At 41.5% G+C, this 68218-nt stretch overlaps 2 protein-coding genes and 1 long non-coding RNA gene across 4 annotated transcripts; all 3 read left to right on the top strand.

Moving 5' to 3' along the window:
• The first annotated feature begins 14038 nt into the window (after positions 1–14038).
• On the top strand, positions 14039–24873 carry LOC121668377. The gene is made up of 3 exons (XR_006017354.1): positions 14039–14049; positions 19265–19269; positions 24664–24873. It is a non-coding gene; the product is annotated as an uncharacterized LOC121668377 (long non-coding RNA).
• An 18589-nt stretch (positions 24874–43462) lies between these two features.
• On the top strand, positions 43463–46876 carry LOC121668495 (fatty acid-binding protein, adipocyte). Of its 2 annotated transcripts, none has more exons than XM_042036385.1 (4): positions 43463–43637; positions 44868–45040; positions 45260–45361; positions 46473–46695. In XM_042036385.1, the coding sequence occupies exons 1-4, from the start codon at positions 43565–43567 to the stop codon at positions 46500–46502; spliced, it is 378 nt and encodes a 125-aa protein (XP_041892319.1). In that variant the 5' UTR covers positions 43463–43564; the 3' UTR covers positions 46503–46695. The 2 variants fall into 2 exon arrangements, with proteins under 2 accessions (XP_041892319.1, XP_041892318.1); XM_042036384.1 differs by having other exon boundaries at positions 43472–43637; positions 46650–46876.
• Positions 46877–53111: 6235 nt separating this feature from the next.
• Positions 53112–57170, top strand: LOC121668560 (myelin P2 protein-like). The gene is made up of 4 exons (XM_042036438.1): positions 53112–53289; positions 54769–54941; positions 55211–55312; positions 56916–57170. Exons 1-4 carry the CDS (start codon positions 53217–53219, stop codon positions 56964–56966), a joined length of 399 nt encoding a protein of 132 aa, XP_041892372.1. The 5' UTR covers positions 53112–53216; the 3' UTR covers positions 56967–57170.
• The last annotated feature ends 11048 nt before the right edge of the window (positions 57171–68218 follow it).

The raw sequence follows: 68218 nt of genomic DNA, 5'->3' as shown, positions 1-68218 counted from the left end.
AGACGCTAAAAAATAATGGCAACTGTACATCCTGTTCCAGAAGCTTATAGCCTCTCTTGGTGACTGGTACATTGACTGCATACACTGTGTCATACATACTCTTGCACAATCCCGGGGATGACTTTTACACTGAGGTGATTGGGAACTGGGCCCTCTGTACTCCCCTTAAAGTGGAACGAAAAGAGGAAGAAAATGCAATAGCAATGGTTGTGCCACAGCAATAGGTAAGCCAACCTCCCCTTTTCATGCGGTGGAAGATTAAAGTTTACATTTTGTTATGTCTCTCCTTAGCTCAGCAGAGACTACGTTTACAACCATGTGAAGCACTTAATTTAGAAGTGGTTGTACTGCAAATATTGATAAATAATTTCATAGGCGCTCTTCCTCAGCTTTCTGGGTTACATCTTCCTGTGCTGCTGTCCCGGGAGAGGTGGTTCCGGGCTGTTTTATCCGGCCCGTGGACGCAGGCGGTGGGCGGTCTTGGGGAAGATGCGCAAACCCCCGAAGAGCCGCGCCCCTCACCGCTCCCGGCACAACACTAGATGGCAGCCGGAGTCAGGGAAACACGAGGAGGCCCGGAGTTCCCTTGCTTTAGCGAGCATTCCTTTTTCCACGCCTCACTTCCATCCTGCTCTGCTCCCTGTAGTTTTTATTGGATACAATAACTGAGAACTATTTAGAAGAATTATTCCAAAATTTTTTGAGGACTTTGGCTCTGTTTTTCTGTGACTTGAGAAGGAGTGTGAAATAGGACTTGTGCCAGCAGAATTAATATTCCCTCCTTTTCAGTGTTGAAGACCGGTATGTATCACAAAAGATCACAAATCTAAACTCTAAAATAAGATAAATGCCATAAAAATCCTTAGATTATACTGCATTTAAGGCTACAGTAATTTCCCCTGTGTTTTTTGCTGTCATAAATTAGGACATGCCTTTTTAAAAGCCTTTCTTTTAAGCCTACAAGATAATCTTCTGGGCACGCATGTATTAATCCATATGCAGATACAGCCCTGGGACAACAAACCCAGACACAAAAAAGGAGGTCTTAATGATTTTTGAGATGCAGTTGTTATGTTTTCCAAAGAGAACACAAGCTCAATATGTTGCCTCCAAATGTGTTGTGATGATGTAAAGGAACGATAGTAGCTGTGTCTGTATTTTCCCTGTACAATAGTATATTGAAACTATATTTTTCAGGATCTGCTCAAGCATGGATAGGTAACTCATCCCCTCATTTCAAGGTTTCACAGGTCTCTGTGCCACATCCTATAAAAAGTTTATTTGTATTTATGACCTTGCCTACAAAGGCAGTGGCCTAGAGGTTAAGTGCCAATGCATTACTGACGAAAGGCTCACTCTTTATCTCAGTGTGGCTGTTGAGAGGCATTGTCTCCCAGGAAAGGACTTTTCTCAGGAAAAGACTTTCCTGCCCTCCCTGTAACACATCTGGAGATGCCCTGCCAGAGCACACCATGCAGAACATAAGGACGCTGCCGAGTACCTTTGCACAGGCTGTTGGGGGGGCCCCAAGATACTCTGCTTCCTAAAAGCAAGTAGTGAAAGGAGAGGTGTGTCCTGTACTGTCTGCAATGCCCTTTAGTACAGGTCAGAGTGAATTAAAATAAGTTACTCTAGTGAGGATCAGTATGGTATATCTCCTTTCTACTATGACTTCTCTATGGTGTTGCAAGACAGCTACATTGTCCTTCCTTCCTCAGTTGCAAATTTCCCTTTGGACAAGAGAAAAGCTCCTAAAGCTGTTTCTGGCTGTGGGTGTCTTGGCTGAGGACAAATAGCTGTGGAAAGAGGGTCCCAGCTGAGATGTGTTGACCTGGGGATTGCTGTGGTGCGGGATCTTGGAGAAGGTAGGAGAGGGACAGGCCAACATCAGCAGGAACAGGAGATCCTAGTTTGGTACCGAGTTATATTAGTACCAGCAGGGAATGTTTCTAGTTTTAGAAATGTCATTCTTTTCCAGCTCTCATGACAAACAGGTATGATGACATCTATAGAGGTATTTAGAAAGCCTCTGTAGGGATTTTCAATTTTCTATAGTTTTTCCAGAATTAAAATAAGTAAGTTCAGGTGTAAAAGTTCATCAGGATGACTTTATTTATTATTAATGGCATAACCCTCAACTTTACTGGATGTTTGCATTGGCCTTTTGTAGGCAAGCAATCACCTCACTACTGAAAACTAAAAATAATAAAAACACCCTTTATTTCTGCTTCATTATACTTGAAATTGTGGTTACAGTTCTCAACAGTCCTCCAGCAAAACACATTTAAAAGAGAGTAATGGTTAATGTTATTAGAAATTCCTGTTTCAATATTTATTTAGTTGTAATTAGCAATGTGTTAGCTGTGTAAAAGTAAATTGTACCCCACTTCATCTGTGCACCTTGTTCAGCTCACTGTGTTGAAATGGAATTCATAATGACAAACTGTCATAGCAGGGGGAGGTTAAAAGCTTTGCTTCTGTAGGTACTTAGATGTTAATAGCAGTTCCCACTGAAAGGAAGCGGAAACCTGGACCTAATGGTTCCCATCAACAGTCATTTGTGTGGCTGGCACGGAAAAACACTGCTATTCAGTCAGATGAATCAATTAGTAGAGAAAATATGTTTTCCACCAGTACACGTTCCAGTTTAGTTAATTTCTCCTATCTTTTATTTAAATATCATGGGAAATTAATAATTAATAGACTCTGTCAGAGGGATTTCTTTCTGCCTCTTGTACCTGCCAACTGTTAAGCCTAATACTTGAGATTTTAGGAAATGCCACCCAACTGTATACTCTAGTTAGTTCCTCCAATTCTGCAGACTCTGTTACTAGTGTTTGTTTCTTCTTCCCAAAGTTTTCATTGTAATCTTCGGTGCATCTCAGCGGAAGTCAAGTGGATTATATCTGCTTTCTAATCCAGAATAGAGAGTTGATTGCCTAGGGTTTTTTTTAAATTTATTTAAATGAAAGAATTATGGACAAAATATTCAAAGGTTGGGAAGCAGAGAGAGAAATCACAACCCCATTCTCTCTCTCAGATAAACATTCTTCACTGGAGTTTTTTGGGATAGGATACCCTCCTCTCTTCCATTTCAGAATGACACAACTTCAAGAAGTGGAAAAAAAAATACCCCCAAAAACCCACAAAAGTATATCTCTTGATTTACTTGATTTACTTGACAGAGCACTAAATGAAGTTACTTCCAACTCCACACACAGCTCTGCTCCAGAAGGGTCTGTACCTACAGAGAGCCCTGTGGATCTGATGTAATCCATAGTAAAGCTTTTAGAGTGAGCTTCCTGGAAAGCAGATATTTGCATCTCTTTAAAAAATAATTTTATTTTAGTGGAACATCTATGAAAATAATTTAAAAGTCAGTTTTTCCAAAAATATTTAAAGCTATTTAATTGGCTTGACTTTCACAAGAAAAGGCACCATCTGCATAGAAGATGGAATTGAAGATAAGAAAGCAGGAAAAACTCAATTACGGTTTAACCTATAAAGAGACTAATAATTTTCTGAAAGTGGCATCAGTTACAATAAAAACCCCCAAATCAAATTACAGCTATTGAGATAACATAGACAGCAAATCAAATAAAAGAAAACAGATTTTTCTGCTCTGTTCATCTTTACCTGAGCATGCTCATTAAAAATTTGTTTCATTTGAAGGCTTTTTTTCTCCCCAATTCCTTCATATCTTCCAACATATGCATGATGACACATGGAGGCAGTGTCTCAGTTGTGTGACTCTTCCATTACGGTCTGTGAAAATTTATCCCTAGCATTTCCAAACACAGCACAGGAACTGTAAATCCACTCCCACCTGGCCTGTTGCAATATCTTCTATCAATGACTTCAGAGACAGCATGAACTTAATGAACTCAGGTGGCAACACCATTGACAGGATGCATTTAGTTTTGGAAAGGGCATGTAAAGGGGGGCTGGGAGGCTGACTTATGGTGACAGAGATCTTGCAAGCTAATGATAGAGAGCTTCTAGCTTTCCACTAGAAGGAAGATACTTGGGTAAACGGAAGATTCGTGCAGCAGAATTTCTTGGTTTGGTTTAATTTTGGCTCTCAGTTCACTTGCTTTTTAAAGCAAACACATTCACAGCAGGTACGTAGGTGGGCCTGAAGAGACCTACAGCAGGTACTTCGTCACGTTAAACTAGATTGTAGTTGATTCAATTTGAACTAATTAGGTGACTGAAGGCAGGGGAGGAAAGATGGGCAAGGTAGTTCTATGTGTAACTCTGCTGATTTCAAGCTGCCATATTCAGGAGACACAGAAATGACTCCAGATAGCACGAGGAGAAAATTCAATGCATCTATATCATACATATTTATTACCTAGTCAATATCCACATACATAAAGGAAAAAAAAACACATTTGGAAAAGTTAAATTTCCTGTACAAATTCATGTATGATAAAGTTTAAATTTTTAAACTTTAACTTGATAAATACTAATTTAACTATTACCCATCAATTTGCTTTTTTCATGGCTAGGCTAGGAGACCTTGTGCCAATTATTTTCTACTCATGACCACCAAAATGCTTTAAATCCCTGAGCCTCCACTTTTAGCAGTGACAAACCAACACCATGCCAGAGAAGAGGAGGTGGTTCTGGTAAACAGTCCCTTTTCCCCAGCTTCTGTCCCAGAGTGGACAAGTGTTCAGATCACCTGCTGCTTCTGGCCTTGCGAGTAGCTCAGTGCTCAGCAGCTGAACCCTGCAACACCACAGATCTGAATGAAGAGAACAGCCTCTTCTCAAACATCTTCAGTGGGTGACAAGCCATTTGATTAATGCAGCTGTATTTTCCCTTTCTTGAACCTCCTATGTGATCCTATCTGTAGTGGGATGTTACTGATTTTTACAGCTTCATGCACATCCAGCAAAACATTTTGCCACGTCCTTACCTGTAAGTTCACTTGTATTCCCAAAGGCACCATGGAGCATGCTTAGGGAAACTAAGCACGTGCCTGGGAATATGTCACAACCTGATGGGCTACCTGGCTTGTGGGTGGGTGGGGATCACGGCTGTGGTTTGTAGGACTCCATAATACATAAAGACATGGAGACTTTTATCCTCTAAACTTCTCTACCTTATTGCAGGTTAGCACAAATAGCACAAAAATCAATAATAGCAAGTTGATATGATTAATAAAGTGAATATATACACATATACATATATACATGAATATATACATATATCAAGCTATTAAAAATGATGATAAGAAATCAATAGCAATATCACTCATTAGTATGGCAGATAATATTACCAGAAGCCAATTGTGTAGCAGCAACAAAGGGGGTATATGTTATTACAGACTATTACAAATATAATTAGTGAAGAAACTTTTCAACACTGTAGCAGCAGACACACTTCAAATAGATTATTTCTATGGGTATATGATACTGGCCAGTATCAAGTGAATTATACAGATTTCAGAAGGGGCCAAACAATCCCAAAGGAGAGGACAAACTGACCCTGGAGGGGTACCCAACCATCCCAGAGGTGGTAGGACAATCCCCCAAAACTGTGCCCAAAGGAAGTCCAGTAAAATTATTACACAGGGTTCTCACTTTGGAGATGATCTGTGTCACCGAGCCTGGAGTCAGCCAGATATCCCTGGTGAGCATCCAAGTGCTCGCTGAAAGTTTGTGTGGGATTTAACCTGTTTGGGAAAGACAAAAAAGTGAAGCACGGAAAGTACTCAGAGACAGTAGCTTCACTTTGGTTGAAAATGCCTTTTAGATCGTAGAGGCATGAGGGGGTGTAGGACATCGCTACTTCAAGCAGCCAATACATGCTGTGAGTTTCCATTTTTTCACATGTAACAACCAACTGATGATGATGTTTGCTGTTCCTTTAAAAAGAACCATTTAAAAAGAGCCTTTAGAACCATTTTATTTTCCCAGAGTGTTTCCACTTTTTCAGACAATAAGTTGCTGTTACAGCTTCTTATTTTGGGGTCTATCACTAGTGTCTCAGGATGTCTCTGGTTTCCAGGTACCCAGCTGTACTTCAAAGATATCAGGTGCATTTCTCAAGCATGTTTCTCTTTCCCAAGCCCAGTTCCCTGTAGCACAGTTCCAGGCTGGCAGGATTTACTCTGTCAGTATTTTTCAGCAGAACATTTTCTTTTGCTCAGCAATTTTCATCCTGCCACTTTCATGGCTATGTTCCTATCAGGACATGCAATGACTTGAGGGTGTTGCTGGAGCAGAGCCTTCCATCCCAGCAGGCAGCAGTGCACATGCTGAGTCTAAGGAGGCAACACTGACATTTCTTTTTAATAACTGGATCTGCTGAAGCTCTCTTTTGTTATGTTCACTCATTGGAATTATTTTCTCTGTGTTGCTACTGCTTCTCTTGATAAATGCCTGCGTTTCTATATAACTCTTTTTCTCTCACAACAAACCCTTTTTTATGTTCTCTGCCATCAATATTCATTCTTTAATTAACATCACCAGAGACTAATAGTTGTCTCAGCTATGCCACAGCAAAGCAAGAAGCTTTAACATGAACCACAACAGCAATGCTGAAATTTAATTATGATTACAACTGCCAGAAACAAAGATAAAATATACAGATGAATAGTGATCTTCACATACATCACTGATATTTGATGTGATAGAGGCTTTGATTCTCAAAGCAGTGCAAGTGCATGACTCCATGAATTAATGGGAGGGTTCATCCCTTTCTAGAGTTAGGAAAAAAAAAATTTATTGCATTTGCAGTCAATTGTTTTTCTTTGAATGCTTCTAATCACAGCAAAAAGGAGGAGAGAGAAGAGTCAGTCAGCTACAATTGTTCATCCCTGACAGATGTAGTGGCTTCAGTCTGAAAGAGGGTAGATTTAGATTAGCTATAAGGAAGACACTCTGTACTGTGAGGGTGGTGAGGCACTGGGACAGGTTGTCCAGAGAAGTTGTGCATGCCCCATCTCTGGAAATGTTCAAGGCCAGGTTGGACAGGACTTTGAGGACCCTGGTCTAGAGGAAGGTGTCCCTGCCTGACACAATCTGCGCCTTAATTGTGTCTCCCCTGATGGGGGAGACTTTTTAGAGTCTTTGCCAGGAGTCAGAGATGAATGGGACTTTTAGCCTTCTCTTTCTTCTGCAGTAGTTTATTAAGTCTTATCTAAAAAGTACGAGGCACTGACATGACCGAGACATAGCATGAAGCAGAGAATGCAGGAAAAAGCTGAATTATCAAGATTACACAGCCTTTTTAAAGGTAAATCACCCAATGAAAACTTAAAACGCAAGGCATTTTCACTTTTCTACCAATGTCTAATAAATCATCTAGTCACGCAGGCAGGAACTGCGGAATTCTTTATCCAATCATCCCAAACTACTTCTACTGCAGAATATGGAGTAGATGAAGAAGAAGAAGAAGGTCTGGAGAACAACAACAATCCTCCATTTTGATGGTTTTTGATTTTATCTACTTACTATATTAATAAACCCAAAAGCTCCAAATTTTTCACCCTGTGACAATCTTACATAGTATTCTAGTTCACACCAGTGTAGATTCTAATTCTTCCCAGAGGGTAGGCAATTTTCTCCATGGACGAAGGTCAAAAACAGTGTTGTCCAGGGGGGTAGAACCCTTCAAAGCAGACAGAGAAGTATTCTCGGTATTCTGGGCTCCCACACCTGCCCATGACAGGGGTGTTGGAACCAGATGGTCTTCAAGGTCCCTGACAATCTAAACCATTCCATGATTTATGTTTGTTTAAACTGTTATTACAGACCTCCAGTGACAGAGACTCTGCAGTTGTTCCCTTCTCTTTGTGACAAAGTTATAAATGTTTCTACTAATTTCTAGTTTTCTTTCTAAAACTTAAGCTCATTACTTCTTGTTGTGTTCCATGTGAGCATGGAAAACAAAATTGCTCCTGTATCAAGTAGAAAGCTGAATTTAACCTAAGTGATGGCCTTGTAGAAAACCTAGTCCTTCCATTTTGACAATGAATCATGGAGAATTGCACTTTTTCTTGTGCTTTTCTTCTGGTTTCATCCTACCTGTGTCCCTTAATACCCCTGTAGGAACATTGAAAGGGAGTGTCAAAAGTCCCTGTTAAAGTCAGGACAGATGGCATATTACTCCTTCCTTAAATATTAAGCACAATTTTCCTCTTGAAGAAGAAAATGTTGAAGTGACAAAATTTGCTCTTGACATCTAGTTTGGCAAGTAACAGAATTTTTTTTCAGCACCCAGATACTTAAAATTAGTTTTTCAGTTGTTGTTAGTAAGGCCCATTATTCCCTATCTCCCCTCCAGTTCTCTCCCTCTCTCTTAAGGACAGGTGTTTTCACTAAACTTTTGCTCCCCTCCTGTATATTCTCCACTGAGGTTGCTTCAGCCTGTCTTTAAATATCTTACTAAACAATTTATCAGCCATGCTGAAACATCAAATATATAAGAATTTTACCTTCCAAGTTATCCCTGTCCCATCCTTCACCTAGGCTGAAATCTTACAGTTTTTGGACTGTTAAGTATTTCAGACTTGCTCATCATTGAACTTTTTATGGAAAGAAAAGCAAAGGAAAGAACTGAATGTTTTGACCTTCTCCACATCAAGCTGTTTTGCAAGTGAAGCAAAGGCCTTCCTATTGCCTCTGGTTCTTCTATTTTCTGGTTCTTCCCTTACTAAGGCTGTTTAAAGCTGAATTTCTTGTTATTTGACATCTTCTTTTATGCCTTGGTCTTTCAGATCCTATCTGTAGTTGCTCAAGCTCATTCTTCTTTTCCTGTAACTATGAGCATGACCTCCTTTTCATTTCTTTTTCTTCTTGAATTAGAGGGCAGCGGTGAAATGACAGGGAGGCTAGCTGCCTCTGTGTTCTGTCTGATTGTTTCTGTATCTGTCCTTCCTATTAATCCTGTCTGGGTGACAGCCATTCTTCTTAGCTTAACCTTCCCTCTCATCAAATTCCCATGAAATTTTTGAGCTGCAATACTTGGATTTAGTCAAATCTAGCTTTTTGAGGCCTGTTGTTTTGCTTTCCTAGTCTGCCTTTTTCTTCAGATCTTAATTGTAAATTGTCTTTCTTTTGTCCACATTTATGCAAGCCAATTTCAATATCAGATTCTCTCTACTGGTTGTTAAGTAATTTCCAAAATTAACTTAATGACAACAGAAATTAAAACAACAGAGATAAGAAACTCTATGAGAATTAGGCTCTAAAATACTCCTGAATGGCTGAATTAGAAATGTGCATCCTTAATTAGTTCAGCACACCTAGCAATACCACAGTCTGAAACTCCCTGGGGAAAAGTTTGTAGTAAACTACTATAATTAGATAAAATTTCTTTGATGATGAGTAGAAAGGAGGTTACATTAATTAATTGGTGCCCTGATTTCTAAAATGCAGGATAGCAGTTTTAAAAGCAGTCAACTTCCCTTAACACATTAGTGGTAATATAAGGCTAAGTTTCATTCACAAGGACATGAAAAGTTTTCAGATTTATACTTTTCTTGCATGTTCTTAGGAAGACAATTTAAATTTAACTCCAGTTGTTTGCAGTAAATTTAAGTCCAGTTGTTTAACCCTCAAGATCTGTGTTCGTTAGTACCTCACCGTGAAGGAAGGGGGGGTTTCTGCCATGATGTCCATTCTGCAACTCCATTTCTGGGCCCATTGGGATGGCTGTGTGCAGCTCAGCCCCTGCCCTCCCCTGCAGACACTCTTCTGCCTGCCTTATGGGCAGGCCATGTCATGCTGAGATCTAAACCTTGGATCCACATGAAGCCCAATGGAAGCTGCTGTTTTCCTTCAAAATGTAGCTGAACGGAAAATATTTTAAACACTCTGCAGCAATCACCAAGAACTGGGATACAGGGTTTGTTCTTTTCTTTGTGGGAAAGGATTAAAACCACCATTGCTCACCTTCCAAAGGGTGTGTAACCAAGGGCAGGGGAGGTTCTGCTTCACCTGCTGAACTTGTTCCACTGTGTGGAAAAGTTGAACGCTGAGTGAGTCATAGAAAGTAAGCATGATTCCTGAGAAAAGCAGCTGGGGTGGAGGGTGATGCTTGCTCTTTCAGCCAAAGTTTGTGTTTGCATTTTGCATGAAACAAATATTGCATAAAATATTGATGCAATCCTTGTGGCCAGACCCAAATTGACAGTTCCAAGGTTACTGTAAGAATCGAATTGCAATACTAAAAGTCACACTCTTGCTTTCCAGTGCACTTAAACCTTTTTTCATGTCAAGCAGGGCATTGCAAAAGGGGAAAACTGTGAGCGATCTGAAGACAAGGCACCTGAGTGCAAATTATGAGTGAGGACACACTAGGCAAAAGAGGACATTGAACCAAATTTTCCTCATCTCACATGAGTGCTGCACAACAGAGTGATTTATTAAAAGAGTTTGTTCCTCCTGCCAATCGGTGTTGAAGAATGGGAGTTAGCTCTTCATTTGCTGCCAAATGAGATGCCTCAGGTGAAGGCTTAGAGCTGTGAAATTGCATGGAGGGAAGCATCACTTCACAGCACTGGCTCAGCCATCGATGGCCCAGAGAGGGAGGAGCTTCAGTAAAATGTCAGAGCTCAGCACTTCCAGCCACCTAGTCTGCATAACGCCCTGTCAGGGCTGCTGCTGCCATGCTCAGATCCACGTACGTTTATACACAGGTCTCTCTGAGTTAGTGCTTTCAAGATATATATGTGTAGCTCTCTTATTGCAGCTGTACTAGAGATAAATAGAAATATTACCTTTCTCTGACCATACTGCTTTCTTCTCTAAAGATAAGGTCTGTCTAAATTACACATTAGGAAAATGACTGAGTATAGTTAAGAACTGGAATAAATTGCCTGAGGAAATCTGTGAAAAGCTTCATCATAGGAGACTTTTACCAAGACATAAGACAAATATCTGCCAGGAAAGTTGTAGGTAGGGTTTATCCAGTGTCTGAGTGGGAAGTAGAATGGCTGATCTGCGGAAGCTCTTTCCAGCCATAATTTTCTATGATTCAGACACCTCTGACTGTAAGGATTGCTTCACACCATGTGTGTATAAAAGCCTCTTAATCTTGATAACAGCACTATATCCAAACTTATTATGTTGTTTGCAGCTTCACACTTCATAAAACTTTATTTAGTGAAAACAGCATCTAAAACCTTTCCAGCACAAGGAAGTTAGCCCTGTGTCCAGGTAGCAGTTGCACTGGAAAAAATGAATATATCTACTAATTTCTCAACAGTCTGCTGAATTGCCAGTGTAGGCAGAGGAATGCAGGCAATAAATGTTTATAGGAAAGAGACAACATGATGCAAATCCTGGGGGTGCTCTTAGCATTTCTCCCAGGTGGTTGATTTAGTCAGGGGCTTGATCTGCCTCAACCATCACCAAGTGATCACATGTGTCAGGAGCACAGGCATAGAACCAGCAGAAGCGCCTGCTTTGCTTTCTGGTGACAAAAGGAAAATGTTCTGGTCATGAAGAAAATGTTCCAAGTAGCGTTTGAACACTTTTAACCGGCCAGGTTTAGACTGAGCATTCAGTACACTGTTCATACAGCTTCAAAACATTACATTGTGTGTTTGCATGCTGCAACTCCCAAATCTCTCTGGTTAGGACCAAATGTCTCTGGTTAGGACCATTAATGCCTGATTTGGAAACTCATTTCTCCAAATTCTGCTCATTTTCCTCACAAAGAATCTGCCTCTCTTTTTACACATAAATGGGTCATTAATTGCCTTTCCTCCTACTTGCAAGTCTGTACATGGAAGACTTTTGGAGCTCTTTATGCATGAATGTTGTTGTATTTCTGCCAGAAGGATGACTAAGAAAACAAAGCCCAAGACTGCAACTATCCTCATGATCTGGTTTTATACATCTCAGAATAAAAGTATATTTTAAACTGGACCAGCCACAGAGTCCTACTGAAGTTTTTTTGCTGGTCATTACTGAAAAGTGTGACAAGCACTGACAGCAATAAAGAAGCAGCAAATTAAAAAAGGCCATCTTACTGTGTTTGTCAGGGGAAGTCAGAAAAAGGCAACAAGAAGGCTCTGGCACCTGAAAGACTTGGACTGTGAAGAAGGAAGGTTGTTAAACAGAGATGAGAAAACTGAGGGCATATTAAGTATTACCTGAAATGTTCAGGCAGCTTCTGCAAAAAGTAAAAGAATGAACATTCAGTGACGACAGAGGAAGAAATCATAGATTTAAACTGCAGCAACAAACATTAATTCTCATAAGAAAAAAAATCTTGGAGAGAGTGGGAAATATCTACTTGCAAGTTGTCAAGAACAAGTTATACAGATAACCATCATAAATGCAGTGTTAGTGCTCATCCCTTCAAGACCAAAGACCTCTCAAGGTCCTTTCCAGCGATATTTCCTGTCTTCTATGATGAGATACAAACAGATGCAGGTTTGGCAGGAGAAGTTAGCAACTGGAGGAAAATTCAGCAAAAACTTTAGAAGATTGTTTTCCTTTGTTTCTTTGCCTCAGGAGATCGAAAGTCCCTGGGACAGTGTCTGACTATAAAAAGCAAAGAAACATGGAAGCAAAAATCAAAACTTTTGCTTATATGGTAAGTGTAAAGACACTTAGAAGTTGGAAACAGAATCTACTTTCATTCCTCTTGGGCTTGCTCCAGAGTTGGAAGATGTATAAATATTTATAGTGACAAGTAATAGTAGGTGGCTCATCTGCAGTGGCACCAGGAGGGAATGGAGAGGTTCTCTAATCATTGGTGTGCACCACTACTACAGCAGTCAAGATTCCAACAGCTATTATGGCAGCACCATCAGGACCCTAGCTAATAATTATGGAGTTAGTTAAACCTCTAAAAAAATGGTAGAATTGAGGTCGCATACAGAAAATCCTGATCTTGAACAGGTGTGTTGCACCAAATGCAATGACTTGGTTTTTGCCCAGATGAAAGTGGGAAAAATTGTTGTTAAGACATTCACGGAAGCAGCCAAAGGTGTCCCATTTGTTTCTGCAGGTTAGCTCATCGAGCTGTCAGATGTGAGCCACTGGGAAGAGAATGGAGCAGTTACACCACCTGGGCACTGAAGTTTATTCTTCTTTGTTGCTGTTTGCACACTCAGCAAAAAGCCTGTAGTGGATTCAACTGGCTTGTTAAAACAAGACCTGCTGATTTCTGATCTCAGGTTTTTGGACATTCTCTCTCTACTCTCAGCTACATTTGCAGCAAAAAGCAAGTGGCCCAGCCCAGGCATTTTGTAATACAACCAAACTCTCTACCTGTTATGCAATGCTGGAAAAATATAAAAAGGTGCTCCTGTAAAAAAAAAAAAAAAATCTCCAGGGTCATGCTGACCCGAAAAAATTTTGAAACTAATTTTACAAGTATTCTGGAACAGCTGGATTGAGCTAAAAGTGCTCACGGGTGCTCCCTGAGCACCTGGAGATATAGAACCCAAGTTGCAAAGCAGGAACCGACATACACAGAAATACAGGTACACACCTGGGCAGGATGCTGTGGTTTAATCCCAGCCAGCAGCCAAGCCCCACGCAGCCACTCACTCACACCAGGGATTGGGGACAGAATCAGAATGGTAAAAGGCAGAAAACTCCTGGGGACATAAAGACAAAAAGAGCGAAAAGCCATACACACGAGCAAGGCAAAACAAGGACCTAATTCACTGCTACCCATGAGCAGGCAGGTGTCCAGTCAATTCCAGGAGAGCAGGGCCCCACCATGCATAACAGTGACTTAGGAAGACAAATGACATCACTCCAAATGTACCCCCCCTTTCCTTCTTCTTCCTTCCACTTTATATTCTGAGCATGATATCATATGGTCTGGAATATCCCTTTGGTCACCTGTCCTGGCTGGGTCTCCTCCCAACCTCCCAAGTACTCCCAACTTCCTTGCCAGTGTGGCAGTATAAAAAGCAGAAAAGGCTTTGGCTCTGTGTAAGCCCTGCTCAGCAGTAACAAAAACATCTCCATATTATTAGCCCTGTGTTCAGCATAAATTTAAAACACAGCCCTATACCAGCCACTGTGAAGAAAATTAGCAGTATGCCAGCCAAAATCAGCACACAGGGTGACCAGCGTGTGTCCCAGTAGGCTCCAGGGACCCTGACTCCAGCTGCCTGGAGCACACAGTGTCTTGTCTCAGGTCTCCTTCCTTTAGAAGTCAGCAGAGATGGTAGGAACAAAGAACAGGGGGGAAAGGTAAGGTCGTAGAGGTGGCATCCACAAAAACCAGATCACGGAGATGAGAGCAACTGAGAATGGTTGGAGGCAGCTCAAAATAGGCAAGGAGTGGAAGAATCCCCACACAGCTCAGATTTACCAGACTTTTACCCAGGTCAGGGAAAAGCTCATCCATAAAGTTAAAGACCAGCTCTTTTCTTGGAGTCAGATAATTTCTTGGTCATGCCAGAAGACAGCTAACGAAGAATCTTGGATGTCCATATCTGGCGTAGTTTGAAATTGGAAACCCAGGCTAAATTACTTTCTACCCCTAATTTGGTGCACTAAGGCCTCCTCTTAAGACTGATGACCTAGTTGAAAAGCTGTAGGACATTGTGAAAACCAGCTATCTCAGTCTACCTTTGTGACCATGTTCTGCTGAGTATGAACCACATTTTGGAGGGGAAAAGGAGAGCTAAAAATTACTGGTTAAGATCGTTGGGCCTCTGCTATTTTTAGGAAAATGTTTCTTCCTAAAAATGCTGTTAAAATCTGTTGCTCCTAGCTACCACTGTTTAATTACAAGTGGGTGATACTGAGTATGATGGATGTTCAGTAGTACTAGTATGTAAGATGAAGGGAGAGATGCAGGTTTATAAGAGTCCCTTGAGTTTAGACCCTTCAATTTTCAGTGCTCTTAAAACTAACCAAGATCAGTAATTTCCGAAGTAAGTCACATCCAAATTCACTTTTATATGTGTGTGCTCTGCCTGGATCGCTCAGCCGTCACTCAATATGATGGGTGTAATTCACACTGTTCTTAGAGCCCTTTCCCTGTCCAGGTGTGTTATAATTCATCCACAGTAAGCTATACCCTTTCTTTTGTTCTTTCTCCTTGTTTCTGATAATCAGACAATAATATATTTGACAATAATATACATCTTGTTTATCAAGATAAAGTAAACCCCTTTTTTCCTGCCTAAACCATCAGTCTGACAGCATCATTTGGCCTCATAAAAATCTGCTGCCTTCTTTTTATGGCTGCAGTACAGCTATGCTAACTATATTGCTAACTGTACTAAGCTTATCTCAAGCTGAAGAATGTTTCATAAATTTTGCACTTTCTTTCTTGGTTTTGAGGATTTTTTTCTTCTCAAAACCCAGTCAGAAGCCAAAAAATTGCACTTACAACTTCTGTCTGCAGAATGTGTTTCTCACTCTCCTAGATACAGAGAAATTCAGAATACTCTGAAGACACAGACCTAAATGGACCAAAACCAAACTATATAAAGAAAATTGAGTTTATCTTAAGCTAATTTCATTTTAGATGATGGTGAGAGAAGCAGGGAGGCAAGGGACTGGTTTTTGATTTATTTTTTTTTCTGTTTGCTGAGTGGTCTGTTACAGTTTGTCTCCAAAATGCAAAAATGCCTCCCCTTTCTGCACAAAATTAGAGAGCAGTGGGTTGGGCCCTGTAGTTTTATTTTTCTTGTAGTAACAAACAGAAGACAAAGTTTAAAGAGCCTGGGAATTGTTTTTCAAATAACCCACCCAGCTATTTGTGCATACATGCACAGTGTATGAAGGTGAGAAGCCCTTTTGAATCTGTCATTATGATGATATCAGAAAAGTATTGCTTTATCACCAGTAACTCTAAGGTTTCTTGGATAATGGGTCCATAAGATTACAGGTCCTGTGGGTGTAGCTTATCTGGTCTGCTCGCCATCTTCCCATTACCAGCTCACTGCATCTGCCTCTGGATCTGGAACCTGTCCTGGGGAGACCTCATTCTGCAGCAATGCCACCAGTGATGGGTGCAGGGAGAGAGACACCATGCATGGCTCACACAAAGGGTGTGATCTGGGAAAGCCAGGAGGGGACAAAGTCTGGAGTCATGACTGCCATGGCAATAATACAGGTGGCTAGTGCTTCTGGTACTGTTGGGTGCCAGAGTTGTTCAGGAAGACCACTCTGCCCACGACTGGGAACCTGTCCAGGTCTGGGAGCTGACACCTTATTTCGCTTGAATGAGCCATATCCAGCCCTAATGCCTGGTGGGAAGCCCTTCAAACAGAAGTGAGCAACCCATCTTACCAGGATCTTGCTAGAGCCTGTAGAACTCATGGACACACTGACAAAACTGTGAGTTTTGGAGCTGCTGTCAGAGTTTGTGTGATTTTGAGCAGAGGGCCTTTTGCCTCATGGGCAGTAGCCAACAGAGCTGATATACCTGCAGTTCTGTGTACATAAAAGACTGAAAATCAAAGACAACTTTGAGAGAGCAGGTGGGCTCAGATGTTAGTCCATTTATTTTTTTTTCCTACAGATCAGGTGGTCAGTAAACACTGTTACTATCCTTACAAACCCCACCACTCTCTTACACATCTTCATGGGTTTGGGTCAGCAGAAATTTAGAGTCCTCTTATGGTATGAGACAGAGGATACTAGGTCAGACGTGATATTAGCAAAGACATAGTCAGTCAGCCCTTCAATACCAAGCTCTGACTAGCACACTATAAATGAATAAATATATATGTAAGGAAACTCAATGTAGCCAGTCCCCAACATTAAAAAAAAACCCAACAAACAATGGTGACCTCATATGGCTAATTTTAAATATATGTATATTAAATTGATAAATTAGGTGCTATTACTTTTCAGGTACACATCTTTAGTGGAGCTTAGGTTTTTGAGGGGTTTTTGTTTTTTGTAGTCAGCAAATCTATAAATTCAGATTTTAAAAGAAAGCCTGTCTCCCATGGGACTTGAAGGAAGCTATGAATGTTGAGAAATGCAGGTAAAACCATCAGCTGGAAATATTGATATCAGAGTAGAGATATTCTGTGTGTCCTGGGGTGTGCACATGTGCACAGATGTGCAGGTAGTGTGGAGAATAACTCCAAAACTGATGGAATCAGAAAATGGTCACATTTCCTAGGAAAAAAGTACTCTAAACAGAGCTACAAGAAAGGTCAGATCTATTATAGTGCTTTGACTGGTTTTAGATGCTTTTCAAAAGCACTTGATAATAGCTCATATTGAGAAAAATAAGGTGAATAGCAGAAAGCATCAACAGTTGTGTTACAACAGAATTTCACCTTTCCTTCTGTGAAGGCAAGAAATGCTTTGTTGTTTTACACAACATAATATATCCTGTTTTGCTAGGAAGATAAATGGTATGGTACTTTTTTTCAATTTTTTTTCTTATTTTTGTTTCTTTTCTTTTTTTTTTTTTTTAATTCACAGCTGGTCAATGTTAGCAGTGACAAGGCTTCCAGAGCACAGTTATGCTCACCAAAGGTGAAGCCACACAGCTACAGGCTCTTTCCATCATCAGGTCCTGTCAGAGCTTTGGCACAACTTGAATTGCTTTTCTTAGCAAGGCACCTGCTGCATTTAAAAAACAAACAAACAAACCAACCTTAATTTCTCTAGAAAGAAAATGCTGTGGCAGCAATCTGCCAGCCTTGCTGGTACAACTGAGACTTTTATCAGCCAGCCCTGCCTGCACAAGTAAGGCTCCCACCAGGTACTGGAGGGTGAGTGTATTTTTCCAGGTATGTTCTCAAGGGCAAACTGCACGTGTCTTGTGAAGGTGTGGGAAGAGTATTTGGACTGTTATGCCCTAATGGTGATAAAACCACTGTGTAAAGAGTTGCTTCTTTAAAATAAGTTTTCACCACATCACAAAGATTTCTCCATCACTGGGTTTTGAACATCACTCAGTGTTTTTTATACACAAAGTCTATGACTCACTCATAATCCCAGTTAAGGATTTATTTTAAAACTTCAGACTCAGAGTACTCTTCAATTTCCTCAATAGGTTTCTACTGTTCCCTACATTACATGATTGTCTCGGGCAGTGTGTTGGGGAGGAGAGCCTTAGGGGAAACAGCTGGTTGTCAAATTCCTTTTAATCCTACTCAGCAGAAGTAAACTAAATCTTAGTGGCTTTCGTATTTGTGAGATACCTTTATTTTTCTGAGTCTCAGTTCATTGAGAAGATCATTATTTTAATCCTGCTTTACCTGGTACTGCTTTCTCTCTTAAGTAATTGTTAGGAAAGGATTTAGTGAAAAGAAGATTAGGGAAATGGTAAGGGCACGGAGAGCTGCCCACCAGAAATAACACACTGGTAACTTGAATAATTGGCCAGCATTAGCTGCAGTGGGATGCATCTCATTGGGATTAAGCTTCAATGCACCTGAGTTTCCCAGGTCCTTTCACAGAGAGTCATGAAGCAACAGACTTTGTTGGGGTTCCTCCCCCCTGGCATGGGGTCCAGGGGGAGGGGACCCTGGGGTAGAGGCACGGGGTTTCCCTGCTCCCTGGTCAACCTCGTTCCCCATTGGTTGTTTTGTGTTCCCCTGCCTGGGAAGGACCCTGCTGGCCCCGTGATTAAGGTTCTTCAGCAGTCGTCCAGCCATGTGGCTGGAGAATAAAGATCTCTGAAAAACATCTCTCAAGAATCTGTCCCTATTTCTTTTCCACAGGCCTCGCTGTCTATGTATGTTGCAGAAATCCCCACTGCAACAAATGGTGATAATGCGTGCATAACAATTCCCTGGAGTCAGCGACTGTGAAACAATCAAGATTTTGAAGATCCCCAAAAAATTCATGAGTAAAGAAACTTTCTGGATCTCTCTTCTTGCTTTTGTTTTGCTGTTCCATAAACTATGGAGGAACTGTGGAAAAACTCTTGGCTCTCTGAGCCGCATAAGGACATTTATCTTAAACTAGAAAAGATTCTTGAACAACGATTTGTAAATTTTAGCTTAATTCAAGCTCAAAAAGAGCTGAGACACTCCCTGGCATGGCTGTTTAAAAACTTTTTCTATGTTTCTTGGGACTTGATTCTTACCGAAGACTTTTAGAAGAATGTTTGGACACAGTTAATTTCTGAGTCAAAATATATGCCGATGGAAGAATATTTTCGTGAATATTATTTAATTACTGAGACTGTTGAACAGTATCAGCTGTGTCCTTGCGAAGGGAAGCCTGGCTCAGGGACCGTGTGGCCTCGGCCATGTGCGCGAGTGCTCTGCAAGCAGCAATGAGGCAGTTCCCATGTGTGGGCGGAGCGGCGCCAGCCGTGGTGTCAGCAGCGGAGCGAGGTGTGGCAGGAGCGGTGTGACCCGGCGGTGCCCACCCAGCCCCGCGCAGCGCATGGTGGAGCGAGCCCCGCGAACGCCTGGCTGAGAGGGGCAGTGTGCGGGCAGCGGCTGGCGGCGATGGTGGTGGAGCGGAGCCGCGCACAGCCGAAACACGCACCTGGACAGAGTCGTTTGCAGGGCACGGGGGGGCCGCCAAGGGGGGACTGGCCAAGAGGTGGGCGTGGCACCAGGCAGCGGCAGCACAGCTGTGACCAGAGGCGGCAGCAGTGGCAGTGTGCAAGGAGCTGAGCGGCGCGGCCTGGCCCGGCCCACGCAGCCACAAATGAGACCCCGAGAAGTCAAGACTCCGCGGCGAGAGCGCACAGGCACAAGCAGCCCTGATGGCCCCGGCAGCACTGGCAGCACCTGCAGTTCCAACACAGGAGCGAGCGAAAGCAAAAGTGAAAGCAGGAGCGCAGCAAGACAGAAAACAGCAGAAAACTCAGAAAAAGAAAAAATCATCGTAGCTAAGGTTTTAGGAATAGAAAAATGGTATAATGTCAGACAAAATTATGGTTTTATAATGAGATGTGACAACAAGGAAGACATATGCGTTCATCGTACTGCCATTATGAAGAATAACCCCCAAAAATATATCCCAAGCTTAGGAGATGGAGAAGTGATAGAGTTTAAAATTATTCAAGGAAGGAAAGGCCTGCGAGCAGCAAATGTTACCAGGCCTGATGGTGTTTCTGTAAAAGGCAGTATATATGCTGCAAACTGTAGTTATCCAAGACAATATCCCCATTATAAGCCCCTCTACAGTCTCCCTTTCCTAATCCTACCTTTCCCTTTTATCCCATATCCTGTTATCCATTTTTCCACCCATGGTTTCCCTCACAAAACCCTGCTTTTACCAATTGTTCTCCCAAAAATCCCTTTCCAATGCTGAGCGGGGGCCCACACCGGGGGGAGAAAGAATTAGCTATTGTTGTTTAGATTTCCAACAGGTACAAATGGAAGAAACCCTTTCCTGCCTCAGTTTCCCCACAAAGCATGCTCAGAGAGTCCTGTCACCCTTCTGCCAGCTCTAAGATGTTCCAGAGAAAAAAATCTGTTTGGACATTTAGAGACTCAAGCGGGTGGCTTGTTTTCTTTTGAAACTGTTCTTGTTATCCAGTTGTTTTCAATGTTAAGTTTTAAATCTCTTTTAGTTAAAACAAAAAGGTGAATTGTTGGGGTTCCTCCTCCCCCCTAGCGTGGGGTCTGGGGGGAGAGGACCCTGGGGTAGGGGCACAGGGTTTCCCTGCTCCCTGGTCAACCTCGTTCCCCATTGGTTGTTTTGTGTTCCCCTGCCTGGGAAGGACCCTGCTGGTCCCGTGATTAAGTTTCTTCGGCAATCGTCCAGCCATGTGGCTGGAGAATAAAGATCTCTGAAAAACATCAAGAATCAGTCCCTATTTCTTTTCCACAGGCCTCGTTGTCTATACATGTTGCAGAAATCCCCACTGCAACAAGACTTTCAGCAGGAAATACTAATCTTAGGAAGCTGTAATTGCTTACGTCACTCTCTGTTGCTCACATCACTCCCTGTTGCTTTGGGCACAAGCCCTCTGTGGGTGTCCTCTTATTGCACAGTGCAGTGAGAGGAGGGCCATCCACCCTCACTTCCCACAGGCATGGGTCTAACAAAGCTTCCTAAATCTCCAGGGTGGTGGGTGGGCTATGTTCACCCACCATATTATGCCAGATTTTACACAGTGACAGATTTGGACTGTCTGAAAACTCTTCAAGACTACTCCCAAGCAAACAGTAGTTTTCAGCTGTGCTGTGTGATTATAAACGTATCTGGAATCTGAATGTAACACACAGGGTAAAAAAGGTAATGTGATAAATACAGCCATTCAGCCATAAGAAATTCCTTTGAGAAAATCTTTGCTTTCAAACCAACCTCAGTTTTTCCAATGATTACCTCAATTTCAGATCTGAAGAAAAATCTTATGAAAGTTGAACTAGCCTTGTCTTTGTCCTCAGCAATTTCAGTTGGTTTAGACTACCAAATAATAAAGAGATTAAAGATGTTGCATCCCCATGGAAATAAGCCACTCCGCAAACATGAAGGTTTTTGCCAAATTCTAAAATAATTATTTGGTTAATTTCTTTATTTTCATTTAGCAGATATTAAATATGAATTGATTTTAAAATGCTATGTGCCCACTGACCTACCTTAAGTGAAGTAATTGGAAACCCAATCATGTGATGATAATAAAAGGTCACAGAATGAGCTGCTGCTCCTAACACCAAGCAAGGACCTAAGCAATAGAAAGCACAAATGAGAATTTCAGCACATCTCTCTGCCCAGCACACCTGTTTCTCCTTCAGTTTCTCTGTTGGGATCTTACTCAGAGGTTAAATTATTCACCTTCTCAATGGCTACTGCAAAAAAGGCAACACTAACAAGCACTGTGGTACAAAATGCATGGTATGGCCAGACAGCCTGATGGGACCTGCTGGTCTCCCAGCTCCAGCCATTGTATGCCGTAACAAAGAAGCAGGATCAAAAACATGTAGCAGAAGGCAAGGGCAGTTGTTTAGTTAATATTTAAACATATATACAGCTTTCAGCCCTTGACAACAGCATCTCCATCAATTACACAGAGAAGTCCTTGAATACTGCCTGGATAACTCCCAGCTCATGTTCCTTCTCTGGATATTTGAAGCTGTTTGCAGGTTTTTCCCCAACCACTCAATTTGAGTAGAGCTCTTGATACTTGTCTTATTTTCTTTTCTGTTTGCTGCTAACGTACAGAAGTGATTTCACCATTTCTCTACTTATAGCAGAACTCTGACTCTCCTCACCTCCTTTTCAATGGCAATCGCTTCTTCTCCAGTGCCCCCAGAGATCTCACCCCTGCTTTGTCTTTCAAAGGTTCCAGAAAAAGTCTTTTGTCATTGTACAAACAAGTTCTCAAACCCACAAATTCTCATCTTTTGAACTCTCATTTCTTCCTCTGCTCTTTTCTTCAGCATCACTGTACACTAGCCTTAAGCCATCATCTGCCACATTTTAAACCCAGGAATACTACATATCTCTCCGATATTTCCCACTCTGTCCCTCTGATATTTCCTGCCTATTGCTGATGCTCAGCTAAGGACAAGAGCACTGAACATCCTTTGCCTCTGGGAAGCCATACCAGCATCATCAGCCTCCCTGCAAAACTGCCAAGTCACCTATCTAGACTTGCACTCTTATGCCTTTGAGAACGGAGTAGAGTAGGAAGCAGATGAAGATTGTTAATGGGAATTCAGAGTCAGATGAATTGTTAATGGGAACAGTGAAATACTGTGGGATAAAGACTGCGATATGAAAGTGAAGGGCTTGTGGATTGGCTTATGACACACCTTTTCACATCAGTTCTGCCTAAATAGCATGTGTCATCATTCACAAGAAAATTCTGGTTTTTATGTGTCACATGGATAGGGACACTTAGGCACAGATTGCAAATGAATCTCCTTTGGATCATGACAGTGAAACCGTTGCTTCTTTTTATCCTTCACCATATCCAGAAAGGTCATTGATCATCTTTTGGGAACCTGAGATTAACGTCCTATAAGAAATTATTGTAATACATGAAAGAACTTAATAAGACATGTTTTTTATTTATATTCTTATATGTACACACACACATATATGTACACATATATAAGTATAGAATATATGTGAGTGTATATATATAATATGATCTTTAAAAATACTCTTAATGACACCATTTAAAAATAGAAATAAGAGAAATAGGGATAGGAGAGAAAGGTTGAAATAGTTTACTATCTTATTTGCAAGAATAAGGTGGCAATAACTATGAAGACGGAGAATATCTTGGAGGGAAAGAAGGAATAATAAACTCAGTAAAGGCTGGAAATGAAACTGCGGCGAGTAACCTATTTTGTGAGGTTTACACTGGCTGTGTAATCTGCTTCACTTAGAAGAGAATGTCAGCTCTCTGCTATTACATCCACTTACTAATAACCCATATGTCAGTCTTCAGTTTTGGTAAAAATTGTATGTTTATCACAGAAGCAGTGTTAAAAGGTAAGCTAAGTTTTAATATCTTAAGGATCATTTTTATTTTCCATAAGAAAAAATATGAAATTTTTTGATGGGAAACATCAAAACCCTAAACAAAAGGATGAAATTTTGCATCCAGAAAGCAACGAAACACTTTTAATGAAAATCTTTTTAAATACCAAGAACACTTTAAAAAGAGCCAACATTTGAAGGACATAGAAGATAAGAGCAGTCACACTTGTTCTTAATTTGCTAGAAATAAGTAAATTACTTGAGGTGATGCCACACCTTACACGAGGTGAGGCAGAGCAGAGTGGGACAATCCTGTGCCTTGACTGGTGGGAGATGCTGTGCCTGATGCACCCCAGGACACAGTTGGCCCACCTGGATTTTGTGATCCTTTCTCATTTCAGTATGAAATGGCATGCGTTGCTCGTGAGCTGCAGGTGAATACTGTACAGCAACAATATGTTTGCAAATTCATTTTTCATGTAAGTAGCGTCTCGGATAACAAGATTCAACCAGTTGTAGTATCACATGATCTTAATTCTTCAGGTCTCTCTAGACTCTGGAAGAGTACTGCTAGAGAAATGAGTCAATCTGCATCTCTCCTTAGTTTGCTTTCAAGCCTAATCCTCGTTGGATGTTTAAATCTTCTATTTCAGCTTGTCTGGTCATGAGCAGCTTTGGCAGTAAATGGAGCTGATGGGTAGAGTCCCTACAGCTCTAAACGTCATTATACACATGGTTTTCTTTACAGAGTCAGTACATGTGCCAAAAGCATGTATTCTTATTTGTGTTCAGCTCCCCATTTAGTGATCAGTTTTTAGCACTATTTTAGCCCACTAGGAAAGCTGAAAAGGTGAATGCACTACTGCCCTTAGCAATAATTCACATTATGAAGATGGTTTAATGTATGCTGTAGTGGGTTGAACCTGAGTTGATGGACAGTCTTTTAGGCAATGATGCTTCTCACAATTTACATATTTAAACCGCACAGAAAGGCGGGAATTGCCTTTTGTCCCGACTTGCCTGCTAGAAGGTGGAGGGGGCCTCGGAGCCTCCGGGCTCTGCCGGGCCGGGCCAGGGCCCCTACCCCTCCCCTTTTTCCAACGCCACGGCACAGACCCTGGGTCGCTGGGTGGGAACCGTCCCAGAGCCGCAGACAGCTAAACCCAGCCATGGACTGCCACACAGATAAGCCCGTCCGGCATGGCTTCCTGGGACCGGCGGGCCCTTATCCTCTCCTCTCTATGTGGAGCCGGCGGAGCCAACAGGAGCCGGCGTAGCCTTCTGTCTGCAGCCAGCACACTTTGCGCTGAACTGAAGAGGACACCACGCAGCCCATAGCACGAAAAGAGAGAGGCTTTCTCCACTGCAAAGCCTGAACAAGGACACTCTTCAACGTTGTGGCTTCAGAGTCAGAGAGAAAGTGAGTCACGTGAGACGGAGCTGAGCATGGCGACGGGAGAAAAAGACGGCAGTGCCGCGTTTTTCACGCATAGCTTAAAAAAAACTTCTTGCATGCTGTGGTAAGAAACTGTAATATCACAAACTGTTTGTCTCTTTAATGCATTTGAAGTACATGGGGGGATGGAGAATTCACGTGTGGCCTGTGGAAATTGTGAAGAGTGCCTATGCCAGGCTACATAGAAGCACTGAAAGGCTTTTAGAGACTTGTGGAGAAGAAAGCCTTTGTGTTCAGGCCAAAATAACTCATCCTTAAAAAGATTAATAACCCCATGTGATGGCCTATGTTTGGCAGTGTGACGGAACTGTGAGATTTTCATGGGAGAGATGTTTTACACCACAGCAGATTGTTTCTTTCTGGGCGGGTCTGCTGTTGGTGGCAGTTTGGAAACCATGTGCAGCTGAAGAAAACCCTTTTTTCCCTTCAGCATAAGAACGAGACTTTTCAAGAACTGCAGCACTGACTAGCATCCCATGTTCTGTTACCCTTTGTGTGAGTTGGGTAAAAGGAGGAAAGTGCTGGAAAGGGGGAGGGGGTTTGCTTTAATTTCTTGTTATTTCTCTTAAATTTTAATTCTATTAGTAATAAAACTCTTTCTCTGTACTGCAACTGTTTAAGTTTCGTGCCTGCTTTGCTTTCTCCTAATTCTTATCTCACAGAGGGGAAATGAGTAAGTAATGGATATTTTGAACTAAACCACTACACTTAATTGGTGTTTCTGCCCGGTTTACAAACTGAACCTGCTACATGTGCCTTTACCCGCACCTCCTGAAGTGCATTCTGACCACAACTGCAGGGTCAGTGTCAAATCCAACACATTTATAGAATATCCTACAAAGCACTTCTGAGGGAGTTGTAAAAGACAGCAGTGGACTGCAGTGTTGGAAAATGTCTTTCCTACTTAGCAAATAAGAGTCACTGACTTTAATAAATGATAAATCACATCCTATCCTCAGCAGGAAATTAAATATTTCAGATGCTAAGAGCTCTTCAAGACGACATGCTGTGAAATGTTTGCATTTCCTATCAGTGCCACTTTTCTATTTACAAGACCTTCAATTCCACAGGAGTTTGCTAATTTTTCTGGCAGAGAGTAGACAATTTGATTTTTTTTTTCTTTTTTTTAATTTTATTTTTTGAGTGGTTTTATCCTCAAGGAAACCAGTCAGGCTAGCCAAACACAGCATGACAATCAGTGCTGAAAGGCATATGACCACCATCAAAACAACAAATGCCTTTAATGCAACACAGTCTTCTTCACACTGGGTAAGGAGTTCAAACAAACGACACCACGTGACTGTAAAACTGAAGTAAAAGTCAAAGGTTTCCACTAGATTGCCCATATTTCCAGAAAAGAGAAAAGACATGCAGCTTATCAGCAAGAACATTTGTAAAACCCAACTGCTTTTGGAAAAAAATACTGAAATGGAAATAAGTATTTCATACCTAGGAGCAGACATGACCAAGGATTTCAATAAAACCATGAGGGGTATGTTTCTGCATTAGATTCATGGAAGTTAAGGTATTCATCTGGCCACACTTCTGTATTTCCTAAATCATTCAACTTCACACAGTAGTGACAGCAAGTGGGACAGATAATTTGAATTTGATTAAAAATATCTTCTGGAGACATAATGATGATGATGATGATAATGATGATGATGAAAATAACTAGACTTGTAAACAAGATACGGAGAAAATCTGTCAGGCTTTATTAATCTCAATTGCTATGGGAGTGTAAATTCTATTTTTAAGTTGTCCAGTTTCTGCTTTGAGACACAGGCTGTTGTTATGCCTTAGAGTGAAGAGCTGTATCAACATAAGAGTAACCTTTTGGTGTGTGTTTGCAGTGAAGACAAGATGACTATACTGCATTCAGCTTCCTTCTCAGTCTTTGTTTCTATATGCAACTCAAGCCATGTATGCTCCTCGCTGAGAGACACACTTTCTATCCCTCAGGCAATTTGTGCAGCTCATTCTGCATCCAGCAGTCTTTATACCATAAAAGTATCATACTCTTCTTAACACCACAAATAATCATATTAGCCCTGTTTGTCACACTGGTGTTAACACTTGGTGGTCTTTTCAAAATCCTTTACAAACATGCCATTTTCCAGTATTCTATTTTTTATGCATACTGCAGCACATTTTGTTTGTTACCAAGTCCAGCTCATGCTGTATTACCAACCCTTCATCTGTCATAATTTATCATTCTGGCAGCATTTGTGTCATTCATAGGATTTATTGGCAAGGATTTTATATCTATTTCCATTGTTAATAAAGGTATTAGATTGAGCCAGTACTGACTGCTGCCCAGCAGTTTTATGCAAAACCAGTTAAGTGATTGATCTACAGCATACGGATAGCATTCGGGCATTTCTAAGTGTTGGATAATCGCTCCTTAATTCCTCAAGACCAAAATCTGTGCAGGCAGGAGGTTTAAATTTAAGATAGTTATTCATGTTCCCTCTGTAGCCAATGGAAAGATAAATTTATTTCCACGTGCATCCTGCCGTAAAACATACCCCACTGGTATGTGGCCTGTCTCACTGCATCTTCTCTGGAGCTGGAGCTTAGTGGACTAACTTCGCTAAATTAACAATTTAACAAATTAACTGTGAAATTGCTGAAATTAAGTGATATGAACCCAAGCCTCTACGATTTGGTAGAAGAGAAATACCATCCTAAAAACCAAACTGAAATGCCACTGTAATCTCAAGCATCACTGTTGCATGAACAGGAGGCTTGTGATTACTTTTGCATTTCCTCAGAGCAATGTGGCTGTGGAAAGCAGGTCACCCAACCAGGTCCAGAAGCAGAACAACACAAAGTCCATAATCAAGAGACAAAAAGCAGAAGGGGCAGAAGCCTGTTTTCAGCCTCCATTTCAGTGAGAAAGTGGCTCAGCGTGTGCCTTATCGACATGATCCATTTTCTCTGCATAGTCGGGTCACACACCAGGAACAAGATCCACTGAAGGGCAAGTTTGAGGTAAATTAACATGACGGATTCTATGAAAAGTAGATGTACACTATAAACAACAGCTCCTGATTTATAACCAAGTCTAAAATTACTGACATAATATTTTCTGGAGCTGTTGCATATCCTCTACTCTTGGGTGAAGAAAATTCAAAGGAAGCCTCAGGCAACATATCAATCACATCAAGGTCTAAAGTAGGAGGAGAGTACTCGAGTTTCTTGGAACTGATGCTGCTTCTTAGACACTGCCTGGAATTCTGGAAAGGTCAGGGGGATTGCTGTGACTACTTTCCCCCTCTTTGACTGCCTCTACAGATGGCTGGGTGGCTGAGGGCTAGCATGCTTTCTTGTTCAGTCGTTAGACATTGTTTCTTAAGTACTGTAGCACTTGCCCAAAAATGTAGAAATGATGGGCCATATTAAACCTTCTACTTCCACCAAAGGGAGTCACAGCATATTTCTCCCAATTTGAAGGCTATTTTTCGACTCAGCAGAAGAATATGATCAACTTCTGTTAAGAAATAAAAAATTGAGGCAGTGGAGTATTAAAAACAACATTCTTCTATCTAGGAATAGTTCTTCTTTCCCAAAAGTATATAAAATTCTTACAATTAGAATTGGCAGTCTTTGCAATATAGTTATTATTCATTGTTGACTTAAATGATACATTGCTGAGATTATTTAATCTGCTGTACTTTATTAGCTCCCTGATGATTACAGGATACAAAGCAGCAGTTAGGACCAAGATGTCATTTGGATATTAGAATTACAGTGACAAAGAGAAGACATTGAAGGTCAAGGAAACGATTTATATCTTTATACACAGAAGATTGAATGCTGACCAGTGTTTCAAAGTATGATTGGAAAATTACACTTAGTGGTCATGTAGTTCTAATTCAAGAGAAAAACACTCATTACTAGGGACAGGGACAAGCATAATTTTATAATCCTCAACTGCTCAAGTTCAGTTAGTGCAAATGGATGAAAACCTTGAGTGCATCCAACTCTCATCATTGTTGTCATCATGTACAATGTACCTGATCTAAGGTCTTGAAATTAAGTTACAGAGCTTCACAAAGGAGCACTCTTGTTTATTTTTACAATATATTAACACAATTGACAACGTTTTCTTCTAGCATAGCCAGTGACCTAAAAATGAGTATATTTGTACTGTGTAAGGCACTATTGGTCCTCTGTTGTGTATAAAGGAGAATCCAAGGTGACTTGCTTTGTTATAGATACCCATTTTCTAGACATCCACATTTATCCAGGACACTCTTATCCAGGATATCAGCCAAACCACACTAGTCATAAAATATGAAATTATTAAGCTTTCCTTTACTGACATTTAGGGTTAAATCCTCTATTTGACATAGTCCAAGTACAGATTGTTTTCTTGGTGGCCACAGAACAGCTGGTGAATTGCCTATACTGCAGCTCAGCAAATTACAATCTTATGACTGAATTAAAGTTATCTGCCTTTAATTATCACAGCTGAAGCTGAAGATCCAAGCCAACAACTCCTTCTGGTTTGCAGGTACATGTTCCTACTCTGATACTGGGACATGCAGAAATAGATTACTTACAGTGACGTTTATTTCTGTGTTTTGAGAAATGGATTACTTAAGAAGTCCAAATATTCTTGGAGTTCAATTTGATCGTGAGACTCTTTCATACATGCTGGTTTATTGCAGCAATATCACAGCACAGAGCTTCCAGTAAGAATGTTAGACACAAGCAAGTAGCTCGTCTTTTCCAGATGCCAGAAACTAAACACTGCTTTGAAGTAAATCACTGGATAACCCCAAAAATAATTGCATTATAAAGTGTAATATAAAATTCCTTGTGCTTTAGAAATAGCTTTTCAGGGAAGGGAAAAAGGTGTGCATGATTTGCTTGGTCCCTATAGCTGGAAACACCTTCCACCATGTACTTGCTTCACTCCTTGGTGAGGTGAACAAATCTGTGACATTTCTTTTACTCTCATGTCCCAGAAACCTAACCCAATTTTCAGGTTTTTCCTGAGAAGGGAAGTTGCTGCTTCCTAACCTATACTAAAAGAATTCTATAGAGTCAGGAAAAGAAATAAAGTTATTTGATTTTAAAGGAAATGTTATACCAAATTTGTAAAAGGCTTAATTTTTCCATTCTGTTAAGAAAAAAATTAAGAACATTCGGGAGCCTTGCCTTGCCTTTATCCACCTTCATATGTTCACTCAGTAAGGTTCCTCATTTGATAGGCATGTGAATGGAGAAAAAGAGTCACCAATACTTGAAAGAGAGATGTGAATATCTGGACGCGAGGAGAGGCAGCAAAGACAAAGGCTGCAAAATGCAAGAGCTTGAGTTTGAAGACTAGGAAGCGTAAGCAACTTTAAAAAGTATAAGCAACTTTATTGCATGAAAAGTTACTAATATACACAGAGAGGAATAAGCAGTGCAACGATTCTCTTCTGTTTTGCCTTTGCCTTTTCACAAACTTGGTTGAGAAACAATTAACTCCTTTTTCATCCATCTCATTGATGTAGCTCTCTGGAGTCAGTGCCTGCCTTTCCATTCATCTTGATGGCATTAACAAGCCCTAATCTAGGAGAAAGAGAGGCACTTTCCTCTCTGAGCACTCTGGTTCCTGGCAGCACTCTGGCCCTCTTATTCACACCATAAAGCAGGTCGCAGATTATCACAGACAGACACATCTCAAGCTCAACAACTCTTCCTTCAAAAGAGAAAGTTTTTGTCTGCCTGCTTTGTGGAATAGAGGAAAGAAAAGGAGAAGAGAAAGAGTCTTGTGTACTTTCTGCTCTCCAAAGAGGCTCATTATTAGTGTATCATGACAGGCAGCAGAAAGTAGGTTTTGAAGTGTGAGGGACATGCTTTCTGCAGAAGTCATGTTAGGTATTAATTTACCCCAGGTTGCCCAAACACAGACCATCCTCTTGCCTAAAAACAGATTGAAAATTTGGCCATTCACCCACAGAGATTTGAGTCATTGTGACCTTGAATAGTACGAATTCAAACAATCCAAATAGATTTAGTTCAATCTTCAGAATTAGTGTTTTCTATCAATGTTCAACATAACTTTTCCTGTTCAAACATGTTGCTTTGAACAATACAATCAAATTTGAAGATAAAAGGAAAGGTGAGGCAGAAGGCAGATCCACTGGCCTCTGAAATGCACTGAAGAGAAATCTGGGATTGAAGTATTCTGGTTGCACTTGACATTGTCCCAGAATGAATAGGAAAATTGCCACTTCAGTATGAAGACTAAATTATGTAGTTGGCAACCGGTCTTGGTGGTTGTTGCACAAGAACACTCAGTAAGGTGTTTCCACAGATTATTTCACTCATTCAAGCAATATTCAATTTTGAGACTTCAGCTGGCTGACATCACTGCAGACTCAAGCAAGTAGAAGTCATTTTCTCTTCTTACATGTTAAGCAAACCTATAATCTGGAATTATCCTGGTGTGTGTGCTGGCAGACCTGGACTCCGTTTATCTCCAATATGACATTGAATGACCTTTTTAGAATTAAACTGTTCTTTTAGTATGTGTCATAGGTTAGCAAGCATAGTCCCGGAAGGGACGTCCTTGCTAAGGGGTGCTTACAGTTTCCTCTGGGAACTGATAGAACCTATCAGCTGGCCAGTTTGAATATGGACAATTCTCTAAGCCACTTAAAGTTGTGATCACCTCTGTGATCCACATTTAAGAATAGGCAAACTCCCCCTCCAGGCTCTCTCTCGTTTCCGGCGCTGGCACAGGTGGCTGCAGGCCCCGTGTGGGGGCCAGCGGGCCCGGCCAGGCCCTGCTTGGGCCAGGCCGGGCCGGGCCACGGCCAGGCCCTGCTTGGGCCAGGCCGGGCCGGGCCACGGCCATCCTGAAGCCATGGACCTGTTCCAGCCATGATACCCCCCCCCACTGCCTTGCCGTGGGCAGCCGGAGCGGCTCGGCTCTCCCCCCTCTCCACTGCGATAAGAAAAATTCAACATTCCAGCTGCAAAGCTGCAAGGCTGAGGTGAGAGTAACCCTTTTATTGCTGTGAAGAGCTGAAAACCTGAGGGAAGAGAGAGAGGAGATGCTTAAAGCTGAAATTCTGTTGTGAAGCTATGATATATCAGAGTATCCTGTTGTAATTTCATGAAGATATGGGGGGTGGAGTGTTCAACTCGTGAGCAAAAGCACCTGCGCTGAGATAGGCAGATGCTGACGCAGCTGTAATTTCATGAGAAGTTTGGACAGGGAGAGATGAACCAGATGAGGACTTTTGCTCCAAACGGGAAAGGAGAAAACCTCAGTCCGTAGAGATGAACCAGATGAGGACTTTTGCTCCAAATGGGAAAGGAGAAAACCTCAGTTCCTAGAGATGCTCCCAGAGATAGTCCTAACGATGAAGATGATGAAGACCCTTTGCTCCCAGGGAAGGAGAAGGGCCTCTGTTTTTGTTTCTGAACGGCTCAACCTTAAAATTGTACCCCAAAAATCTTCAAGAGTGGACCCTCGAAAGCAGTTGCGGGAAAAGCTGCAAGTTGGGGGAAAGGACTCACACGCAGGCAGAGACTCCTCTTCCTAAATGGACTGAACAATATTTGGAAGTGGGCGGCTGTCTCGTTGTGATAATGTTTTCATAGCATGAGCAAGAAGAGACTTCTCTTTCTAAATGGACTGAACAAGGTTATTATGGAAGTGGTAAACAGACTGAACATCTTAAGGGTTGTCTTTTCACATTGTCAGTGGGAGAAGGGAGGAAGGGGGAGGAGGAGAGTTCTGAAGGTGGTATAATTTTTTTTCTTCTTTTAGGTCTGTTAATAAACTTCTTCATATTCTTTCAAGTTTGGTGCCTGTTTTGCATTTCTCCTAATTCTTATCTCACAGCAGATAAACAGTAATGAGTATTTTGGACCAAACCACTACACTAAATTGGTGTTTCCGCCCGGTTACAAACCGAACCCGCGACAGTATGCAATGGTAATAATCTTGCATTTATCTTTGTAATAGAAGTATGGTACAAGTCGAATCATAGAATCATAGAATCATTAAGGTTGGAAAAGACATGTAAGATCATCAAGACCAAGTGTTAACTCAGCACCACCATGTTCACCACTAAACCATATCCCCAAGTACTACATCCACGTTTTTCCTTGAACACTTAAGGAGAAACTAATCAAGATGGTGCTAATTATATAACTTCAAAATAATGATCTGCTAACCTAAGTATTGATATATTTAATACACTGGGTTTTGTCACATACACTAGAAAGTGACGGAATCTTACAAATTTCAACTTAAGTATGTGTGAATCCAAAGGCCGCCTCTTTTGACTTATTCAGGTTGATTATGAATGTAGGAATTTTAATCTAGATTCCACACTTGCCCAACTATGTATGAAAGATAGAGGTCCCCTCAGGATAAAACTTTACTTACAGCCTAATTCCAATAACATTGAAGCAGGAGGGCCAGCTGGTCCTGGGGTGCATCAGGCACAGCATTGCCAGCCGGTCAAGGGAGGGGATTGTCCTGCTCTGCTCTGCACTGGGTGCAGTGGGTGGTTGAGTGCTGTGGGCAATTTTGGGCACAACAATATAAGAAAAAAACAGTATGGTATTAGACAGCATCCAAAGGAGAGCAGCAAAGATGGTGAAGGGTCTGGAGGGGAAGCCAAATGAGGAGTGGCTGAGGTCACTTGGTCTGTTCAGCCTGGAGGAGACTGAGGGGAGACCTCATTGCAGTCTACAACTTCCTTGTGAAGGAACTTGTAGACTGCAATGAGGGAAGAGGGGAAGACACTGATCTCTTCTGTCTGGTGACCAGTGACAGGTCCCCGAGGGAATGGCCTGAAGCTCTGTCAGGGGAGGTTTAGGTTGGATATTAGAAAAAGGTTTTTCACCCATTGGGTGTTTGGGCACTGGAACAGGCTCCCCAGGGAAGTGGTCCCAGCACCAAGCCTGACAGAGTTCAAGACAATGCTCTCAGGCACATGGTGTGACTCTTGGGGATGGTCCTGTGCAGGGCCAGGAGTTGGACTCAATGATCCTTGTGGGTGCCTTCCAACTCGTGGTGTTCTGTGATTCTGTGATTCTGTGAACAGCACTTTCAAGTGCGAGTCAGGATACTGAGTTAAGCCTCTTCTGCTTTGATCCTAGAACTGGCTGCCAAACAGAAAATTTTTTTTTTAAAACAGTTGCCATAGTCAGATTCTGGACCAGCAAATGTTCAGGAAACTTATGGGTAATTTGCTGTACCAGTTGAGAAAGCAGTCTCCAATATTTTCTGCTTCACAGAGCAGAAGCTGTTATGCAGCTAGATTAGACTGTATTAGGCACATAGTGTTTATGTAGTGCCAACCGACTTGGGTTGTTTGGTTACAGAGAGCCATGCTTGCCCAAGAATGAGCCAGTATGTTGACCTGGACTAGTCTGGATATAGTTGTAGCTAAGCACTTCCAAGCACATGACAGATGTGTACCACCACTTACCCTACGGAATCAGAGTGGTGGTGGGAGTTTTCTCAGATGTATCAGTATGGTCTGCAAGATGCAGTAGCTTCAGTACTGTCCCAAATTGCACGCCTTCTGACTAGCAGCAGGTAGTGTAAGTCTGATCATTATCCTACTAGACACTTGCTGGAACTGGCAAATAAACCTCTCTGGCTTGACTCTCCAATATTGTGTTTTTCAGCCAAGTACTTTTGTTGCTAATGGGACAAAATGCTTAACACCATGTTGTCTTGAGAAATAGTTGTTAGGCAAGACAAGAAGGATATAATGCTATTTCCACTTCAGAAAATATATATTTCTATAGGGGGTGAGATAGTAAAAATGATCTCTCATCATTTCTAAAGACAAAAAGAGTTCAGCCTAAGTAGGTATCATGGTAATCAAGGAACCAAACCATGTAATCTGCTAGGTTTGCAGCTAAAAATTCAGTCTTAGCCTGAACTTGGATTGATGGGCTGAGGCCAGTGGTATGAGGTTCAACAAAGGAAAGTGCCAGGTGCTGCACATTGGTTACAACCACCCCATGTAGCGTTATAGGCTGGGCGAAAAATGGCAGGAAAGCAGTCCAGTGGAAAAGCACCTGGGGGTGCTGGTCAATAGCAGCTGAACATGAGCCAGCTGCGCCCAGGTGGCCAAGAAGGCCAATTGTCTGTATCAGCAATAGTGTGGCCAGCAAGATCAGGGCAGTGACTGTCCCCCTGTACTGGGCAGTGGTAAGGCCACACCTCAAGTGCTGTGTTCAGTTTTGGGCCCCTCACAGCAAGGACAGTGAGATGCTGGAGCATGTCCAGAGAAGGGCAATGGAGATGGGCAAGGGCCTGGAGCATAAGTCCTATGAGGAGCAGCTGAGGGAGATGGGGGTGTTTAGGCTGCGGAAAAGGAGGCTCAGAGGTGACCTTATCACCCTCTACAAGTACCTGAAAGGAGGTTGTAACAAGGTGGGAGTCAGTCTCTTCTCCCAGGCAACTGGCTACTGGACAAGTGGACATAGCCTCAATCTGCACCAGGGGAGGTTCAGCTTGGACATGAGGAAAATTTTATTCACAGAAAGGGTTGATAAACATTGGAATGGACTGCCCAGGAAGGTGGTGGAGTCACCATCCCTGGAAAAATGTTCAAGAAACAACTGGACATGGCACTTAGTGCTATGCTCTAAGTGGAGATCAAAGGTTGGACTCAATGATCTTGGAGGTCTTTTCCAACCTAAATGATTCTGTGATCAGTGATTCTGTGAGCTGTTATAGAGGCAGAGGAAGAACTGTATAACAACTATAAGTAACCAAAACAGCAGAACAAAATTTCCCTATCTCCCACCCTCTGAGAATCAGGAGATGTAGCTTCAGTAGCCACTTCGTGCTGAGGAAATTCAAGCCTGCATACCCCACCTCCCACTAGCACAGTCAATGTATCAGCTTTCTTGGGCAGGGGGCTTCTTCACAGAAGACTTGGGGACTGTGTCAATGACTGGGCACAATCATGCCTTAATTGGGTGAGCAGTTTGAAGGAGCAATAAGCCAGGCACTAAATTAAAAATGACAAAAGATATTTTCAGATACTTCAATACAATTTCAGCAAGTTAGTATTGGCTTACAAGAAGCTACATTAACAAAGCTAAGGCAGAAAATACTGTTAGAACAGAGATATGTACAACCTAAAGCCATATCAGACCATAAAAGCAATTAAGTGATGTTAGCTTAAATAATTTGTCCACAAGACTAAAGTGATATCAGAGAATGAGGAACCCATACCTGCAGGGGCTGAGGAAGAAACAGGATCTGTTAACAAAGAGCACGCATCATGCCATGCATCTCCAATAGAGACCTACAATTTGTCATACCTGCCAGCTGTGATGGAATCCTCCAGAGGGGAAAAAGTAGAAGGCAGAGAGCATTTTAAAGTAATTTTTAGGCTTTGGGATAGCAGATTTAAAGACTCTGTGTACCAAAAATAAGGCTTGAGTATAGTTAGGAATTTGGGCAAAAGAGCTGTAGGGACATTCCTTGCCCACATCTGCTGAAGATGGTGTTGGGAGGGATGCAGCACATAGGGTAGGAAACTCCACCTTCCCTGTGCAAGCTGCCCTGTGCTTCCAGTCCCTCCACAGCATCTTAAACAAGGATCTGGATTACTACCTTACATTAAGCAATACATTTTACAGACACTCCCTTATTGGCGATATGATGTGAGTTTTTTACATGTCGAACACAAACAACATTGACTAGTTCCTGGCAAGACAGCTGTCCAGAGCAGGAAGGGCAGGAATAATGGATTGCTTAGAAAACCTTAGCATTTCTTTCCTCAGAGATCCTTTTGATTCCCAATCCATTATATCTGGTACAAGATGAGATGAAACAAGATTGTCAGTGACAGTGAAATCCACTAGCGAGGTGGCAGTGAAGGCAGCTGCAAGAGGCCGCTGGCCTAGGCAAGGTCAGTGGCTGGGTAGGAGCTGCTGGTTCCTTCTCCCTCCCTCCAGCTGGCAGCGCCCAGGGGCAGCAGTCAGCTGCAGAGGATTAGAGATCGGCTGTAGAGAGCCAGAGAGCTGCCAGCCTTCACACCCACCAGCTCCTCACCACGCTGCAGGAAGAGAGCTCTGGAAGGCTTTAACTCTGAAGGGCATTTCATACTTGGATTTTTTTTTACTTTCCTTTACGTAGAGCACTAGGTCTTTGGCTGTGATCCAAATGCATCTGTAAAAACAGATAGCTTTCTGGCAAAAAGAAGGAGGAGTTCACTGAAAGTTTCAGAGCAAGCTGTCAGATTGAAAGCATAGGAAGCCAGAAACTGCAGCATGCAGAAAGGAGACATACATAAACAAGGCTGCCAAATCCATATATATTTTACCCAGAGTGCAGGTTCAGCAGAGCTTAAATGTTTTAGTCTTGTTGAAATATTGCTCTTACACTTTGTTCTTTCTTTGCTGTCTTAGAAGCAAGTGACATTCTGGAAGACCTCTTGCTTCACAAGAGGGCAGCTGTTAAGAGAAGGACAACCACTGATTGGAATAGCTTAAATTTACAAAATATTACATATTACCAATATGCACTAGTCTCTCATCCCTATTTTAAGATTTTTTCCTCAACTTGATAAAAAGTGTTAAACAAGAAACAAACAAAAGAGTGGAAGGTTTCTAAATGCAGATATGTATGGAAATAAGACAGGTGGTGTTGTACGAGCTGCAGTTACAAGGCAGAGCTGGGGTGGAGTCCGCTTGGGCAGTCCCAAACTAGATGTGACCAACAGTCTTATTGCTCTGTTCAGATGGAGGCTTCAAGAGAGGGTTTCACCTGGATGATCTGGGATAATTCAGAAGAGCATCTGGGGAAGGACTACTAAGGGATTTTCAGAATAGTATTAGCAAGTCTAGTTTTCTAGCAAGTCTTCAAATTGCTAGAAGAAACCCAAAAGTGCTTTGGGAAACATACTACTTTCTTCATTTGCAACTCTGCTGCAATACCTAACTTTAGAGTGACATTTAGGGATAAAGAAGTAAGAAAAGAAAAACACCTTTTTACTTGTGGGGTGGGAGGAAGGTAGAGGGGAAGAACTGCAATGTGCTCTGAGGCAAGTCCATGGACAAGACAAAGCAGGACTCAGAAAAAAGCCGACTTTCATCATACACCCTCAAGAGGAGAAGCCCAAGATGCAAGACTTGTACCATACGTACAAAGAAATCTGACAGATTTGAACATAAGAAACTTTAGACAACCTTAAACTTGTTCTTTAGATCAGGGAGATCCATAGGTAGTTAGAAACATGAAGCACCTGCAGTGCCTACAATATAGCCAGCAAATCAAGATCTTCTCTCATATAAACCTTCAGAAGTCATGAAGTTCAATTTATCATTAATCCCACTATGGCAGTTGCTGAGTACGGGACATATGAGGTGGAACTCTGACATTTTGAACATTCTTATACAGAAATGTCCACATTATGTTCTGGAAACCCATCACCTGCATGCCTGCAGGAGCTAAAGTACCTACATTTCTTCTCATTACATTGAAATAAAACAACAAACCCAATATGCAAATACTCCTCCTTCCTTACTTTTCTGATATTCTGACGCACCTCCCAGCCCACTCCCTGCAATTCATAGCATTCACACTGCCAGATGCCTTGCTCCAGGAATGAGGGACATACATGTTAGAGGAGAGTATGAGAAGTCCAGGTTTTCCTCAGGACTAGCAGTCATCTGGTATGAGCCACAGATGTTTGAGAGCGTATATTATTGCCATGCCATATGCTGAGAAAAGCCAGAATCTCAGCTGTCTCTTGGGAGAAGGCAAGGGTCCAGAGGCTTGCTGTTCCCTCCAGACATATCTGCATTTTTTCTTCATCTTTAAAGCAAGTTCAGAAAATGTAGTTATGCATATTTTAATTGCAAGTTAATGGAGTCAACCACTGGGTTTTGTCTGGGGCTTGATCTTACTATGCCTCAGAGTTACGAGATTTCATTTCTGTTGTTAAAAGCTTTACCACAAACTTAGCTTAGTGTTTCAGAAACACCTTTTAAATGTTTTAATTTTCATGCTCCTTCTTTCAGATATTGGAAACCTGTTTAAGGGTGTGGAGACTCACTGGTTGGGCTGAAGTTTAGGAGGAAATAAAAGAACACAGAATCATGAAAAGTAAAAAATCAGGTGCTGGGGCACACCAGCCCAAGGTCTCCAAAGGTCACAGCCCAGCAGTGTGGCTGGATAGAGTGGTGCCAATACCCAAGGAAACAGCAGATCTCTTGTTGCTGGCGAATCTGACTCCTTCAACAGGGACCATTTGCGATAGTACCCTCAGTTCTGAGTGAGGTCTGAAGCCACAATCGCAAATGAGGGAGCATCAGTTTGGTGCTGGGGACTGAGCACAGGAGAAAGGACCTGCTGTTTCTCCTGCTCATCTCCTTTCCCAAGAGAGAGAAAAATACCACGGAAAACCAATTGGCCTCTTGAACTTTCAAACCAACTGAAGCCAGTATTTTGCAAAGTCAGTGCCTCACGCTATGAGTACTGAAGCTTTAGTTGCACCTTTTCCTGACTAAGCATAAGTCCAAGGCAATTCACCTGTTTCAAATGTTAATCAGAAATGAAAGTAGCAACTTTATGAGCAGAAATGGCATTCCTTTACCTGTTCCTGTCTGCTCCAGCATTAGATCACCTTTCTTGTAGCTACCCTGGGGCCTTAGAACAAAGCCCCAGTCTGGTACCCAGCCAGACAAACACTAAGAAAGGTTTTTGCTTTGTCTAAGTTGCAGAAGTACCACACAGTGCGATATGGTCCCTCCTTCCTAACATGAGGCCTGTTATAGCCCATCTTCTCAATAGGTGTTATTGTGCCTGAACAAGAAGCTTGCATCAAAGCCACGATTCCCTCCCTGCCTGGGGAAAAATCTCCATTTTTATAGCTTTGTCAAGAACAGGTATTTCTTCTTACTATGAATATTGCCACCTGTGGCAGTAATAACCCCATACAGAGGTCACACTCCTTTTAAGAGAGTGTTCAACAGAAGTCATTGTCAGTGTCATCAGGGGTGGATTGATCATGGATGTCTTTTCATGCCGATTTTTGATTCAAAGAGTGAGACAAGTGCGTAAGCACAATACACTGCTGCTCACTGGTAGTCACCAGTTTGATAGCCAGGGCACCCGAAGGAGTTGTACTCTGCTACCCTTCTGGGGCAAGGAGGAACTCGAGAAAGAAGCCTCCATTTAAGAAGTCATAACTGTTAACTTAGGTTTTCACATTCAAGAGTAAGATGTGTTTTTACTTTGACAATTCCGTGTTTACATGAAGTGCCAGGGAAGGTTTAGCACAATGCTCAGTTGAAAGGTCCCCTAGATGGCAGATCTTCACTACAGGAATAAACATCCTCTTTTTCACATACTCTATTGGAAGAGCATCATTGCTCCTGCAAGCCCAAAAGAGCCAAAGGGAGGGTACTGTTGTGCTTATTTTTGTAAAGAGCAGTTTATCTCAAGTAGATCTCCACCTTTGGTCTGACTCACAGAGCAAGATTTAACCCATCATTGCTACCTTCCCATCTACTGATTTCCCCTGCACAGCTGCTGCTTTGCTATTCCACTTCATAGAACCACAGAATTCTTTGATCCGTGATCACTTCTGCTTATCCTGCATCAGGAACTGTCCTCAAATGTCACAGCACCCCAAGACCACGTTGCAGACAGTGCATCATTGTTATTTGCAGACTGGAGCTGCCTCAGTTCATATCAGGATTAAGAGATGAATTTTCTTTGTCAGCTTTTCCTGTACTGGACCCTCACCAGCTTCCTTTTCTTGGTTTACCTCTTACCTGCTGTGGTTTCTTCAAAATTTCTGGTTATTTTGAAGGAGGTTTCTACACTTTTGTTCTTGATGGTATTAGATCACATCGGTGTCAATAACCACAGGCCTGTTTAGCCAGATTGCCCAGCTCTTGCTGTCAAGACACTTCTGCAAGTGACATGAATCACTTGCTTAAACTTCCAGGTTCAGAAGCCTCACTGATTTCTTCATGGCCATTAAAAACTCCAGTCTTTATCAGCAGGCTGTATACATTTGCCCCAGAGAGCAGGCATGATTTGTATTAGATGACATCAGTGCCACAGGTTTATCTCTTGTTACTGGAGGTCTCTCCTGAGGGAAAGGATACCATTGGTAGGATACTTTCCAGCAGAGAAAAGTGTGCATAAGTGCGCTCCCAGATAGCTGCTTGCTTTGAATTAAACATGCAAGTCAAGCCACAAGCTGACTTTCTTCTTCTATTCTTGAGTCATCATGTTCACAAGATATCTACAAATAGCTCAGACTCACCTTAAGTAAGTGCAAGTAACTGACTGCCTGGGGAGGGTGCACTTGTCTGCTCCAAGTTGATTTGCATGGAAAGGTGCTTTGACTCTCCCCAAAAACTCTTCCAGTATCACAAGCATTGCAGACAGCTGTTAACACCAAAGGAAGGCCAATTGCCTCTCCCAGACAGTAGTTTTGAATATAAAAGCCCTGTTTCCCCTCCAAAGAAATGAATGCTAGTTGTAGTAAGCCACACACAGAATAGTTCCCAAAAAGCAAGAAAAGTATGAACAGGAACTGATTTCATCCATGTCGCAGCCTTTCTTTCTGGGCCACTGCAGCAATTCTCACCTGGTACTTTCAGTTGTCATTATCTAATTGCTGGATTTGAGTTTCTATGTTCCTACCATCTGCTCACACACAGTACAGAGTTTCTCAGGCCAATAATCTGAAGTAAAAATACCTCAAGATAATGACACAAACTTGAGGGACCCTCAGAATTTCCTTTTAAAGAACACTTGAACATGTGACACTCTGAGAAAACCAACCAGAAAAGGCACCAGCCACTTCATAATTAGAATATAGTTTTATTTATTTTGAGATGAAGCCAAAGTCAGTGAATATGCAAGAAAAATTTTGAAAAGAATAGGCCAAATCTAAGATTAGCTATTCTAGTCCCCATAGACTTACATCTTAAAGGCACAAGGGGGTAACTAATTATAAATGTACAAACATACTCAGCTCTCAGAGCAATCCAGGCTGGGGACACACTGCCTAGAGAGAAGCCCTGCAGAAAAGGCCCTCAGGGTCCTGGTGGGCAATGAGCTGAGACCTGCGTCCTGGGCTGTATTTTCAGAAGTACAGCCAGTAGGTTGATGGAAGTGATTATTCCCCTTATCTCAGCACTCATTAGGCTGTATCCAGAGTACCATCCAGTTTTGGAGTGCATTCAACAGAGGATCCACAGGATCCTTAGGGGTCTGGAGCACTTGCCCTGTGAGAAGAGGCTGTGAGACTGAAGTGGTTCATCCTGGCTGAGCCCTCCACACCTGTGGGAAAGTGGCCAAGGAGTTGGAGCCAGACAGTGACTGGTGAGGAGATGAGAAATTATGAATGAAAGCTGAAAGTAGAGAGGTTCGGAGAGAAGACAAGGAGACCCTTTCCCCCTTGGCACAGCTGGGCAGGGTGTGTGCTGCCCAGGGAAACTGTGCTGGCTCCATCCTTGGAGTTTTCTGATCCACGAAAGGGCACAGCTCTAAGCAGCCTGATATGGGCTCAGAGGTGACCCTGCCCGAGTGGAAGGATGCACTGGAGACCTCCTCACTTCCCTTGCCATACAAATATCCCTAAGATCTTGCAATCCTATATAAATAACTCTTCTATAGCATTGTTACTTACGAAGACATCAAGTAGAAAAATACGTGGTCCACAATACTTGATGCCTAGCAACCAGCAGAGTAATTCCTGGAAATCCACATAAAGAGAATTGCAGGGGCTGGACTATGCTCTTATTAGCTGCTTTTTGCCGTTGGAATAGCACATTACAGACAAAGGAAGGTCTAAGAACTTGCTCAACTGCTTTCTGATTGTTTTTTGTGAACTGAAGTGTGACAGGGCTTAGAAGATCAGTCAAGATGGACCCATTATGTCAGGCCTGTACACAACTTGACTCAAACAAATTGATGCCTTAACAGCACAAAGAGAGAAGAAATTAAGTGTCCAGGGACCTTTGCTGAGTCGATACTAGAGCCTAGCTTTATGCCATAATTACTCAAAATGCTAGTCATTGGGACATAATTCTTCAGAAAGCATGGGTGTAAAAGGGAGAGAAATCCTCTGTTTTGTTATTTTTCTTCTCACAGAGCCCTATATCCCCTCTACATTACATAAAAGTGTATTACAGACCTATTCTTTGATTGATTCAGGTGGTGCAAGGACAAGGAGAACCCAATCAAGGAAGCAATTTTATTGCCTTAGCCTTCTATAAATCCAGCATTCACTTTGTGCTCCAAATCCACTTCTTCCTGTAATTCTGTATTTCTCTAGAGGAAATTTCTGAAAGCAGGGGTGCTGAAAGCAAGCTAAATGATCCCAATGAGCCTTTTGAATTGGAAAGTCTAGGAATTGAGCTGTGTGCATTTGATATAATGGACTGAAATGAAAGAGTATGGGAGAGAACATTAATTTTTCTCTGAGGGTTGAGCTCAAGCCTACTTTTTTATTCTGAAAGGTAATTTGATTTAATTATTTGCCTTTAAGGTAAAGTGTTCTTGAATGACAAAAATAATTAAATAAAAACACGACAGTGATCTTTGTGCTAGTAAGGGCATATGAATAATAGCACTATGACCTACTGGCAAAGGAGGGGCAGGGGAGGAAGAAAAACACTGGGCACTGGGACTCCCTCTTCATTGGTCATTCCAGAGCATCATGTGGCCACAGCTCCTTTTTAAAGATAAGTACTCTTCTCCTGGAGCTCATAATATTCTCCTGTTCTGCATTTCTGTTTGAACCTGTGGAAGACATCTTTCTAGCCTGACAAAATGTGTGACCAGTTTGTGGGCACCTGGAAGCTCCTTTCTAGTGAAAACTTTGAGGACTATATGAAGGAACTGGGTGAGAATTGTTATTTCAACTTCTTGTATCTGGAACAGGGAAGGAATGCCAATTTTGAACTTTAGCCTTTACTTGCTTTTTCTGGCTGTGCTGTTTATCAAGGGGGGTTGAATCCACTATTTTGATCAGGTGGTCTTAAACTGGAGAACTCGTCTGTTTCAATTAGTGGTGTTAAATTCCTGTAAAGAGGAAAAGCTTTGATAGATATGAATAATTTCAGGTAAGCCAAGTCTAGGCATGCCTTATTAGTAGTGTTACAAATGGAAGTAAAACACATCACTGCAATATTTAGTGTGAATTAGCTTTTATCCTTGGACACGCAAATCAGCGTGATGCTAGAAAGCAGCAAGTTTCCTTATGTCTATAAGCAACACACCTAAACAACTTTAAAATGCTACTGGATTAGGACACCAGTTAATTGCCACAGCTATTATATTGAATGAAACTCTGTAGCTGCCTCCAGTGAATATTAACAAAGACAATTGCATGGATTCATGCAGATACTTGCAAAGATTTGATGTCTAATGCTTTTCTCTAAGGGTGTAGACTTCTCACTTAGAATTAAAATTGGGATTTAAAAGGGTTCAACATTCTGTTAGTGTGGAGGAAGCAGGGGGTAACTTGCACAGATTCAATTAGTACATGCTAAAAAGCTGGGGGGTTATTTGCAGTTTAGGGGTAAAATACTTACTATGATTTCAAGGAATGAGACTCTTGCACTCTTAATCTTTACTCCACATTTACTCAGGACATAACCATTGCCAGCTCTTTCTTAATCATTTCCTTATATTCAACCTACCCACTTGTAAATATTAAAAGTGCTTGCTTTTTTTTCCTTGTTTGTTTGTTTTGTTGTTTCTGTGGCTCAGAAATTGTCATATATTTATGCTTATTTACATTTAGACACAATAAGCATACAAGTTAGAGTACAAGCTATGAAAATTATTCTGAAGTCTATGTGCAAATATCTGGCATTAAAATAATTTCAGTCTTCAAAATATTGCTTTTACTATTTTGACAATGAGAGGGTAGAGAATTTCCTTACATCAACCCACCCAGCTTGGTCCATAGCAGTACCAAGTGAGATTTTATAAAAGAATCTCTGTAACATAGAGTTAATAACACTCAGAAAGCAATAGGGGAAAAAGCACTGAGAGGGTTTTTTCCAATGTATAAGAGCAAAGGATTGAGGAAAGATAAAAATTTCATAGTGCCCTATCTTATTTACAGGTGTGGGGTTTGCTACCAGGAAGATGGCTGGTGTGGCCAAGCCTAACGTAACTATCAGCATCAATGGTGATGTGATAACCATCAAAACAGAAAGTACCTTCAAAAATACAGAGGTCTCTTTCAAGCTGGGTGAAGAGTTTGATGAGACCACAGCAGATGACAGAAAAACAAAGGTGAGTCCAGAAATGGCATTTTGCAAATACATCTCTCAAAAGGGATGTGTGAGCAGCAGGGTAGAGTTGTGATTTTTACATCCAGTGCAGAAATGCTGCCTCCCCAGGTAAGAGTGCTCTGGGTGCTTTGTGCTTAGTGCTGTTTGGACCTGGAGAGCCTTCTCCTCAGACCAGAGCACCCTGATGAAACAGACACACTTCGTTTTTTTGCTTTGGTAGAATGTCATAACCCTAGACAACGGTGTGCTGAACCAGGTGCAGAAGTGGGATGGAAAAGAGACTATCATAAAGAGAAAAGTGGTGGATGGGAACCTGGTGGTGGTAAGTTAATTTTTGTTACTTAATCACTGAATTCAGCGTGCAGAATTCATGTTTGGCTGATGTATGACTTCGGATTCAAACACAGGGAGGGAAAGCACCTGAAAGGGCTCTGTTCACTTGGTGAGAAATCTCTCTGATTGAGTCTAGAGTGTAAGTTTAAACTGAAAAGCTGATAAACTTACGGAATGGTACGGAAGTGCCTCTTCTCCATAGCAAGACATGGTTAGGAAAGTGTAGGAAGAAAAACCCAACATCCCTATGAGGGAAACTTTTATATATGTGAATCTCTGAGTCCTGAACAGTATAGAGGAAGCATTAGCAAAGCCCACATTAAATACATCCACTCTAGGCTGATGCAGAATACTCCTGCTCATCTTCAGCAGAGGCTTAACAGCCATCTGTGGGAATCCTGCTATGCATCACCAACAACTGTGTTAATAATATGGTGTTAGAGCAAGGAAACGTGTCCAAGCTCTGTTGGTTGGTTTTATCTGGTCAGAGACTATTGTGCTTGACTTGGTGCCAGTAAGGCCCACCTACAGTCTGGGGCTTCCCAGCTCTGCTTTACAGTTTTAGAAAACACACTTTGAAGAATCTGGGACAGGACTAAATGTTCATAAAAGGCAGCTGAGATTCCTACATGCTGCAAAACAATACACACACACAAAATTCCTGAAGAGTTCTCCCCTCCCCTAGGGAAAAATAATGTGTCCATAAATTCAATATTTAAATTTCTTTGGATAGAGACCAGAGGAGAATAAATAGAAATAGTTTTAATAACAATTTCATTAAGAAAAATTGAACAAAACAGAGTTTGATCTAACAGAAAAATAGATGAGGACAGAGCCTAACATGCAGAGGCTGACACTAGCAGCTCCAAGTCTGAAAGCTCTCTGTGTGTGCATGTTTTGTGCACACGTGTGTGAAGAAGACAAGACACAGCTGCAAAAGGTGAAGGAAGAAAAGGTTATAGCCCAAGTCCCAGGTCTAGTCAGCCTCCACAGAAGTCCTAGGAGCCTTCATTAAAGATTTTTAAGAAAAGTTTAGGAATCTCCTGGGGGTCGCTGGAGCAGTTCTTGAAAATTCTTTCACTCCTGTGCTTGTTTTTCAGACTTCTGTTGCTGAAGCTCTCAAAACTTGAGTTTCACTCTTTTGGCAATTGGCTTTAGAGGAGGAGAAATGCAAATTTTTCTTAAACTGGTTCCCAATAGATAAGTAATTCTCTACCTTCTGACTAACAAACATTTAGTGAGAGATAAAAGCTGATGGAATTATCTTTTCTTTCCAGGAATGCACCATGAATAATGTTTCCTGCAAAAGAGTTTATGAAAAAGCATGAAGAAGCCACCTTCACACGGGACTAATGCTTAAAGCTGGACTAAAACAACTTAACCAAAGGAGAAAAGCTCCACGAATCTGTTTTAAAGAGAACTGTACTTTTTTCAGATATATCCCAAAGCAGATACACGCACTTAGTCTCATTTGTTGTTCAATAAAATGTTCTGCTTTATACAACATGTGCTTATGCTGGAGTTTGTCAGAATGGGGCTTGGGGGGGATGCAGTGTGGGAAGGGGTGCTGTGCAGGAAAGCACTGTGTGGAGCCAGTACCACACTCAGCCAACGTGACCCATCTCCCTCAGAGGCAACCCAGTGCGTGGCACTTGTGTGACAGTGGCAGATGTACACCTGAGCACAAAAACATCCTCTGGTGAGGGCTGCGTGTGGGCTAGCCCTTGCAAGGAGTCTGGGCACAGCCAGGGGAAAAATGGGGCTGCTCTTCTTGGCTTCAAGCAGAGGTTGTTGTTCCTGGGGCAGGGGGGAGGATGATCTGTGGATGCCTGGTGTTGGCTTCCAAACATGAGCAGGGTACCAGGCACCTCCTCTGTGCACAAATGCAGACAATTTTAAACCCAGGGACCATTTGAAGCAGCTTGATCCTGTCCTTTTCCACCTCAAGGGTGAAATTATAGCAGCTGTAACTTTCATCTGTGATTATTTTGTCAATGTGCCTGTCTTGAACATCTCATTTTGTCCTAGATAGGCAAAATACCTTGAATTAAGAATCATAGCTTAAAAAATATTCAGGTTTACTAAAAGCCAGTACGATTTTGCTATGGGTACAACCTTCTTTATTACCTACATGCATTTTCTATTAACTCCTTAGGCTTGATCAGTCTTGGGAACATGAGCCTTTCCAGATGCAAAGCCCTTTGGACACCATGTTTTTCAACTCTGCTTGTTTTTGAACTACTGTCTTCTACTGTCCATAGTCCTGGTCTCCTGTTTCAAAACTTTGCATCTACAGAAGCCATGATTTCTACATCTGGGAGGGCTTAAATTGAGGACAAAAAAATATCAAGATTTCTAGGGAAAACCTGGACAATAAGTATAAAAATGTGTGCCTTAACTACTAAATGGGGAAATGACCATATTTTGAGCAATTAAGATCTGTGGAACCAAATTCCACATATTCCTGACATTCCTGAAGTCAGCTGTCAGAGGTGATGATGCTGAGTCCCTGCTGCAAACAGCAGAGACCTCTCACACACTTGAACTTTCCTCTGCATAACTCAGATTGTTCCCAAGTTTTTGCACTTTTTATACAACCAGAGACAGAAATGGAAGGACTTTTACATTTGACAGGAGCTGAGGAGTCATTTAAAAGTGATTCCAAAGACTACCAGTAAATTCTGCAGAAAATGTTAAAAAAGCCATGAACAGCTCCTGTGTTTTAACCTTGGCTTCATTGCTTATGAAATCTCACCAAGTTAGAGAACAGCAGTTGGATATGGGAAGGAAGAATGCTTCAGAGCAGCCCATATATGCAGTACAGATGCCTTAAGAGGCCTCCTAGAAACAGAGACTAGACAGGAGTAAGGGAATAAGGTGGGTATTTATTTGAAAGGCCTCCAAAGGTACCCCCTGGGGAGCCAGAGGCTACTGCCAAGATGGGCCCCAAGATGGACAACAGGTCATGAGTTCTTCACACTTTTATAGGTTTGGTTCATTTGCATATCAGGGTTAATTCTCCAATTAAAGCTTCAATTTAATGATGTAATCCCCCTCCACTTGCCCCCCTTTAGAGGCCTTTTGGTTTATACTTTTTGGGCCTAGGATGGTCTGGGTGTCCTTGAAGAGCAGGCCCAGAGAGGCTTTGTTCTGTCTGCCTAGCACAAGTGAGCAGAAATTAACAGGCTACAAGAAACTTCAGAGTTACACACTAAGCAGTACAGAATTTGAAAAATATAAAAGTTAAAACCTAAGGCATCAGTACTAAATCTACGGAGCACTTAACAAAACCAAAATTATTTATGAAAGTTAGGATACAACTACAGTTTAGTGGTAGAAAATATACGTGATAGTGATGGTTGTAAGAAGCAGAAACATTCACTTAAATAAACTACATATAGACATTAAATATCAGCCCATTGTTAAATATATTCTATCATCCACAGATTTGGGAATACTCTGCCGGAGGTAAAATTCCCAATATTCTGATATTCACCTAGCAGATTTTATTTTCCAGAAAACTTGCATTCTTAATGCAGCCAACAGTTACAGCTGTAACATTCACAGCCTAGTATTTCAGAAAAGGGTAATCTCTTCTAAAAGCATCACCGTTTATTTTGGTACCTCATGAATGACTTTGTGAATGAATCAAGACACTTAAAACTTCAATTTTTGGAAATTTCAATAAAGTGATATTCTGTCTATAAACTTAAACAGGCACAGCACTATAATGAAGTATTAGCGATACTTTTCTTAGAATATGAACACGTTTGGATTTTGTTCTCTGAAAAAGCCAAAATTTATTGTCTAAAAAAGGCAGCAGTCTAGTGACTGCTTGAATAAGTGGAGGTGATTCCTCTCTGTCAAGAAAAGGTGTGTGCTGTCAGACCTGCATGGAGGTGAGAGCACACATTTCTAAGGGCTAAAACCAGATCAGTGTCTTGTCCTTACCTGCAGAGCAGCACAGGTCTCTCTCTTCTGTCATGCTGAACTATTCTCCAAAAATCAGTAACCACCCCAAAGCACTCCTTTCTGCCAAAGAAGGATCTCACTAAATCCCTACAAACCCGTGGGCAGCAGACTTATCGCAGCAGGCGCCTTGAATGCTGAGAGGAGGAGATCTCTGCCCCTTACCATATTCACTCACTAGCCTTTACAGGTTTCTTGGATGACAAGAGGGAAAGGAGACTCACATCCAGATTTTTAGCAGTTCAGGAGAAAGATGAAGAAAGGCTTATTCTGAGGATTGACCTTTCAGTTGTTTTTCTTTTTTTCTTTTAACTATTTATTTCCACTTGAAAGAACTCGAAGGACTTTTGCGTCCTGACCGTGTGTGCGGTGCAGTCTGGACTCATTTCCCCATCCCAGCTGTCCCGCTCTGGTCTTGTAGGATGTTCCAGCTAAGGAGATAAGAAGATATTTGCACCCTCCAATGTAGCTCCTGGGAAAAGGGAGGCTGCTGGCCCCATGTTCAGAGTTGATCCTTCAGTTTCATAGAGTCAATGCTAAAACATCCTTGGTGTCCTCACAGCAAGTCCCTCTTGGACCTCTGTCCTCCCCTTCTATTTCTGTTCTCTTAATTGCTCTCCTGGGAATCTATTTAGACTTTTTTTGGCCCTTAATTTGCCCAGATAATATTTCCTTTAAAGAAATTCACATAAATTTACTTTCTGTATTTCTTTAAATAGTATCTTTATTTCTAAATAGTCTCTGAATTTTTAGTTCTCTATTTTTATCAAGTTTTAACTTTATCTCTTGTGCCGCTTCACAGTCTCCAAGTTCAATGCTTTAAAATCCCATTTTTAATCAACCATAAGCAAAAAAAGGGAACCAAGGTTCTCCTTTATCATGTGTACTCACAATCCTTGACATTTTTCCTCTTTAAACTTGAAGAAAAGATTGGTTTCCACAATTATTTCTACTGGTATATAATTCCCTGCTCTTGTTTTTCCTAAACTGTAAGTCCTTTAAATGAAAGTACTGATTTTTCTTGGTGACAAAGAGATAGATGGCAGCAATGTCAACATTGTTTGAGACTGCTTAAGACTGGGGTTTTGTCTGAATAAATAATTCTCTGTTACTTTTGTTCTTAAGGTTACTGGTACTGCAATGTAGCTGTTCTATTCTGACTAATTTGCTCATCTTGAATTTCTTTGGGTCTGATTTTACAACATCCCAATCATCTTTTATTTCCCAAAGGCAGCAGCCTTGTCTTGTTAAAATGCCTTTATGTGGATAAGACAATTAAATAAAAGAACAAAGAATGCCTGAGGAGCAACGGTAGAATATTTTCATATTATTTCTCGAGAAACAATGGATAGTTTCATTTAGGAGTAGTTTTCTCATTTCCAGAGATGGGATAAAAGAGCTAGCTATTCTTTACACAAAATGTGATATTATGCATGTCTGCTTTAGAAGAGTTTTGTGTGGACAACACCTTCAAAGACTGACATTTACTTACGTGTTACAGATCCAGCATCTGCTTCCTACTGTGGGGGACAAAGAGTTCTTTGCCTTATTTTTATTGTCAGTGACTCAGACTTTTGCTCCCCTCACTGAACTGTCAGTGAAACCTGGGCAGCAAGGGAAGTTCCGTTCAGCTTCCCCTGTTGAGAGGGGTTTAAAAACATTTTGCATATGCCACCAAAATATGTGACTGCAGACCTTCTTATTTTCCACAACCACCATGTAAACCAAAGACTGCAATAATTTCACTCCTCAGACTCTATTATTTACATGTTTCCGGGTGTTCCCCTTCTTCTTTATGACAGCTTTCAAGTCAGGACCCAGACCTCACCCTCCTTGGCACACCACCATTTCCATCTCATTCTTTCAACTCTAAACATAAGAAATTTGGTCCCGCAACATAAAATCCCAGTGTCTCTGCCCTTAAAAGGTAGATCTGGGTTGTCACAACCCAGAAATTACAATCATACAAAAAAGGCAAACATTGTTCACCCAAGTCAGAAAGAAGTCTCTAATCTTTACATGTACCAAGCAACAATTTCCTCCAGGAAGATGGTTTAAGAAGGGAAAGGACAGAAATACATCAGATGTGGTCTTGCACTAAATAGTTTCAAATAGTTTGAAGTGTCTTGAATTACAATGCTTTAAATTCCTGCCTGTCACATACACATGTGGTTTATGGATTTGGTTTTTGTGCCTGTTTTTTGCTAACCATAAGACAATAATTCTAAATGTGGATTTAAAAAAAAAACCAAACTGGTTTTGAATGTTGAAAACTCAAATTTTCCATTCTTTCAATTTTGGCTTGGCAGAAAATGTTCTGGAGGTCCCGGTGTACACCAAGCTGAATATGACCCAGGAATATGCATCGGCAGTAAAGGGTGAGTGATGTCCTGGGCTGCATTAGGAGTGTTGGAGGTTGAGGGAGATTGTCCTTCCTCTCTATTCAGCACTGATCAGGCCACAGCTGAATGCTGGGCCCAGTTCAAGGCTCCCCAGTACAAGCAAGAAGAGGGTCCAAGGAGATCGTAGCATCTCTCCATGGGAGCAGGGAAACCTGAGGAAATCTGACAGCAATAGGACACATTTGAATCAATGCCTTATATGATTGTGCTGGCTTAAGTCTTCCCTTTACCTAATGGCAGACCAACTATCCATGCGCAGAAAGACAAAAGAGAATATAATATGCCCTCCTTCCAAGTCTGCAAAGCTGCTTGCCTCTCACTGAGTGACTTTGTACTAAGAATAAGCACTTTAATGACTCAGCCCCTTCTCATGCCATCCACCAGTCAAGAACAAGAGCTGATCTCCACTGATGCACTGATTTTCTGAATATGCCCGGTTGTAAAAGTGAGCCAGTGCATATTGGCTGCTTCTTCTTTTTGTGATCCTGTCTGGGATATGTGCAGGGAAGCACCCACAGCTTGGAATCATTTCTCTGATTCAAAGGGAAACAACAGAACAATATAATTCAGTTCTGCCTTTAAATGATAAGAAATACAGACTCTTTCCAGGATGGATTATAAAATTAAAAAAATAAAAAAACAGAAACCACTTTGTACATCATCTTGACAGTTCCTTCACAAAATCCATATGGCTTTGGTTTATCTGACTAACACACAGGTGACAGTAGTGGTAGCACTCTACAGCTTCCTGAGAAGGGGAAGTGGAGAGGAAGGTGCCGATCTCTCCTCCGTGGTATCCAGGGGTAAGATGTGTGGGAATGGTTCACAGCTGTGTCAGGGGAGGTTCAGATTTGTCATTAGGAAGCACTTTAAGTGAGAGAGTGGTCATACACTGAAAGAGGATTCCTAGAGAGGTGGTCAAAGCCCCAGGCCTGTCAGTGTTTAAGAGGCATTTGGACAATGGCTTAACATGCTGTAACTTTAGGCCAGCCCTGGATTAGTCAGGCATTTGGACGAGATGCTTGTTATGGATTTCTATTCTATATGGTGACAGCAGGAGAATAACACTGGGAGGACAGTCGGAGCTGGGTTTCACAGGGATGCAGTGCTCCTGTACTTGTCTCTGTGTTGCTGACACCCCACTGCAGTGTGCCCTGACCGCTCTATGGGTGCAGTGGCAGTGTTCTGTCCCCATCCCCATGTGCCCCTTGTGCACTGGTGCATTCAGTGGAGGAAGCCAAGGCAGGCATCACCCAGAGCCCTGGCACTGGCACGGCTGCCTTGGACAAGGTGCACATTGTCTCGCCCTGGTACTGCCTCCCCTATTGGCCATCCCAATCACCACAGGGACCGGACCTCTTTAAAGGGACACCACTGAATCTGAGTTGGGCACACAATCTCTCTGACTGCCACCAAGAGCTTTTGTGGCCACTGCCTCTCTCTGCAGGACCAGCGCCTCACAAAGCCTGTACGATGTGTAACCGATTTGTGGGAACCTGGAAACTTGTCTCCAGCGAAAATTTTGATGACTATATGAAAGAATTGGGTGAGAAATATTCTGGGTTTGGTTGGGGTTTTTTTTTGTTAGTAAGTTTCCCTTGGGAAGGTTTTGTTCACGGATGGTGCCTTCTTTTTGTCCAAAAAGCACTTAACTACTCTTCTAGCATAATTTAATTTCTTTTCTTTAGCATCTAAATTGGAAAAGGTAGGTGATGAATTACTGTTATAAATTTACTTCTGTCTAACTGATCTGAACTGATCTAACTTGTTTTTCTCTCATGAGAGTAATCTATGGAGATGCAGATTTTTTTATGTTCCTCTTGATTGCACTATTAACTTGTGACTTATGATAATTTACAATATATAATGGAGCTGATGTCTCATGACACTGTAGTTTCAGATGTCTAAATACTGTGAATGAATCTGTCTGTTACTGAAGAATGCCAGGAATGTAATAAATTAAGCATTGTTTTTCATTTTAATGCTGGCTTCATTCCTATATGCCAAGTGCACAGACAGTCAGCTACTGTATTGCTTTTGCTATATAAATGATTCACTGATTTCCTTTATTTGAAGTGTTAGACTGAATAACAAAAGAATTGCAGTTAATTAATTAGCCAGGGTGAATGTGGGAGGAAAGTCCAGCTGCAGATATTTTTCTGAACATCTGAACAGAATTGTATGGTATGGAATAATTACTGCAGATAGCGTTATACTTTGCACATAACTTTATACCCTTTCTTACAGATCTTTTCATCTGAGCATGGCATAGCACTAACAAAGGCACTAACTACAGCTATCCCCTGTCTGCTTTTATAAAGCAGTGATACATCGCCAGTGGCTTCATTCCTACTTGCTCCAAGCCTCACAACCTGCAGACAATGAACTGCACTGGAAAGGACTAGACAGTACAAAAGGCTTTTGGTATGGGATTTTCCTGGAAGCTCTTTGCAGCTCTCAAGTCTCATACCTCAACATTTTTTATATTTCATACTTGTACTTTTCACTGAGGTTTAGATGCAAGGATTCTTCAGGGATGCTAATAGCAACTTAGGAATTACCCAGTCTTCAGTATGTTTTAATGAACAAACACCAGCACACTGGCAATTCAGTGTCCAGTTTCTTCCTTGCAGCCATTAACAAAAGATTTGCCAAGGGTTTTTTAAAAGGATTTTTACAATTTTTTATGAGAACCAGACTATTCCTCTGAATTTTTCTACGTATTCTCTCTCTATGAAATTAATGCAGATTTGTAACAAACTATGTTTCTTCTTAGCTAAATGTGCACAGCTCTATAACTGTGTATATCTTTACTTCTTGCTGAAAGTGCACTCTATGAGCTGGGGCTGCCTCAGCCCCTGAATGCTGACGTTACCATTCCTATCTCTAAGTAGTGTCTCAGCTAAAAGAATTAGCATTTCACTTCAATCAGGCACTGAAAAATTCGAGAAGAAATTCTTCCCTATTCTTCCGTGGAAGTTTCTTGCTTCGAGAATGTAGTGATTGTTTTGTTTCTGATTTCTAGGAGTGGGCTTAGCTACCCGGAAACTAGGTGGCTTGGCAAGGCCTGATGTGATCATCAGCATGAAAGGGGACATAGTGACCATCAGAACTGAAAGCACCTTCAAAAATACAACCATCTCTTTCAAACTGGGCCATCAGTTTGATGAAACAACAGCAGATGACCGGAAAGTCAAGGTAAGGGGGCTGATGATATCTAAGTGGTCTGAACATCTCCTAGAAGAACAACAGGAGAAGTTTTACCTACTCTGTCAGTGCACCTTGAGTTTTCCAAACTATTCCAATAAAGCCCTGAAAGAAGAAACAGTATAGTGCTGAATATAATGTTACTGAGTATTATATTATCATTATCCAAGAGTGCATATCTTGCTGAACATAAAGTGAATTACTACTCTAATCTGCAAAGCTCAGACTGCAGATTGAAACTCTTCTCTTGGACTTTGCAGAGTGTTGTAACCTTGGAGAAAGGGTCATTGGTGCAAGTGCAGAAGTGGAATGGCAAAGAGACCACAATAAAGAGAAGACTTGTTGATGGGAAGATGGTGGTGGTAAGCTCACGTTCCTTGCACACTGAAAAAGGTCGGAAGGATACAGCCTTCAGTATGCTTCTGTCTAAACAGACTATCAATTCTGGCTTACTTTTTGAATCATGAGATAAATTAAAAGGGAGAAAAAGGGGACCAAACTTAGAAAACACCTGGAAGGAAATAAATGTTGTTGCATACAGCAACTTGTCTTTAAAGTGACTATTTTGGCAGAGCTGCCGTAAATTGACAGCATAGTTACTGCTCTCAACATTATTGTTCTTAAAAGGAATAAGGTTTAAAAATAACAGAAACCTGTGAACTGTGTACAAAAGTTTACAAGCAGGGTACTTCTGTCCCTGGAACAGCTCTTTCTTTTTCCCTATCTTGGCCAAGTCAGAGAGATAACACATTTTAGGGACCCTAGTTGTAAGGGTTGCTATTAAAATTAAGATTTCACTTTTTCATTAAAGTTTTTAAAGATTGGAGTCAAACTAATTTTGGCAACTTGTTTGGAGTCAGCAGCATTACATCTTTACCTGTTAGCTTGTTCTGTGTTTTGTAATGAGTTCTCATATGTAGAGTCATAGAATGGTTTGGGTTGAAAGGAACCTTAGAGATCATCCAGTTCCAACCCACTGCTACGAACAGGGACACCTTCCACTGGACCAGGTTACCCAAAGCCCCATCTAGTCTGGCCTTGAACACTTCCAGGGATGGGGCATCCACAACCTCTCTGGGCAACCTGTTCCAGTGTCCCACCACCCTCACAGTAAAGAATTTCATCCTAATATCTAACCCAAACCTCCCCTCTCTCAGTTTGAAGCCATTTGCCCTTGTCCTGTCACTACACACCCCTGTAAAAAGTCCATCTCCAGCTCTCTTGAAGCCTCCCTTTAGGTAGGAAGGGTGATTTGCTTTTGCATCTCCTCATAGCTGCCTTTCTGTGTAAGTTTTTTCTAATTATTAAACCCTCTTCATAAAGCAGAGAGGCAAGGTCCCTCTTCTGTTGGCGTCCTGCTGTCTGCCCCTTGCCTCATACAGGGTTGTGGAGGACTCCTCCTCTTTTGCAGACCAAGGAAGTATTTTTTTAATATCCTGTCGCCTTTGTCGCATGCATCCTGTGGCTGTGAATCATCAGCAGCCACTGAAGGCCACAGGGGTGAGAGGGTCAAGAGAAATATTTTGTGACTCAGAAGAGCAAAGTTTTTTAGGCCAGAAGCCTAACCTCTGAAATACCCAGGCTACTTCTGCTTCTACGCCAAAAAAAAAGCCCTACTTTGAAAATTTGGAAGTGTTGGTGGGCCATGATATAGAAACTAGGTGGGGCTAATATTTCTGCCAAGTCAGCAATAATACCAAGAAAAGTAGATTTGTTTGTGGAAGCTGAGCTTAATTTTGCAATCTCTTTGTCATTAAATGCCACTTAATTAAGTTTAAAGCTGTTAAAACAGAAACAACTCTACTTGCAATATAAAAATATCTTTGCTGTTTGTTCTAAACATTCTGTAAACATGTAGAGATGTAAAACATGACATCTGGATTTTCATTGACTTCAGAGGTTACTACAGCAGACACAACTGCTGTCAGCAAAAGGTTTATATTAATATTTTCCTTTATGCCTTAGGAATGTGCCATGAAAGGGGTTGTCTGCACTAGAGTTTATGAAAGAGTGTGAAGAAGTTCCCTCTCTGCTCCGGACCGGAACTGGCTCTAAAAACTCGGCTTAGTTCAGTGACCAAAGCCTCATGCACTGTGCTTCTTTATTTTATTTTCTTTTATTGGGAAAATGGCTACACCATAATTTGATATTTCAAAGCCATAGTGTAACTAATCCAAAATATTGTGGTGATCCAATAAAAGCTTCTCAACACAGAAAATAGTGTGTTTCGCTCCACATGAATGATTTACATTTACTTTCTTGACTGGCACTATCTTTTCTGTTGATAGTGTCTGTACAAAAGGTCAGACTATTTCTGAGTAAAATGGTGAAACACAAGTAATCCATATCTGAGAGAGGGCTAACACTGCTTCTGCTAACCCTAACCCAAATATCATCTCCTGGACTCAATATTCCTTTCCTGCAAAAGATTTTATTGCTGAATAGCTCCTATAGGGAAAATTATCTTTACTACCAGTATGATATATCATTGTAGCCTTACAGTCTTAGCACATCATTGTTTCATACTCATCCCAAAAAGTTTATACTTTTTCAGTATCAGGATTTATATACTGGCATTTATTTGGAAGAAAACAGATACTGGAGGAAAAAAAAGTTGGAATATATTCCATATTTGCCTGCCAAAAGAACAGATAAACCCATGAAACAAAGTGTGGAGCAGGTGTGAATGAACTCCAGAAGTCTTAAGGCTAGAGGGCTTTGTTTTAAAAGTGCTCAGCAATCAATCCTACTTCCAGCCCAGAATTTAAGCGTATGCTTAATATTGAGCACACAGAGGAGTTGCATTGGGTAGAGTTTGCTGTCAAGCCTAACTGAGTAGCTAAAGTGTTCATTCCTCCCACTGCACTTATGCTGCTTTTATCTAAGGAAAAAAACAGAAAAAGCAAACCTAAACTTCTGGAAATCCATTTAACCAAAAAGCACTGTGGCAGGTTATTAATATTTGCCTCCATTGGCCAGTGTTCAGTATCACTGCCATATTCACCTAATCACATTATTTCATCCCGTGGCCTCCGTGCCACCACACAGGGCTGTCCCTGCCTTCTCTGTGGGGTTAAACCAACTGTGAGAGGAGCATGTGTTTATTTTGGCTCATTAGGAACTGCAGAGCTGGGATGAACCTTTGCCTACTGGTTTTACAGGCAAGAGCACAAATTCTCAAGGTTAAGACAAATACTGAATGTCAGAATCTAAACTGGTTTAGCCAAGCAGGGAGTGAAGAGATGGATATCATACGCAAACGAAAGATATAAAGGTCACCTTTCTTCTCTACCCACCACTGGAAAAGCTAGAATCTGGGCCCAGATTTGGATATAAATTTATGTAGATGCAGTCTAACTGAAGGCAACTGCCAGAAGGCAAACAGCAGTTTTAAGTAAAATTTATCCTGGTCTCTAACCTAGATGGAGGGACAAATGCCCCATCTTTAACCTTATCACTAAAACTCACCACTGTGAGTGTCAGAGTTTCTGTGACTCCAAGTCCTCAGTGATTCTAACAAGGAATGGAGGCAGAATGATGCCTCTTGTATCATCTGCTGCAAACACAATGTAATCACATATTTCAAGTGAAGATGTTCCACCAGAAATCCATAAGAATAGTCATACAGTGTGACATTTTATTATACGTGGCCCTCCAGATTATTCTCCTAGTCTCTTAACAGAGTTAAGAGACATTTCCTACAGCTCAGAATCTGCCTGAAATGGACTTGTGAAACTGGATTTTTGCTCTGCAGTTTCTTCATTCCCTTTCCTTGCAGTACAACACAGTCCCAGTGAGGCTGCTGGACCCACTCACCCCAGCCTGGCTCTGGGAAGCTGGAACTTGTCCAGAGCCTTTTAAGCAGAACTCACCTCCCATCCCTGAGCCACAGGCAAGGGAGAAGAGACTGCTGCAAACAAGCTCTGTATTTCCTTGGCTTTTCCTGATGCAACCTGTAAATTCTTCTTATAGCTTAGATACAAAATCTCCTCTCCAATAGAATATTAGTATTCAGCTTTTTATTTCCTTAGGCAAAGGAAATAAACATTTACTTCAGTACAAACTATAGTTTTTCCGGATCTGGAAACAAAGAATAAAAACAAAGGACTGCTCACCTAGTCTTCATTTATTTATTTACGTCTCCATTTCTGTGACATAACCCATCTCTCTCTTCCTCTTCTCAAGAAACTTCTAATTGTGTTTATTTTTCCAGAGATTTGGAATTAAAATAATGACAGCTTTGGGGTTTTAAGTCCCTAAGTAAATGCAGATATGCTGCTTAGGAGCCTAGTATTTGGCACTTTCACTCTATACGAAGGTCACTTTAAAATGTCATGAGAGCTGGAGACTTTCCAAAACAGGAAAAGTGCAGCAGCACTGATAGTGTTGAAGGCAAAAACAATAGGGCAGGTGGTACAAATCAGCATAGAAATGGAGCACTTTGGGATACTTCTGTCTGTAAAGCTGTTCTTGGGGTCTCCAGGAGAATTTAGGGGGAATACAAATTTTTTAGTCTCATAATCTTCTTCATGTCTTACTGTAAGTTAGTTTTTCATCTTTCTTAAACATTTTATAGAGGCCAGATACTTCTGGAATGAACATCTATGCTGAGGTACAATGTCTGTGTCTTGAACTGTACTTTCACATTGACAAACAAGTCCATTTGCTATTTTCCTAGCTTGTGTATGGACTTAGCCTAGAAATATTGGCAGTCTGATGCTGGTGTATAAATAGCATTATTTAAAGTAAACAGCTTGGTCTGGCACCCATCCCAGGCAATGAAATCCTGGCTGATTTTAGAGTACCACACTCGGACTCCTCTCCCATCAGTCAGTATTTCTGTAAGTTTTCTAAGGCTCTGTCACACCTCTGTTTTGCCTGCATCTCCTGAGACAATGGAAATCGCCTGCATGGGGTATTCATCCTCCAGTTGCAGCAGGTCTGGCAGTATTCCCTGCCTCTGCCCCCTCTGACATCTGCTGGGGAAGGAGAAGCAAGCTGTCATGGCAAGAGCCCCTCTCAGCCCCAGTGCTCCCATGGGGAGCACTGAAATCACATAAAAGCTGCATCTGGACTCCATCTATCAAAGCTGTTCCCTTGGACTGAGCAGAATTTGGCAATTTGTGATAGAAAACATCTCCTGGTGATGTGTAGCTAAACCTGGAATACTGGACCTCACATCCCAGTCTTTTTCCCATGGAGTGGAACAGAGAGTATAGGCTCTCCTACAGCTTTGAACTTCCCTTGACGATTTCCTCAAAGTTCATTTTGGGAGCAACTGTACTCCTGTAAAGTGAATTCACACACATCCAGGTGCCCAATGCACCGACTTTCTGTTGTTTTACACAGAAGCTTTGTCACCTGCTGGGACAGTTTGACAGGACAGCAAACGTGTGGCTGGGCAATTCTAGAAATAGCATTGGGCTGTGTTATTAAAGCAACTGTGCTTCATACGAAGTCCTCATCACTCACCACATTTTTTCCAAGAAGCAACTTTTTATGCTGATAAACGCTGTGCTGTTTATAAATTGCTCAACTGTGCCTTTTAAGACATTGCTACCTTGCCTGATTTTCATTTTGGATTAAAGAAGTTCTGCTGTTTTCTGGGATACAAAGGAGTGAAAGGTTAGCACTGAAGGGGTAATCAGTCAGAAACAAATAGGCTGATACCAAGAAAAAATTGCCTTCAGAAATCCTGGAATTTAGATGTAATCAAGGTCTTTGTTAGGGAGGCAATTAGAGCATATCCTCATCATTTCAATGAAAAACGTTGTGGTTGGCTATTGGCCATGCTGCAGATGAGAAACACAAGAAAACATTATTTGGACTAAAGGGCACAACAACATTGAGAAAAATACAGTGCCTAAGACACCACAGAGAGGGAAAGCTGTGTTAGACAGCATTTGTACAGTATTTTCAAAGGAAAGTGGGCTCTTTTTAACTTTCGAAAATCAATATTTAAATACATTTTCCTCAGATGTTGCGAAAAATTTTAAAATTAAAATTAGAAGAAATGCAATCATTCAGGGATTAGGAAGGGTGGGGCGAATGGATTACATCTGGATTTGTTTTCAAGTTCTCAGTGGAGAATTAATAGAAGTATTTAAAGATCTTTTTTATATTTGCTATAATATGATCACCAGTATCAATCATACTATTTGTGAGAAGCATAAGGGAGGAAGAAAGTGTTTTAAATTCAATTGAAAGTGAACACACTCCCTGTCACACTCCCTTGTGGATAAGACTTCCTACAAGAGGCACCTGAGTCAGCAACGGGGTCAAAAACACTGCAAGAATTCGTCTTGTCTTTCAAGTTCATAGACATGATGTTGCAGCTAAAGCTGCACCAGGGGACACTTAGAGTGGAGCTGTGGGACATGCCTCCTTCAAGTTTGGCAGAACTTAGGGTTGCTTTGGGAAATCTGTAGACATAATTATGGAAAAGGGGAGATATGTAATGTGTCTAGCTACTGTACAGTACTTATATATGCCAACAACAGCCTCATTTATCTCAGATCCTAGTATGAATTTCCCAAGCTGAAATCTAAAATATATATATAAGTTTTACTTGGAAGCTCTGCACATTTGATACGAAAAAATCTGCGAGACAGTGAAGGTGAGGCCCTCAGTCTCCTTATATAATCCCCTAGCAGAGGCTCACAGCTTTCTATGGCATCGTGCCACCTTATTGTATCTTGTACCATACAGTGTTCAGAGTTTTATAAAGCCTACTGACTCCCATGGATCGGTATAGGTAAATGCATTTGAAAGGAATAGTAATTCCTTCACAAACCTCCTCTCCATATCAACAGTGGGAAAAGACTACAAAGCAATTTAACACTGTAAGACACAACTAATTACTTAGACAACACAAGTGTTTTCATTTAATTTAACAAGAGATAGAGCAGTCAGATTATGAAAGGTTAGGTGCATAAATGTCTGTGCTTTCCAGATGGGAACTGAGCCCTCTAGCCAGGAGCACAGGAACCAAGATTAAGACTCTCCCTGGTGCTTCCTCTTTCTGGGGATTTTAGTGTAATCAAGAAGCATCATAACAGTTTATCCTGGCTCTGCCTCCAGTTGGGCAGAGAGCATGTTGTGAAATACAGAGACAATCACTATGGTATAAATTAATGACTTCAGAAAAGTAGTGTCAAGGAAGAATATCTTTTTAAAGCATGGGGGTCTATCTGGATAAGGCATTTCAAACCAATCTCATTTTCCTCTCACAGGGTGACTAGTCCTGTGGATGGAAAAAAAACAGAGGTAGTCACCTCTGCTGACTTCTGGAAGGTTTTAACAATACTACCAAAGACATCTGAGGCATACAAGAAAATTAGAGAGGGACTTCTTGCAAGGGCATGTAGGAAAAATTGCCTTAGAATAAAAGAGGACAGCTTTAGTTTGAGCATAAAGAAGAAATTCTTTACTGTGAGGATGGTGAGGCACTGCAACAGGTTGCTCAGAGAAGCTGTGGATTCACCATCCCTGGTAGTGTTCAAGACCATGTCGGATGGGGCTTCGAGTAACCTGGTCTAGTGAAAGGTGTCCATGCCCATGGCAGGGGGGTTGGAACTGATTGATCTTCAGGGTTCCTTCAAAACCAAACCATTCTATGATTCTACATCCATAAACATGCTGTAAATTAGGCCAGATAATGTAGCCTGCTGCAACAGAGATGGTAAAAACTGCTGCAAAAACCATACTTCACCAGCCAGTGGTTCAAAGTAGAAGGACGTAACATGTGGATTTGTACTGGTCCAGTCATGCTCAATCTCCTCAGTAAAAACCACGTTATTATTTGTGGAGTGTACAGAGATGAGAGGAGATGCAAGCATAGCAGAGAGCAGGGTTCAAATTCAAATGATCTCAACAAACCCAGGAAATAGTTTGAAAAGCCAGAGGGACATTTAAGAGGGAAAAAATATACTAGGCAATATATATAAGCAGAAGCACAAATACCAGATGGAGAACAAGCAAGAACTAGAGCAAACACTGTGGTTTTACAGCAGATCACAGACTGTGAAAACAATTGAAGAATGTACCTTTGAACTTAATTTTAACTGTACTCCAAACAGAGTTCTGCCCTGAAATTCATAAGCTCTGAATTCTCAGAAGCGGCCTGTATGGTACCTATGAGCACTTCGAGGTAGAAGATGTGTTGGACTAAAGATATTCTCAAGCTCCATGTCAACAACAGCTCTTCCATCTAAAACCAGCTTGGAAACCCCTTTGATAGTTCCTGGTCATCAACACAGGGGCATCAATATGATTTATCTTTTTGATGTAAGGCTGTGCTCTCTGAATGAATATCTTAAAAAATAGTTAAAGTGATAAGGGAAATGGCCAAGATTATTTCTTACTGCTCAGAAAAATTCAGTTATGTCTACTGTTGCCAATCACTCCTGGGTATCTACTAGGCACCTTCTGGAGGCAGAGTTCATCTAGACAGACTGATGAGGGACTATCCCCAGCCACTGGCAGAATACATAATTCCTGAAAAATACCCAGCATGGAAGATAGCAATCAGCCCAGTCAAAAACAACTCTCTGAAAAAAGCCCTGAAGTGTTGAGGCTGAGCTGAGTGGATCGATACCCCCGATCATGATGTGCACTTCTCCAGGTAGTGGTCACAGCCAGCTTGCTTTTTCCATGCAAGATCCTTCTCAGTGCACCTGAAGTACTTCACCTCTTCTGGACAAAAGTCTGGGATCTGCCCACCCACACTCAGGCTGCAAGTACAGTTTCTGCTGCCTGACTACATCCATTCCTATCCAGGAAGGCTAGAAAGGGATGGATTCAGCAGGGCTCCCTCAGCAGCTTGCAGCATCCTGCTCTGGTGGAAACACCATCTTAGAATCTATTTTGCCAAAAAACCCCAAACCACCAAACAAAATAAATCCTCCACACAGCATTAAACAGAGTAGCCATAAACACAAGGGGAGTAAAGCACATCTTTTCTCCTTTTTGCCTATAGCTCAAGCTAGTTCCTCCTGGCAACACACAGTGCTCACAGCACACTGTCCCCACATCTGTTTTTACCAGACACACAGTTCACACCAGCTATTCTCTGCCTCTTCTCCTAACTCCACATTTTCCATACCTGTTTAAATGACTGATTTAACTTAATGTCCCATTATGCACCTTCATTCTGGTCAGCAGGGAGGGAAACAGAACAGAACCTGTCCATGTTTGTCTGAGTGCTGAGTGCTTCAGTCTGTACTGGCCATGCATACAGGTGTACATGCAGCCACGTGTGCCTTTTGGCCACAAACTCAGTCTTGCTGCTGAGTGTACTTGAGGCAGAGATCTGCATCAGCCTCACCTTTGTGGGATCACTGAATTCAGTAAACCCGCACAGACATCCCTGTTCCGCCTCCTGTGACTCAGCCATGTCTTCCTGTATGTTGCCATCCCTCAGTGAAGCCCTGGTTTCACAATGAGTTTTACCACGTGTATTACTTGAAGTTAACACTCCTCTCCTCTTGAATCCTAGCCTCTGATCTCCTCAATGCATGGTAGACATTTTCCCCTAGCCCACCAGGGACATCAACATCAACCCTACTACAGTCCTTGGAGAATGACAAACACCTTTAGGAAATACTTTAGCTCACCTATTTTAAATATCTTCTTTTGGAGATGAATAACAGCTTGGAAACATGCTTTTTTTTCACTGCCTGGTAAAGAATTTATGTTATTGTCTGATACTTGATGTAACAACTCACTGAGCTGAAGGTTTGGTAGCTCTCACCACTATTTTGGCTGACAGGTCTGTGGCTGATCTCTCTTTGGTGCCAGAACTCCAAGGATCATACAGCTGGAGAGTGGTGGTGTGCTGGTGATGCAGTGAAAACCCTCACACATTTCTGACTGTGTGCCAGTGACACACAACAATATCCAGCTGGCTAATTCAATCCACGTTCTCTAAACAGGATCAATTCTGTTAACATGACTGAAGATCATCTACTGAGATGAGCAGAGATGACCTGCTTCCTTCCACTCAGCTGTGAAAGCGTGCTCCTGATCATATACAGGCGTATATATATATGTGGTTAAACGTGGTGCTGGTTTTTTGCCTCTGCATGTCTGTGCTGCCTTGCTTGCTGCTGCCTTGCTTCCTGCTCTTTCAATGGGTTTGACAGCCTGTCCTACTTCTTGGGCTAAGTGGTTGGGCAGTACTGATGGCTGCTTTCCAGCTGATTTCTTATCCTAACTCAAAAGAAGCTTAATTTTGTTTTCAATTGTAGTGTTAGGAAAATGTGTGGGAATCTGAGGAACTAGAAAGTCCTTCTTGACTAAATGAAATATGCTGTTGTATTGTCATAACCTAGTTTGGGCTCCCAGGAGACTCTCATGAATCAGTGAGGAAGCAAAACTAACTTTGAATCTTTGTTCCTCATTCGTTTCTAAAAACACTGCAGTTTTTCTACTCACAAAGTAGTAACAAAATTAGAAACAAGATTCTCATGATTTGTTTCAGACCTTTCATCAGGAAATTACTCAGGGCTCTCCTGAGCAGTCTTTGCACTGAGTTTCTCTTCTCTTGGTAAGTCTGTGAAGAGAAATTTCAGTACATGGGGAAAGGGTGAAACGTGGAAATGATGTTAAGAGTTCAACAGCAGCATGATGTTTATGTCCCAGAGAAAAGGGGAACATCACCTCAGGGATTTGAGCATCCCCATTGTGATCACATGGTGGAACATTCAGATCCAAAGCCAGGCAGTGGAAATGTGACCAGCGTCACTCCCAGGTGTGGTGCAAGGATGTACCACAGCCAAGAGGAAGGGAAGTCTTTTTTCAATAGCAGAAAATTCTCCAAGCACCATCTGGATTTGAATAGAAGTACTCATTGAAGGAAATAACTTATAAACGATGACACTACCCTTTGCAATTCACATGGCTTTCCACACACATCCTTCTTATAACACACAAACAAACACACACACAGAGCCGATGTACTCCTACTGTTTACAAATCCAGTCTCTCAAACTGTGACAAAGAGAGGACATGGCCAAAAGACAGAAAACCTGATGTATCTTCTTTAGCGTCTAAATGTGTGGGAGAAAGAGAGCATAAATCTGCTCTCCTTAGTTAACACAAGCAATGCATTACTTTTCCTTAATTAACCCAATCAGTCCATTAGTTTTCCTTTCTTAGCCTAAGAAATCCATTAGCTTAAAATGCAGTAATTAGTGTGATTGACTCCTGTGCAATGATTGATGGGGAAGAGGTGACCCTGAAGGCTTAGCAAGACTATATCACTACACATCTTTAGTCTCCTTCTGAGACTTTTCTATGACATCTGCCTGGACTTTGGTCTTACAAAAACCCTAAGAACTCTCAAAAAAGTGAGCTCAGTAAGAGTTTGTGGAAAAGTTAAAAGACTCAAAAATATATATTGTTAATTCTAATGGCCTACAATATTAATTGAAAATAACACTGGGTTCTTTCCTTTTCTTGCATATTTGATATCCACCCACAGACTCTAAAACAGTTCTTCTTCCTTTTGGGAATTTCATCTACAATTTTCATAGAAAAGGTGCTCTTTTCCATCAAAATGTATGATGTTTTTTCTCTAAATATATTCCTATTTTCTCTCTTGGATGTGACCAGATCCTACACTAAAAAGACAAAACGTACAGGATGATAATTTAAACAAACATTCCTGAAAAGGATGCATTATCTGATGGAGTTATCTTGTTGTTAGCAATATCGAAGCAGAACAACTTGTTATCAGGTCTTCTGGCTAAATGCAAGTGACATTTGAAATCCAGCTGCAACAATACAATGGAACCAGGACTAGCACCCTTTGTGCTAAACTGTACTGAGAGAGAGAACAGTTTCTGTTCCAAGGAACTTATGGTACAAGGAACCAGGGTATCATACAGGTCTCTAAGAAGGCAGATTTACCACTGTGTGGCAGCTAAATAGTAATGGAGAAAAAGGTTGGAATTCCATTTGGAATCACTGGTTGTTACTGAGAGAGATTCTGAAGCAAGTACAAGCAATTTCTTCCATGGGCTGGAGAATGATTCGCACAGGTCAGGCTGCACACTTGTCCTCACCAAACTGATTCCTTTCATCATTTTAGAACTTGTTTCTGTTGGGGTTTGTCCAACAGTGGGTTCCACTCCCTTGCTGGCAGAGCCAAATCACAGCATCTAAGTGGGTGAATATCCAAAAATGTCACAAGTAACCACTGGTAGCTGCTAATCACAGCATCTGGGAAGTGATACTCGTTTTGAAAAAAAGCAGACTAGATTTGGCAGACATGTCCTCTCCCCCACCATCAGCACAACATTTGCTGTTCTGTCATCTTCTTGGGCAGGTCTGATCCGACTTTTTGTATCCCCAGCAAGGCAAACTGCTTTTTACTGTGCCATTTTCACAGCCAGACTCACTGAGGACAGCCGAGTCATACTTACAGAGGTGGAAACCAGAACATGACAGTTTGGTCACCATGAGTGAATGGTAGCTGTGGCAGACAGGTGAAAAAGACAGCGTGTCAAGATGCAGAGGGGAAAATTGTTTCATTTGTCGTTTTGTAGAGAACCCATAACCACAGCACCTTGCACTGACTTGTTTGTAGTTTGAACACACAGAAAGCTTGCTGCTTTTCTTTTCCACTTCAGTCAGCATGACAATCTGTCTTCCAAGACACTTAAGGAATTAGCTCTTAATCACGTAAAAAAGTTGAATTGATTTCAAAGAGATGGAAGAAAACCCTTTCAGTGAAAAGAGTATTTTCTATTTTTCCGCTATTAATCCAAACAAAAGGATGTGCTCTGGAGTCTGGCTCTGTAGGTACTGGGCCAAAAAGCACCTCAGACGACACTGGTCTTCAGCATGGTAATTGTACATAGTCACCTGTGGCAAACAATAGCAGGAAATCCAGCCCTCAGGCAACGGAAGGCTCCAACATATAATACCCAGCACATGTATTATTTATTTCTACATTAGGCATGAAACCCAAGATGGAGGAATGGTGGCAGAGTAACTCCATGCAATGTTTGTAGGCAGGAAATAACAGTTATTTATAAATGCTTAATAAGAATACTTTTTTTTGTTCAACATTAAAAGTTTCTGTATGAAATCTGGTGAAATACACCATGCTGGTTTTGTCCTGTGAATGTTCTCCAATGAGAAAAAGAAAAATAATAATAAAAATTATGGCCACATTTGTTAGAAAGTTTATACTGAAACCACTCAGAGGAAAAAGTCATTAATCAGTCATTTAAAAATACACTTATGGAACAGGAAAAGGCAGA

This window comes from Corvus kubaryi, unplaced genomic scaffold (assembly GCF_017639235.1).
Source record: "Corvus kubaryi isolate FWS band 111438036 unplaced genomic scaffold, C.kubaryi_AGA036_p1.0 37385, whole genome shotgun sequence".
Classification (NCBI taxonomy): Eukaryota; Metazoa; Chordata; class Aves; order Passeriformes; family Corvidae; genus Corvus; species Corvus kubaryi.
The sequence above is the reverse complement of the archived record's forward strand: the minus strand, read 5'-3'. Positions and strand labels throughout refer to the sequence as shown.

Excerpts from the sequence above, each read along its gene's own strand:
- LOC121668495 (XM_042036384.1), top strand. The coding sequence starts at position 43,565 with ATGTGTGACCAGTTTGTGGGCACCTGGAAGCTCCTTTCTAGTGAAAAC. Across the intron at positions 45,041-45,259 it reads CAGATGACAGAAAAACAAAG|AATGTCATAACCCTAGACAA; the intron begins GTGAGTCCAGAA and ends TTGCTTTGGTAG. Across the intron at positions 45,362-46,649 it reads TGGATGGGAACCTGGTGGTG|GAATGCACCATGAATAATGT; the intron begins GTAAGTTAATTT and ends TTTTCTTTCCAG.
- LOC121668560 (XM_042036438.1), top strand. The coding sequence starts at position 53,217 with ATGTGTAACCGATTTGTGGGAACCTGGAAACTTGTCTCCAGCGAAAAT. Across the intron at positions 53,290-54,768 it reads TGACTATATGAAAGAATTGG|GAGTGGGCTTAGCTACCCGG; the intron begins GTGAGAAATATT and ends TCTGATTTCTAG. Across the intron at positions 55,313-56,915 it reads TTGATGGGAAGATGGTGGTG|GAATGTGCCATGAAAGGGGT; the intron begins GTAAGCTCACGT and ends TTTATGCCTTAG.